The 70,259-nt window shown below is 51.0% G+C and overlaps 1 protein-coding gene across 2 annotated transcripts; it reads left to right on the top strand.

The window, feature by feature from the left end:
• The first annotated feature begins 9,662 nt into the window (after positions 1–9,662).
• On the top strand, positions 9,663–49,334 carry SFRP1 (secreted frizzled related protein 1). 2 transcript variants are annotated; one of them, XM_057697250.1, is made up of 6 exons: positions 9,663–10,433; positions 15,415–15,492; positions 27,256–27,526; positions 27,684–27,835; positions 29,852–29,921; positions 30,131–30,557. In XM_057697250.1, the coding sequence occupies exons 1-6, from the start codon at positions 9,908–9,910 to the stop codon at positions 30,213–30,215; spliced, it is 1,182 nt and encodes a 393-aa protein (XP_057553233.1). In that variant the 5' UTR covers positions 9,663–9,907; the 3' UTR covers positions 30,216–30,557. The 2 variants fall into 2 exon arrangements, with proteins under 2 accessions (XP_057553233.1, XP_057553234.1); XM_057697251.1 differs by lacking the exons at positions 27,256–27,526; positions 27,684–27,835; positions 29,852–29,921; positions 30,131–30,557 and adding an exon at positions 47,515–49,334 and having other exon boundaries at positions 9,673–10,433.
• Positions 49,335–70,259: the final 20,925 nt, after the last annotated feature.

Below are 70,259 nucleotides of genomic sequence, written 5' to 3'. Positions count from 1 at the left end.
AACCCCCAATCCAAAATCCCACTGATTATAAGGAGGGATTTCCTTGCAGTGGAGATGGAAATAAAACCCCAAATCTGGGACTGTGGGTGAGTTAAAATCATGCAGGATGCAGAGCACTTCATCCTCCAGAAAGAATATTTTACTCTCCTGTCAAGGTGCCAATGATAATGGCAATAAAAGAAAACATAAGTGATGGTGGTGAGGATTCTGTGGCAATTCAGGAAGTGCTTGCTTATATATTTATGGACCGAAATGGCTGGAAAACTTCTCACACCCAAGGAGTTCATGAAGAACTTGGAAAGCACTCCAAGGCTGAGAGCCTCTTTGGGGGAAGTTGTTATTAATGGAGCTTATACTGTGTATTAGTCTATTGGTTAATAGACTACAGCGAAAAATCAAGAACAAAGGGGTTTAATGGCAAATTATGCTCTCCTGGGGGTTAGGGACCATGGCTTTCTTGTAAAACTGTAAGTGTTGGAAGGACCCGTAAAAGGCCATGCTTGTCTAGTGAGATGTTAAATATGACAGTGCCTGGAGATGCTGGAAGGTGACAGAAGCCTCCAGGTACACAGCTGCTTATACTGCAGCCCATGGGGAAGACAGCAGGGTCTGTTTGCCCCTGGCCGCTGCAGTCAACCTCAGAGGGGCCAAGGGGGAGCCCCTCTGTGCTGCTGGCACTTTGCTCCGTAGCACCCCTGCAGCGCAGCTTCCTGCAGAAAAGAGAGTTGCCCGTCCACGCTTTCGGCCCGTGAACTTGATTTCATCGTTCAAGGATTGTCTGAATGCTCTGTACTTGGGGTGGCCGATGAGCCTCTCTGTGACTCGGTCTCTTCTTCTGACAAGTGGGGGTCCATAAGCCCCTTCCAGTGGATTGCTGAATTGAGGAATACAGAGCAAGGAGGGTGCCGGTGTGTGACAAATCCACTGACACACAGAAATAGGTTTATTTGTTTGGGGGTTTTCTTTTTTGGCAGCCATAGGAATTGAAACAGGAGAAAGATATATGTCAACTTCCAGGCCATGGAAGAGTTTCTTAGGATGGTACTTCTCAGTCTTAAATATGCATAATATGCATATAACAACCTTGTTAAAATGCAAATTCTCATTGAATACGGTAGGGTGGGGCCTGAGATTCTGCATTTCTCACAAGATCCCAGAAGCTACTGATGCTGTTGGTCTGGGGACCACACTGTGAATAGTAATGTCCCAGGAGACAGTAAAAAATTGAATGTTCAGCCTTTGAGCTTCCTGTCTGCTGTGAGAGCCTCTGAACGAGAGGCTTGTGTCACTTAGGTTTGTTTCTAGCTGTATGAAAGAGAAAACCCAAATGACTTTGGATTTCAACAAGTGAGGCAGAGAGACTACTGGTTCCGCCCAACAGGAATTCCAGGGTAAGCCATTCAGGTCATCACTTAGGATTCAGGTTCTTTGCATCTTTCTGTCCCTCCGCTCTAGTGTGTGGGCCTTTATCCTCAGGCTTGTGGTCTCATGGTTGCAAGATGGCTGCTGTACCTCTTGGTATCACATCTGAATTCCAGGCAGGCAGAAGAGTGGAGGGAGGCTCAAGGTGCATGCCTGCTAAAACTATCTGTTTTTTTCCTGCCACACGGCTTGTGAGATCTTAGTTCCCTGACCAGGGATCGAACCTGGGCCCCTTTCAGTGGAAGCATGGAGTCCTAACCACTGGACCGCCAGGGAATTCCCTAAGGCTGTCTGTTTTAAAATGCTTTCCAGGGTGCCCCAGTTACCAACATGAACTTCCTTCTTACTGCTCAGAGCTGGGTCATAGGACCCATCTCATTCAGGGATCCCATGTCTATGACATGGCAGGCAGCGGGCTAAGTACGGAAGATACAAGGGCAAAAAGGATATAGCTTCTGTCCTGAAGAAGCTTCTAGAGGTGCTCCAGACATGCAAACAAGCATAGAGTATTTGAGAAGGGCTGCTTGGATAGCTGTGGTGCACAGGGGGAGACAGAGGATGACCCTGGCCACTCCTAGCAGGGAGACCCTGGGGAGTGGCCAGCTAAGAGAAGATGGGGAGCTGAGTCTTGGGTACCGGCTGGGAGGACAGCCTGCCTGGTGCATTCTGGGAATGGCACATCCTCTCACGTCTCTGTGGGAACTGCCCCAGTGCTGGGATGCAGCTGGCACACCCGTAGGGCTGCACCGGTGGCTCCTGTCTGGCATACAATCTGATTGGTCATGCCATACTGGGTTTTAAATATTTTTAATATCCCCCCTGGAAAGACCACATAACTCTCAAGATGTTGAGGCCCTGGAGAGGATGGTAGACAGACCTCCTGCCTTACATCCTGGACCAGCTCTGGTACAGTCCTCTTTCTCTCTCCTCCCGGGGGGAGTGAGCCCTCCCTCTTTGCGTGGCTCCCAGTCTTTTCTCCCCTGCCGCGTTTCTTCTGGGCATCCACATGATGGCAGGTTGGCCACACATGCTTCGTTGCCAGCTGCCTGCACTGGAGCACTGCAGTTTCCTTGGCAATCCCCCCCCCCCACATGCCCATCCCCCTCCCAAAGCCCCCATTTCTGACCCCTACAGGCACGCGCTACTCCATCCTACTCTTCCTTGGTTCCAAGACCCACAGGAAGTCACCTCATACACTTGCCCATGCTTCAGACCTCTCTCTCCATCTCTCCCTCTTTCAAAACCATCTTTTCCTTCTAGCTGGTCTCTAGGAAGAGTGTGATAAATGAACTTACAGTAAGATGTTAATGAGGCCAAAGGCTCTCTGGGTTGCTCTCCTCAGAGACTGGATTTAACAAAGACAGTTAAGCCTAGTGCAGAGTCAACAGGACTGGAATCCGAAGATGGGTGTTCCGGACCTCAGTCTGTCCTGCACCACAGCGCAGTGGTGGCCGGGCTGCTGGTGACGGTAAGCCTTTGGGTCTTCTTCAGAAAAATGGGGAGAACGAACTGCTCAGAGTTCGTTCGAAAAGCTCAGAGGCTTTTTGTGAGGCCCAAAAGCAAGTAGACTGCAAACTGGAAAAGACTGAAGAAGGGCAGCTCACGACCGGGGGCAGGAGCTGGGGGGCGCGCGGCGATGTGTCTGAGCTCCCGGGAGCCGGGCCTCTAGAACGGTATGTGTTATTCAGGCGGAGGGAGACTGGGAGAGGAGACTCCTAGCCTTGGATGGAGATGGCGGGTGTGGGGCGGGGGGGTGGTGGCGGGGCGCCTTCAAAGCGCATGCGTGATCGTCACACCTGATGGGCACTCGCCCATCCTCTCTGAGCACCTCAATCTCGGCACCTCTTTTATACCAAAGGCACGAGCAGGGCGGCTCGTGGCTCCTTGGGGAATGTCTCCCCGCTGGCTTCTCCCCACACCACACCCCCAAGCAATCCCAGTGGATTTACTGGCTTCCAGTCACCGAAGCCTGTGTCACTTCACTTTCACTGCCCGATGGCCACGGGGCAGGGGTTCCTAAAGACCCATTTTCCCTGCAAAGCCCAAAGCTCTGAGCCAGGACCTGGTACGGGAGTCCCACCCTGCGGAGTCTTCTCTTGCCCGTCCTCCACTCCCAGGTGCTGTCAGAGGCTCCCAGGAAGCCCAACCTTTTGGGTACCAGACCCTGTTTTTGTTGTTGTTGTTGTTGTTTGTGTGTGTGTGTGTTGTTTGTTTGTTTGACAGTTATTTATTTTACTTATTTATGTGGTTGCACTGGGTCTTAGTTGCAGCAGGCAGGCTGCTTAGTTGCTGCATGCATGTGAGATCTAGTTCCCTGGCCAGGAATGGAACCCAGGCCCCCTGCATTGGCAGCATGGAGTTTTACCCACTGCACCACCAGGGAAGTCCCTAGATCCTGTTTTCAACAGGGTTGTGTTAGGATCTGGGGGTCAGTGTCCACGCAGGATTTACAGGAAATTCTGTTCTCCTCCAGGAATTGGCCAGTACATTCCCCAACTCGCCCACCGCCCATGCCCATCGGCTACTGAGCAGCCTACCTGGTGCAGACCCTGGGGAGATGTGAGTTGGATGTGTGTCTGTCTACAAGGCCAGCTCTGAGGGTCAGAGGGATGCAGGGCAGAGGCTCAATCCCCCACTGCTGGCTCTGAAGATGGAGGAGGGGACCAGGAGCCAAGGTATGTGGGCAGCCTCCAGAAACTGGAAAAGGCAGAAAATCCCGGAGGCTCCGGAAGGAACACAGCCCTGCCCATGCCTTGATTGTGGCCCAGAGAGGCTTCTGACCTCCCAAACCGGAAGATGATAATACAGGAGTTCCACACTCTGTTTACAGTCCTTGTCTAAGGTTCTGAGGATCAGTTCCTCTGCAGACAGAGAGAACCATGTGAGTTACTCAAGCTTACTTATTGCCTTGGTTCTCAGGAAACACAGTGCAAAATCGATGCTCAAGGGTACACCTCTCTTAGCTGGGGTCCTTCACAAAACTGCCTCCTCTACTATACATTTATGCGTGTACTGGGGTGCAGAGCCTTATTGAGCACTTACTGTATGCCTGGCACCATGCTAGATGCTGCAGATGCAAGGCTAGTGAGACAAAATAAGCCGAGATCCTGGCCCTCCGAGAGCTCCCAGTTGTGTAGAAGACACCACAAAGCAAACAGCAATAAAATGTCAACGCGAGTGCTCTGGATGTCAACAGATGCTCTGGATGCAGGAAAGAGAGAGCTATTAATCCAACTAGGCACGGAGGAGGGAGGTGAGGGGCCAAAAGGGGGGTCAGGCAAGGCTGCTGGGGGGAGGCAGTGCTAGAAGGATGAACAGGTGGGTTTGCCACATAAAGTACAGGATGCCCATTTCAATTTCAATTTCAGATAAATAAGAAATCATGTATAGTATAAGTATATCCCATGCAGTAGTTGGGATATACTTACACTGAAAAATTCTTTTCTCATTCATCAGAAATTCAAATTTTACTGGGCATCCTATATTTTCATTTGCTAAATCTGGGAAGTCTAATGAATTGGAGTTTGGACAAAGGTAATGGAAGGTGTTACTGACAAAACAGCATGTGTAAACGGGAGGGCGGTAGGAGGGAGGGGCTGGAGGGACATTGCAGAGCAAGAGCTTGATGTTCTGCTGCAGCCTGGGCTTTTTCCTGTGGACAATCAAAAAGTCTGTGAGGGTTTTAATCAGAGAAACAGCCCATTAGAGATTTTAAAAAGTTATGTTAAAAATATGTTTTAGGGGCTTCCCTGGTGGCGCAGTGGTTAAGAATCCGCCTGTCATTGCAGGGGACATGGGTTCGAGCCCTGGGCCAGGAAGATCCCACAAGCCATGGAGCAACTAAGCCCATGTACCACAACTGCTGAGCCCACACACCGTGACTACTGAAGCCCGTGCGCCTAGAGCCCGTGCTCCTCAACAAGAGAAGCCACTGCAATGAGAAACTGTGCACCGCAACGAAGAGTAGCTCCCGCTCACTGCAACTAGAGAAAGCCCACGCACAGCAACAAAGACCCAACGCAGACAAAAATAAAATAAATTTAAAAAAATGTGTTTTAGTTTCCTCTTTTCTGGAAGGTGGTATATAAATTCTATAATTATACATTTATAAATAAAGTAGTATATTCATAAGTGAATACAAATTGCCAAGCCCAGTTTGACAAAGCCTCGTCTGGGGAGTGAGAAGGTGGGTCTATCTGAGCAGTGGGGCAGGGGCTGTGTGACCATGGCCTTGAGGTTCAGGGCAGGTGTACTGTTGGTGGATTAGGGTGGGCAAGATGCTTGGGTGGCCTAAGGAGGAGAAATTACAGGGGACAGATTTTCCCTTCAGGAAAGGAAGAACATTCTACTGAAGTTGCCTGAACCTGGTAGCTGTGTCCCCAAGAAGTGGAAGGGTCCAGTGGTGATGGCTTGGTGCTCAGGCAGCCCCCCTCAAGAACGGTGCAGAGGTTCACCAATTCTGTACTGGACACTTAAGAACACATTTGGAGGGTAGCTCTTATGTTAAATGCTCTTAGAACAGTAAAAAGTGAATAAAAAGAAGGTTGCAGAGGGTGCTTGCCTGGGAGGAGGTAGGGCTGGATTATGCCTTTAACTCCAAACGTTTATGATTCTTGCCAGACATTCCCAAATCCCAGACAACAGGTCAGGCCAGTTCTTGAGTCACACGGGCTTGGGAACCACAGGGCATTTACACCTCCACAGAGGCGGAGCAGAAAAGAAGCCTGTCCAAGTGAGAACATTACTGTGCTTTGTGCTGTCTTATATGGAATGCCACTTTATTTTTTATAAATTTATTTATTTATTTATTGGCTGCATTGGGTCTTTGTTGCTGCGCATGGGCTTTCTCTAGTTGCGGAGAGCAGGGGCTACTCTTCATTGTGGTGCATGGGCTTCTCATTGCGGTGGCTTCTCTTGTGGAGCACGGGCTCTAGGCACACAGGCTTCGGTAGTTGCGGCACACAGGCTCAGTAGTTGTGGCACACGGGCTCAGTAGTTGTGGTGCATGGGCTTAGTTGCTCCACGGCATGTGGGATCTTCCCAGAGCAGGGCTCGAACCCATGTCCCCTGCATTGGCAGGAGGATTCTTAACCACTGTGCCACCTGGGAAGCCCTGGAATGCCACTTTAAACATTGTAGACATAGAAGCCTAACTGTGTGCCTCTGTGACACTGGACGTTGAGAATCCACATATTTTATTTCCTGAGGTAGCCAGGCAGGCATTCACAGTGCTGACTTACAGATGAGAACTCAGCCCAGAGAGTCAAGTGCAAGTCATCCAGCCTGTAAGGAGCAGAACTGAGGCCATATTCCGTATATCCTGGGTCAGAATGCTTTTCTCCACTTTGCCACGGACCCATCACCACCCAGCCACAGGCAGGAGACTGTCTGCCCTTGCTGTCCCGCTCCCGGCTGATGGAGAGGACACTGAGTGTATCTCTGGGAAGTGTCATCAAAATCACTGATGCTATGATAAGGAAACAGAATAGGAGGAACGGGCCAGAAAGTTTCCCCCCACCCTTGTTTTTCTAGAAGAGGGCAGGAGGGAGCTGTATGTGAGGCACTTGGGAGGCCTCGCAGTGACCCTGCTTGGCCTGCTTTGGGCGACTGAAGAATGCCTCCTTAAGCTGGGGCTATGAACAAACAGGGAATGCACTTCCACTTTTTTTGAGATGAAAAACACAAGTTTAAATGTGTATTTTGCCTCTGTTCCGTCAAGGAGGAAAGATGTGCCCCCTGACCCACAACTCTCACTCTGGAGACCCCTGGTTTCTGAGAGCTCTGTCGTGTCAATAACATGTTTCAAGAATCTTCGTTCTAGAACTTTCTCTTCTACACACACACATTCTTGCCATTAGGAGAAGGGAGATTGGGCGTCGAAGTGCAAAGTTTTGACAATATGAGAAAGGACAAAAACAAAAAACAAACAAAAAAACAACTGCATGCACCTCTAAAATATGAAGTCTTCAGTTCTGCCTGGTGCTGTTTTACAGTATCTGAGCTGACTGGGGGTGGGCAGTCATTCCCCAAAATCCTAGGTGTGGGTTAAAGTCTATCAGTGGGACTGAGACTTGAGCCTTTTCTTTCCAGCTGGGCCTTGGAAGGAGCCAGAAATGCGCTGAGTGTAGGATTCTGGGGTCTTACACCCACATGCCTGTATTACTCAGGACAGTCATGTCCCTGGCTTGCCCCAAGAGGCCTCTCGCTAAGACCATTTGGGGTGATCAATGGGGAACAACCAGACCTAGGCAAGGCCCTCCCGTGAACGTATCTGTGAGGTTTACTCCTGACTCGAGACCCCCCAGGACTGGTAGAGGGGCAGTCACCTGGACTAATTTCCGGAATTTTCATGGTGGGCAGCCCTAAGTCCTCCCCCACTTGGGGAAATAGTGCAAATAAGAGTGAGAGCTGGGCTAAGCCTGGATCTAGAGGTGACAGGATGTTATCTGTTAACACAACTCTTTGCCATGAGTGAGTAAACAGACACATTTGCCTTGGGACTAGGGCCTGCCTGGAGGAGAGAAAAGGACCCCTACCAAACCGCATTTTTCTCTAACTGCCCCTTGAATTGAGACACAGTTGCCTGGTTTCCTGCGGTGTATTCTCTGTCTGTGAGGAATGTCTTCCCCAGCTTCTGGGGCTGAGCTTTACCAATTGTTTAGGGATTAACCCTTTGCCGCCCAAAGTCCTGTTCTCCCTCCATCTCTTTTCCTCCATGCTGCCCCTCTTGCTTTAGTGCATCTCTCATTAGCTTAGAAATGACAGAGAAGTTGACCATGGGCAGATGCTTCCCAGGTGCCCAGTGGAATCACCATCTCTTTAGGGGCACGAGTGCTTTAAGAAAATAGCCTGGCTTCTTCAAAAACTCTAGTCGTTTGATTTGGAATCTGTCCATCAAGAAATTTGGTCTGCAGAGTCCAAAGCGAGCTTCCCCAGAGCTTTACAAACAAGCTGGCCCAGCAAGGCAGCGCCTCCTCCGGTGTCTGCCTTGAGCTCAGAGCTCTGCGGCTCATCTACCCCCTGGGGTGTTGCCACAGGGCTCCGATGGAGTCCGTAGCATTCTCGGCCCCCTCGGCCCCGCATTTCAGGACACAAGCAGTGTGGAGACCCAGCTAGCCTTCGGAACTGCTGTTGCTGTCTTCTGTCCCTGGGGTCAGTCGTGGTCTCCCTCTCCGAAGCTTGAGCCTCCCTCTCCGGGTCCTCTGTGAAACATACAAAGAATCCCCAGGAACGCTGAGGCGGAGGGTGGCAGGGGGACTTCTGTTCCTGGGGGGCTGGATGAGAAGGATGGGCTGTTTCTGCTAAGACTTCCCTCTTGCCTTCTGCCTCAACAGGAACTCTTGGTTTTTGACTTGAGGTTCCTGGGCCAGCTCTGAATGTAGCATGTGTGCCTGGGTGATGGACTTGATATTTACACAAGCCACGCTGATAAGTGCACATGTGTTTTTAATGTTTTGGCTTTCTAGACCACAAACATGTCAATGCACACACAGACGTGCTGTCGGGCTGGGCCTAGAGGAGGGTTCTTTTTTTTTCTTTTCCTTCTTTTTTTAAACTGTCCTCCCCAAGTTAACACCTTTGTAGGCACTCTTTCCTGCCACACTGCTTCTGGGTTGACGAAGGGTCATCATCCGGTTGTCCCACCTGGAAAGGCGCTGCCTTTTTAAGCCAGCAAACCGCCTGGCTACACCTTCCCCTGGAGTTTGCGGGAGCCGAGCCCCAGGGGCTGGGGATTTAAAAGCAGACCTCCCTCGCCGCAGCCTTCCTGAGCCCCGTCTGTCGGAAACGACCCGTCTGCATCTGCAGCCACAGAGAACAACACCGAGCAGATGGGCTGCTGCGTAAAGTTAGGGAAGACTGTAGGCAAAAAAAAAAAAAGTCTCGATTATCTCATGGACTTGCAAGTACTGTTCAGGGTCCTTGCTTCCCTGCGATCCGACTCAAGTTAACTGCAGCGTTAAACATCGTCTTTATCCAGACGCTTCTCTCCATCCCTTCTCCCTTTTTTGTCCCCCTTCTTTTTCTCGTCCCCCCCCCCCACCCCGCCCCGTCTCCCTACCTCTATTTATTTTTTGGTTTTGTTTTTTAAGGGGTGTCGACCTGCGCCGAGTTCTGGGGAGCCGACCCCTCCCGCCCGCGCGCCGATTGGCCGGGGCCGCGGGTGAGTGACGGGCGGGCCCGGAGCGCTCGCGGCGGCCGGCGCTGATTGGCCGGCGCGGCTCGGTGGGCTCGGCCGCGGGAGCGCCGGGCACTCGGGTCCCGCCGCCTCGGGAGCCGGACAGCACTCGGGCCGCGCGCTCGCCTCCCCGCGCGAGCTCCCCAGGGCCGCCCCGCCAGCGCCGGGCCGGAGCGCGCGGCCGCCGAGCCGGGCGCGGGTGCGAACGGCCGCCTTTTGTGCGGCGGGGGGCGCCTGGAAGGGCGCGGCGGGACGCGCGCGGGGAGGCGGCCGAGGACGCCCCGCGTCGCGGGGGCCGGGGCGCAGAGCATGGGCGGCGGGCGCTGGGCCGCGGCGGGCGCGCTGCTGGCGCTGGCCGCCGGGCTCCTGGCCGCGGGCTCGGCCAGCGAGTACGACTACGTGAGCTTCCAGTCGGACATCGGCGCGTACCAGAGCGGGCGCTTCTACACCAAGCCGCCGCAGTGCGTGGACATCCCGGTGGACCTGCGGCTGTGCCACAACGTGGGCTACAAGCGCATGGTGCTGCCCAACCTGCTGGAGCACGAGACCATGGCCGAGGTGAAGCAGCAGGCCAGCAGCTGGGTACCCCTGCTCAACAAGAACTGCCACATCGGCACCCAGGTCTTCCTCTGCTCGCTCTTCGCGCCCGTCTGTCTGGACCGGCCCATCTACCCGTGCCGCTGGCTCTGCGAGGCCGTGCGCGACTCATGCGAGCCCGTCATGCAGTTCTTCGGCTTCTACTGGCCCGAGATGCTCAAGTGCGACAAGTTCCCCGAGGGCGACGTCTGCATCGCCATGACCCCGCCCAACGCCACCGAGGCCTCCAAGCCCCAAGGTGAGGATGGGGGCCCCCCGGGGCTGGCCGCGCTGCGCCCCGGGACTGGGGACCTGTGCTCTCGGCCGTGCCCGACGGCCTTGAGAGCTTCCGGCCGGTCCGAGGTGGTACCCGGAGGGGCGAGCCCCGGCGCGCACCCGCTCCGGGTCCTGGAGCCGCTGTCCCGGGATCCAGTCTCGCTGAAACAAAGCCTTAGAGCTCCGGGTCCCAGGGAGGGAGCCGAGTCTCTACCCGAGTTTTGACCCTCCACAGACGGGATGCCCCGGGGGGAAAAATAACAATCCAAACCCCAAATCTGGGAAGCTCAGAAAGGCCGAGCGAATGCTAAGGTGCAGCTTTGTTTATTTTCTTAGGTTCGAGGAGGGTTTTCTTTTTTCTAAACGCTTTCCTTAGCTATTCATTCAGCCAAGTAGCTCCAAGAGTGATGGAGAGCTGGACGAGAAAAGAAGTTTAGAAACTGCAAGGCTTTCTGTTTCTCTACCCCTTTCAGGTAACAGGTTCGGGAAGCTGGGGATGGGGCTGGGGGGTGGGGATGGAAAGGCTCTACACCCCCATTCTTGCATACCCCCTGCTTCAGTCATTTACACAAATCCTCAGGTAATTAGCAAGATAAAATTGTCATTAGCTCATTGTTCAGCTCTCCTTGGGGAGCGGGGCTCCGCATATTGGAGGCTTTCCTAACAACCCCGGGGACGGGCCGGAGGTTCTGCTCCGAAATCCCTGCCACTTAAAGGGCAGTTTTTGAGGGGGAGGAAAAAACATCCCGGGGAGGCAACGAAACAGAACAAAAGTTAACAAGCAAAAAAAAAAAAAAAAAAACAAAAAAACCAAAACCAAACCCCACAAAACAAACCAACCAACAAAAACAGCTCAGCACTGTGGCCTGACTTTTAGAGGAGTGAATCCAAGCCCCAAATTCATTGGAAGCGGAGTTGTGGCTTAAAGAAGTGGAGGTCTTCAGGGATGGGGAGCCGCACCCCCAGGCGCTGAGCGGGGGGTCCGCATGCCAAGGGCTTTTGAGGTACGGGTTTAGGGTGGGGGGGGGCGCTTGCTCACTCAGCGCATCTCCGAGGGATGCCAAAGGAGAGATGTCCCCCGAGGGGGCGTGCTCCCCAGAGTGAGGGTGGGGTAGTCCGGGGAAAGGGCGCCCCGAACTTTGAACGCCGTTGCTTATTCCAGGGAAGGAGGAGATGGTTCCAGAGTGGCGGGTGTGGGGTGGGCAGGGCAGCCGCCCGCCTGCAGGCGCGAGGACTGGGTCCTGTTGCTCTCCCTTCCTGGGCGTCAGCACAGAGTTCACCTTCGGAGGGGCACAGCCCTTCCAGAACCAGAACCAAGCCGTTACCTGGAGCAGACAAAGCACTTTGTGTTCTATCTGGGTGGACCCCTCTGGATTTTCCTTCTCCCTGTCCTCACCGCCCGCCGGGAGACTAGCCCAGCACTGCTGGGGCTGAGTCCACCCCCAACTGTCCCTTTCTAGTACAGTCAGTGACAGAAACCTTCCGAGGGGAAAGCCCTCCTGACGGGAATGTGTGTGTGTGTGTGTGTGTGTGTGTGTGTCTGTGGGGGTGGGGGGGGGGCGGCTGGTTGGGATGCCTACTTATGAAGGGAGGAGAATCCTCCCAGCTTGATCCCCCCAAAGGCAGGAGTGATGGAATTGGGGGGGGGAAATGACCAAATCCTAGCTGTCTTCTTGGTGCCTTTGACTCCTTGGCTGCTCCCAAAGTCTGCCCTTTGTACCATCTCCTCTCCTCCATCCACCCCAGGAGTGCTCAGTCACCCTCCCGAGACCAGCGGCACACAGGGAACAGCTGTGAAGGGACCAGTCCGGTGTGGGACTTGGGACCCGGTTCTCCCTGCCACGTTTTTGGTGACAGGCTCTGCGGGAGGCACTGCTCCTGCCTAGGACTGCAGCCCCTCTATGCGAGGGAGCCCCTATAGGAGTCCTCTGGGGCCGCATGGCCATTGACTGTCAGCTGAGCCCAGAGGGTGGGAGGGCTCTGTGTGTGTGTGTGTGTGTGTGTGTGTGTGTGTGTGTGTAGGGCAGGTGGAGACAGACCAAACTCCTGGTTCTCATAACCTTATGGCCAGTGGCCCCAGAGTCAGAACTGGTACTTTTGGAGGAGACCAAGTACATGTGCCCCACTTTTATACTTTATTTCTTTTTCTTCTGTAAAATTAAAATGGAATTTTCAAAGCAGCGGCATACCTCTGCGTGCTGCAGGCTGGTTTCTGTTCACGTACTTGGGCAAGTACTATTTGGGGTATGGGGCAGGCCTTTGGGGCCACATGTTATTAACAATAAACTCAATAATGAGAATGTCAAAGGATACTCCTCTGTACCCCCAAAAGGCTGATGTCTAACTGCTTCAGCATCTGTTATGGGAGAGGCAAGGTTTTTTGGGTTTTTTTCTCTTTTGTTTCAGGGAAGTTATTTCCAAATCTTGCACTTGTGTTAGACCCGTACACTTCCAGGCTGATAAATTGTCTTTCCTCCTCCCTGCCAGGTTTTATTGATTCAAGCTCTTCGAACGAACTCATGCTTTTAGTTTTATTTTGTTGTTTTTTAGACATGTTGTGTGTTAAACCAGCCTGGCTGTTTTAGTCACAGATTGCAGAGGCCAGAGTGCCCTCATCCTTCCCAAGAGCCATCTTTAGGGTCCCTTCCCTGTATTGAGGAGCTGGCCAGGGAAGACCTGCTCTGTGTGTGTGTGCGCACACGCGTGCTGTGTGAGAAGTGTGTGCTGTGTGCATGTGTGTGCACTGATTTTTAAAATCCACTTAATCCTGATTCCAGCGTTGGACTTTGCCTCGCCCCACGATTTAAATATTGATGAAACACAGCACCTTTTGGTTTTTGGTTCTTGCACTTTAAACATTATTTTAAATACACCTTGAAACAGCCGTTGAGCTCTGCCTCTCCGATGGATGACTGGGTGCATTTCTCCTGCTTGGGTTGCCTGCAGGCCACCCCCACACCCCCCCAGCACCATGCAGGGACCACAGATGAATGTCACACAACACAGAGCTGCTTCACAGTCGGCTATGAGAAAAGTCAAGGTGGGTGGGGAAAGCCATCAAGCGCACAGAGCTCACCCCCGGCAGCTCCTGCCCCCCGGGAGACGCCGAGGGCCAAATGTGGCTGATAGACTGAGAGCAATGCCCGTGTGGTGTCCAGAGCCCTGGGCCGCCAGTTGGATGGGGGAAATCAGGGTGTCCAGACAAGGTGATGTGAGTGAGCAAACGGGACCCCGTGTCTGTATTCGGATGGTCCTGCCCTGCTGCTTGTTGGGTCAAGATTATATTCATAGAACTCTGCAACGTGATAACTTGCACTTAAAAAAAAATAACCCAAACAAAGCCCCAAAGCACAGTCCACACCCCTGAAGTAGGTACCACGATCCTTCCAATATTGGGGGGTTTCCTTTCCGTTTTTCTCCCCGTGGAAGCAAAAAGCATAATGCAAAATTCCAGGTAAGTTTTTCCCTTTTGTCAGAAACACGGCCTCTGGAATCCGATCTTAAGTTCTGGCTGCAAAGCAAATGTCCAGCATCTGGGCCAAAAGGTAGGCCCCACAGTCTTCTGTGTGGAGTGCGGCTGCAGAGGGAATCGGGATGGTGTGTGGCCCTGGGCACGGAATAAAGGTGGGAGAGGAATCTGTCAGTAAATACTAAGGTGTGTGGTCTCTGCTGGGCCTCACAGGGACCCTGCTTGGAAGTGGGGGCGGTTGTGCATCACCTTCCCCAGCGCCGGGGACCAGCCGTGTCCTGGGGGCAGCACCGGCCCCAGAATGCTGTGCAGCAACCTCCTCATCCCCCGTGGGAGGCTCTGCCTGTTTCTCTGAGCCACAGAGATGCTCGAGGGTGAAGAAGGTGCTGCCAGGGTGGGGGGAGGAGAAGAGCCCTAATAGGAGCGGAGGTCACTCAGCACACGGTCCTCGCTTGGGGCAACTCCCTGTCCCCCTCCCCCCTCCCCAGCCAGCGCGGCTGGGTGTGGCCTCCAGGGCTATGCTGGGGTGGCGGGCCCTTAGAACATGCTCCTGCTTTCCTGCATCACGGATAAAACTCCAAGTTGTCTGATAGATGATGGAGGTGATGGTGGGATGGCGGTGGTGGTGGCAGCGGTGGCGGTGACAAGCCGCCTCCCCTTCTGGCGATTCCACTGGGCTGCGTTCTCCCTGCCCTTTCACGGAGCCCCTTTACCTCCCAGGGGTCCCTCCAGCGTCAGCAGCATTTGGCCGGGAGGATGCCCTGGCCCTGGCCTCCGCGGCCTCCTCGCCTGGACTTAGCCACCTCCAAAGGCCCCTCATGCCTGCCGCCCACACACCTACGCTTCAAAGCACTTCACAGTGTGAAAACGCCCCCAGAGGGTCTGTCCCATGTCCCCCTAGGTCCTTCCATTTGGCAGCAGGGCGGGTGCTGCCCCCAGCCCCCACCCAGCTGCTCCCATAACCCGCCCGACCTGGCAGGAGCTCACTGCAACAGCCCTTCTGGGGAGGGTGTCCAGGGCCCGTGGTTGGAGTTTTGAGTCTGGCTGATTTTCTTTCTTGGCTTTCTGTGGACCCGCTGTCTCGTGGGGAGTTTGGGAGCAGGGAGGGGGCAGGAATCAGAGGGGGTATTTCAAGGAGAGGGGAGAAAGAACAGGAAACAAACAACCGAGGTAGAAGCGTTTGGTTACAAGTCAGCTTTTCCTAGGGACGCATCACACCCCATCAAGCTACCATTCACAGGACCCGCCCCATTCAGCCCCAGATAATGTTGATTTTAGCAGTTGTACCATGTTCAACACCTCTAGTCCCCAGATTTCCGATAAACTGTATGTTATGGTCTCCAGGACTCGTCTTTTCTCTGATTGCCCTTCAGAAATTGTAGAAGGCCTTTAACTCCTTTCAGCCTGGTCCCAGGGCTGCTCTCTGTCCCAGGGGTAGGTCCTCCCTGCCTCCAGCCCCATGTCTCAGTTCCTGTTCTCCCCTTTCTCTTCCTAGGCACGACTGTGTGTCCTCCATGTGACAATGAGCTGAAATCTGAAGCCATAATCGAGCATCTCTGCGCCAGCGAGTTTGGTAAGAAAGCATCCCTGGTCGCCTCTGGGAGGTTGGGCATCCCTGGCTCCTGATCTGTGTCCCTGGTGCAGAGCCTGTTGGAGCATCTTTTCGCAGATGTGTATTCTCTCCCTCCACCCTCCCCAGCTGGCTGCGTTTCTCAGGCAGATGGAAGACTAGATAGGGTGGGGAACCGGCCAGTTTTTATGAAAGTCAAACTTGGCTTCTGCTCTTCTGTGTGTGGGATCTCTGCAGGTTTGCGGGGACCTTCTCTGGGAGGGAGGCGGGCTTAGGGAGAGCTGGTGAGGAGCTGGGGGAAACCTGGCGGCTTGGGCTGGCTTCTCTGCAGGGCTCTTTTTCCATTCACCCCTAGGTGTCAGCACCACTCTGCCGAGGATCTGGGAGGAATAGTCCTTGCTTAGGGCATTGTGGGGGGTGGGGGGGGCGGTGTCCTCAGGTCCTTCCAGGCAAGGAAACTGACAGCCCCATATTTGGGGGATTTCCCTCCCTTCTTCCCAAATCACTCCGGGTTAAAGGGAATTCTGGATGCACATTTGCAGCCCAGGAGAAGGGCTGGATATACCCCCGGGGCTGATCTCAGTGGGCCTTTCAGGGACAGTCGCTGGTAGTCTGCCCTGAAGAAGACCGAGCTTCAGACACCTTGGGAGGCTATCCTCTGGAAAAGCAGACACGAACTGCATCCTTCTGAAGGGCTGACCTCCTCCAGTCTGCCTCTTTTTATATGAATGCTGACTACTGGCTGCGGCCAGGCCCGCTTTGCCAAGGACAGGTTCTCAGCATTCTGGCCATTGTGTCCCCGAGGCTGGATTTCTTACAGAATTCCTCCCAGGGAAAGCGTCATGGTAGGTAACGTGAGTCTTTATGTCCATCTAGGGCTACCTGTTCTGGGTTTTCATTAACCAAGTGTAATAAAGTACATGAGAGGGCCTTGTGCTGGCCAAGTGCCGTGTTGGAGAGCTGCACATGTGTGTGCGCACACACATGTAAGCCAAAGGAAAGGGTACACGTGACAGATGTATTTTCAGGGCATTTATCATTGTGACTGAAGGCGGGAATTGTTTAATTCTGACCCTTTGCTGCGGAGAGCTTCTTGAAAATGCACACGTTTCTCGTGCACTATTTCCACATTACGTATCTACCTGCCTCCTTGGTTCTTGGTGGATGACCTCTGGGACCACCTCATCTCCCAAGCATTCTGCTTCTTGTGTTTGAGTCACATCTTTTGCTCTGACTGCCATTTTAAATGAAACTCAGATAAATTGTAGAGGACACCCGCAGCAGTGTTCGCAAACCGTGATGACCCTCTGTCTGACGGTGGCGGCACTTGCTTCTCGAGGCCACACTCTTGTGCCATCAAGGGGGGCCGAACACTCGGCGAGGCTGCAGGGTCTCTGCGGCTGAGTCTGCGCAGCCCCACTCTGCCCGAGTGACAAGCTTTCCTTCCCAAAGAGGCATGCGGACATCGAGAAAAAGGCCACAAATGAAATCTCTCAGAAGTCCCGATGAGAAGCCTTTTACCACATCGGGGTGGGGGGGCAGGAAGAATCTGCTGGGATGCAGCTATGAGCCCGAAGCATCCTTCCTTGGTGGGGGACAGGGGGAGTGGGTAACACTCAGGGGCTGCTCTTAGATTTCACTGACCCTCTTCCAATAGTGTCAATCACCACACTCGCTTTGAGAAGTCGACTCCCTGACAGTTCAGCAAATCCAGGGAATCGTATTAGAGCCCACTCTAAAAGATAATATATTAGCTGATGTTTTACACTCGGATGACTGACTTCTCCCCGGACTCACAGCGCGGAGGAGGCTGGCAGGCCCAGGAACTCAGATTCAGTGTGTCCAATCATTAACCGATCCACACGTCCAGTCGGTCATTCAGCAGTTCTGGAGTGCAGAGCTCTGTGCTAGATGACGGATCCCCCAATACGGACCTAGAATAGATGAACATTAAATTTAAAAAATGTCTTAACCCCTCCCAGACACAAATCGGTGATTTCCGAGAGAATGGTGGCGTCATATAACTCCCCACCTGGAGGGGGCGCTGTGGGGACTCCAGGCAAAGGCTGTCCAGGCGCCGTGAGGAGGGAATACCTGTGAGGAGGGTATCCCGTCTTCCTGCTCAGATTCTCTGGAACTCACCAACCTGGCTTTGTTGGGGACTTTGTGGCAACTCGTTAAACTAGAGCCGTTCCCTAGACGTGGGCTGAAGAAGCAAACCTTGGGGAAGAATTTGAATGTGAAGGTTGACCTTGTGGTGAAGGGCAAAGGTCTGGAGGGGGCTGGGGTAGCCCACCTGGGGAGAGACATCCTGTCCCCGCTGCGGTGGGTCCCTGCTCGGGGGGCAGGCCACCTGCTCCCTGTGTGCAGGGGCCAAGGATGTATCTTACTTCAGTAACCCGTCAGGGCTTGGGCAATCTGATTAGCAGTTTGGGACTGTGTTCTTTTCCCCAAGAGATTATCTCCTTCTTGAGTTCTCCTGAGTTCTCCAGGTCACCCTATCAAGTCCACTTATTTCACAAATAAGGAAGCTGACGTGCCATGCTGGAGTTCTTTCACTCTCTGTCACTCTGCTTTCCCCACTTAAGAGAAGATGAAGGGCCTGCGGGGCTCAGTCCTGGAGGCATTTATCTCCTGCGCACATGGGTGTGCTGGACACCAGACTTCTTTATCTGGATGCAGGAGAGAGACTTTTATGGTTTTTTTGTGTGTCATGTTCTCATAAAGCAATAAATAGTATTTTTTTTTCTCTCACTCTGCGGGGGCTGAGCTCAGCTCTGCCCTTCTCAGCACCCAGGAGAATGCAGCCTTGTTGGGAAACTTGTCTCCTGGCTCAGCTTATTTCAAGGGAGGGAGGCAGTCAGCCACGCCGATGGGATTCAGTTAGGAGACAAAGAAATGCAGCAAGGCAAGCTGACACACAACAGGGAAGAAAAAGAGTGTTTTACTCCCTCCTCCAGGGATCAAACTTTGCATTAAGCGGCCCTGACATCCCCGGCGGGAAGACATCAGATTGTTGGAAGGCTCTGTGGGAGCCCTTCTGGGTCAGCACGCCCTCGCCCTCTCCTGCCAGCGCGACCTCAGACTCCTGCCGCCTCCGTGGAGCTGGGCCTGCCCGGCCCATTACCGCCTCCCCGGGCGGTGCATTTGTAACTCTCTGGCAGGTCCGCTTGGCCACCGGTTCTCTCCACCCCTGCACCGTATCCCCTCAGTTCAGAGCACATGTTTTCCCCCCAACCGGGAGAAGCCTCAGTAGAAACACCTGTGGGCTGATGCTCAGGAATGCAGCTGGATCAGCCCGGATCAAGCACCAGATGTGTGGCGGCCAAAAGTTAGATGGTGCAAAGTCTCTGCATTCAGCATGGCGGCCGGGCTGCCGGCTGTGCTTCAGTTAGGATGCCTGGCCCCGCTGCCTGTCCCCTCTCTGCTTTTCCTGCTCCACGGACAACAGGGTGCCGCCGTTTTCCCTTCGACAGGTCAATATATTATTTGCAAGCTGCCTCACTCATAATCCCGCTGTTAACAACTCAGCGCCCATAACCGTCTTCAGCTCAGCTTATCCCAGGGATGGGAGGATGTGATTTATAATGGCCACTCTCTCTGGCTTCTGGATCTGTAAACACCCTTTAGCCTTTCTGGTAGAAATGGGCAGAATAGTATACTTCTGCTAAGGCGGTCCAGAGCTTCCTCTTGTACTGGCTTCTTTTTTTTTTTGAGCGTTCTGGTGGCCACTTCTTTTTTATTTATTTATTTATTTATTTATTTATTTATTTATTTATTTAATTGGCTGTGTTGGGTCTTTGTTGCTGCACATGAGCTTTCTCCAGTTGTGGCGAGTGGGGGCTACTCTTCATCATGGTGCAGGGGCTCTAGGCGCGTGGGCCTCAGTAGTTGCGGCACATGGGCTCAATAGCTGTGGCTCTAGAACGCATGCTCAGTAGTTGTGGCGCACGGGCTTAGTTGCTCCGTGGCATGTGGTACCCCCCTAGGGCAGGGATCAAACCCGTGTCCCCTGCATTGGCAGGCGGATTCTTACACACTGCGCCACCTAGGAAGTCCCTGGTGGCCACTTCTTTAGCCCAGTATTTTCTGGCTGTGAGAAAAGATTTCGTGGCCCCCAGAAATTTTCCTTGCCTTCTGGAAGCATGTTTTTTTTTTTCATTTATATGTTTTCCCATAAAGAGTAAAACTGTACATTGCAACACTAAACTGAGTCAAAGAGGAAAGAAAAAAAACTGGCTCTCACTGTTAGCATTTGGGAGTGTTTCCTAGAAGAAACATTCTCCGGGGTTCCTGGACCTTCACTAATTTGTTCTCACTCTACCTCTCTGCTTTCAAGGTGTCTTGGCTGGGCTGCTGTTTGGAGGTGCGACGTTTTACTCTTGAATGTTTGATTTCTTGCAAAAAGGAGGCTCAGCCTTTCCAAACTAAACCTTGGGTTTCCTCCCACAGAGGAGGGGATGTGGCTGCCAGCACAGTAATTGCAACATCTGTAAGCTGCTTGAGAGCAGGATCTGTCTCTGGTACCGTATTTTACCTAATGTAACTTGCCCGTGGATTGCGAGATGCACCGTCCATCACATGTGATACCCCACCCACAGAGCAAACACGCGTCACGTTAAAATGTAAAGAGAATCTGTGTCTCAGCATGAACAAAACAAGGCCTGTGTGTGCTTAACTCCTTCTTCGCACAGTGTCTCATCCGTGGTAGGCATGAAGTAAAAGTTTGTTGGAGGTGTATGTGAATGACAGGGCATGGCGGGGAGAAATTGGCCTGTTTCTTTTTTGAGTGGTTTAATTTTCAGTTTATTTTCTGTTAAAGTAACTACATCCTGGTTTTATGTGGCATCATCTTAAAATTCACAAAGAAGAATAGATACAGGAATTTTTAAATCCAAAAATATTGTAACAGAAAGTACCCATCTGAGTACAAATCCTAGATTTTCTCCAGTGTGCGTGAAATGCCTTTCCTTCATGTTCCGATTGTTACATGGGAACACGTACATTTATATCACAAGATTGGATTGTATTTAAGTGAGAAAAACAATGTAAAATTATTTAATATTAAAATGTTCCCAGATGACAAGAAATTGGGATAATTTAGACTTACATATCAACTTATTGTACAGGTAGACTTTTTTTGACCTAACCATTGTATGTCATCTTTTTGAGCTACTATCCCATTCCACTCGTACTTCTGGACAACTGGTGAATGAACAAAGGGTATTATTCCAGTAGTAGGTGCACCTTGTAGGCAGAAAGTAACAGAGCATTGCTTTTATTTTATTTTCCAGTTTTCTTTCTTTTTTTTTTAAATGAAGTATAGTTGATTTACAGTGTTAACTTCTGCTGTACAGCAAAGTGATTCAGTTATATATATACATTTTTTCATATTCTTTTCCATTATGGTTTATCATAGGATATCGAATACAGTTCTCTGTGCTGTACAGTAGGACCTTGTTGTTATGGATCTTCCTTTTTTGTAAAAGGGGAAACCTCCTTTCCCAATGAGCACGTGCAGCTTGTTTTTTAAGTTCGAGGGAAAGTGCATGCCCTGTTTTGGGTGACTAAGTGTATATGTAAAAAAAAAAAGCCCTAATATCCAGAAATCTAGTTCAGTCGAAGTAAAATTAAATAGACATGGAAGAAGGAAGTGTAAGCCCAGGGTGGAGTTGGCAGGCTGTAAACAACTGGTTTTTATTGTCACTGAAGGTCTCAGAAGTACACAGCCCATCCACAGATCTGGAAATAGTTGGAAGGAGCCGTATGGTGTTCCGCGTTCAGGGAAACACAGGGTCTGAGCTGTAAGTGCCCTGGAAATGCCACTCCCAGCTTGTGGCCTGTGGCCCATTCTGAGTCCTTCGCCCGTGATGGAGGTGGTTTGTTCCGTGCAGAGGCCACTGCTGAACCCCCGAGGACCTTTGAAGCCCTCGAATAGGCTGGGTGGGTTTTGATGGTGATTCCAGGGCCTCCTAGTAGACAGCTGGGGGCCTGGCTGGAGGAATCAGGCCCTGGGCCGTTTGGGCCGAGATCCCACGGGGACCACTCTGCACACTGAAGCTATGTCGAGGAAGCGTTTGGAAAAACTGGGAAAAGAGCCAAATTACCCTCTCTGGTGTGCGCCCTACCTGCGTGTTGAATTCTCTCTTGGCTGTACCTAGCAGGAAGATATTTAGATCAGGCAAATGTCAATAGCAACACTTTTCTTCAGCATATTTGGCCCTAAGGAAGTATACTGAACTGAGACAGGACACAGAAACCCAGGACCCACGGATGGGGTGGCATCCCCAGACCTGAGTTCATTTCTCCTTCTGCCTATACGTACGTCCAGCAGCGCTGGGAAATCTCAGAACGTCTCCAGGCCTCAGTTTCCCTGCAGAATGACAGTAATCCCCAGGAACAGTTTTGGTGAGGAGCAGATGCGCTGGTGTAAGGAACCCAGCCCCGGCCCCCTCACACCCACCGGACTCACTAACTGTTCATCCCGGGGATGTTGTCAATTTGTCAAAGGCGGGGTGGCCCAGCCCTCTGTCCCCGGCAGATGAGGCTTCCCTCCACCAAAAGAGCAGGGGGTGCAGCTCCAGGGCTCTCAGTTGAAACCTCCCCAGGACCGAGTCCTGTTTCCAGCCCTTCCCTGTCTCACATCCTGCCGGAGTCGTTGCTTTCTTTGACCGAGACACGTAGGTGGGGGCACGATGGGTCCAGGACAGGCTGGCACGTGGCTGCTTTCTGTTTCTCAGGGAGTCCAGTCCTGAAGGGGTTATTCCTTGGGACGGCCAGTTGCCAAACCGCGTGGTTTGGGTGTCCTTTGACGCGCCCTGCAACCTGCCACTCCGCGATTCTCCCGGGGAGTGGCCCCGCCTCACTGCCTTGCCCTCCTTTCTAAAAAAAACTTACTGTGATGAAACGTACGTAACATACAACGTACCCGTTTAATCATTTGTAGGTGTGCAGTTGAGTGGCATTCAGCACATTCACCTTGTTGTGCCGCCTTCGGCACCATCCATCGTTGGTTATTTTTCTTCACCCCAAACTGAAACTCTGGACCCAAACTCTAACTCTGCTTCTCCCTCCCCCAAGTTCCCGGAGCCCCCACTCTACTCTCTGAGACTTTGACCATTCCAGGTACCGCGTGTAAGTGGAAGCCTGCACTGTTTGTCCTTTTGTGTCTGGCTTATTTCACTTAGCATCGTGTCCTCCTTATCATTTGATGTGTATATAAACGGTCATGGAGAAGGGGAGCAAGGGAAGGATTTACCCTCAAGTTCACCTCTGTTCCCTGGAGCCTTTCTGGGGGTGGGTGGAGAAGGAGGGGGTAAGGCATGAGCTGAGACAAGGGGGGCTGCTCGCCCCTTTCTTTGGGTGCCGCCTCGCTCCTCCGTACCCGTTTGTCGCTCTTAAGATCTGCTGAGCTGGATGGGACCTCAGAGACCAGCCAGCCCAGGGCTCTCAGCTTACAGATGGAGGAAAATGAGACTCAGATAAAGGCGTGAGTCATCAGATTGCCGGAGGCCACTCTCTGCCTGGCACCCCTTAGCATTTTTGTTCCCAGCAGCTCTTAGCTGGGTAGCCAGTCTGGATTCCACACCCTTCCTCCTTCATGTCCCCTCATGCCCATCACGTTCCCATCCTGCCAGGAATGGAAGCTCTGTAGAAGGGGCACTGGGTGCTCTCAGAGTTTGCTGGGTATAAATGGACTGAGGTCTGTGCCTGACACAGGGAAAGATCTCTGCAATCACTGGTTTCTTTGTGGAGGGGCAGACGGTGCTGTTGAGGAGAAAGAACATAGGCTTCGGGTCAGGCAGACTTGGATGAGGTCTCACCCTTCTCAGCTGAGTGACCACGGGAAGGTCTCTTAACATGGTGGCTGCTCTGGCCACAGCCACTATCATCTCTTATTGGAAAGAATTGTTTCAGGATGGAAATTGTCCTCAGCAGGAGAATTCGAGCATGGATAAAATCAACTGGCTTGGCACAAACTGTTAGGAAGTGGAATGGAATGTCCTGATGAATTTCTGGTTAGTAGAGGATTAAACTGGAGAAACCTTTTACGAAACCCATTGGGGAAAACTTAAAGCCTGATGCAGCTTCAAGGTGCTGAAGTTCACAAAAGCAAAAACAAACCAAAACCCAACCCAAGCAAACAAAAAGCAACCCTATAAATACGAGAAAGTGAGATGGTCCGGGCTTTAGTGAAACGACACTGTAAAGTCACTGTAAAAACTGGACGTCATCGGACAGTGATGACTGCGGAGTGCGTGGAGCTTGGATTGAGTATTTGCTGCTTCCAGGACATGCCCACTGCGCTTTGTTCTTTTGTTCTGGGGCGAGTTTTAGAAATCTTATTCCTAATATGAGTTTTTCTGCTCATAATTCGTTGGCTATAAGAGAAACCTTAGAGTCCTCGGTACTGTCCCCCTTTCTCAAGCACTGTCTCCCGGGCAGTTTTCACTTTTTCCCCAACAGTTGTGATATTTGTGATATGCACGTCCATGAGCCAAAAAAAACAGGCCATATTCAGAAGCAAATGAGCATTTAAATATTGGCAAATTTCTTCCAGTTTTGCAGAAATGAGCCAGAAGTTCCAATCTGTATTTATTTTTCAAAGGAGAGCAAATGGCCAAAGAGATGTCAGGCCCTCGCCCTGCCCCAGCCTGCTTGGAGCAGCCAATTAAACATGCATTAGCTTGGGAAGGCTTCTCAAAGGCCTATAGATTGCACTTGAAATCTTTGTTTAGTCTTTTAGGAACACTGTCACACGGATGATTTATCAAGGAAAGTTGTTTATCTGGCAGTAAAATAAACTCCGGGCCTGTTCAGACGAATATTTCCCTTGAATTTCTACCAGGGTAGAAACACTGGTAACTGGTAGGTTGCAAATTCCGTGTGAAAGCCAGGCGTGTACAGTAAATATTTGAGCTACAGCTTTGCTGTGTCAGAGGCCCGGCCTGTCACCAGCACTGTCACTCCCACTGTGCCCCGGAGGACCTGGCCCTGCAGCTGGGCCGGTGGGGCCGCCAGGCGCAAGGACTGGCAGGGCCCCTGTGTGTCGGAGCCGCCCCTGCCGCCTGGGCCTCTCTGGGCTCGAGTGCCACTTAGTGCTGGCACCGGGGACTTCCTGGTTCCATGGGGGCAAGCCTCAGGCCGGCTTCCCTCCACATCACACCCACAGCCCATCCAGAAGCAGCCAGCTTAGGTTTCTTTGCAAACAGACATTTGTTGAACTAAATTGGCAAGAGGTTGGGGTGTGTTGAATGATTTGAGAGCTGGGGCCGGGGCATGGTGGGTGGGGGGTGCAGAAGTCACCTTGTGGATTCTGCTGAACTTGAAGGATGGGGGCAGACGGCTGAGAGGCTTTGCCGGGTCTCTGGCTCTGCTCCTTGGGGGATGTGAGAGCTCCCTTTGGACATAAAGCGGGGCAGATCCAGCCCCGTGAGGGCGGCACAGGCACGGGTGCCCAGGACCTGTCTGAGGGAGGGAGGGAGTGAACGGATGAAGGTGATGATGGAATGAGAGGAAACCGAGCCGTCTAGGTCTTTCCGAGGGAGATACTGCAGCTGCTGTTTACAGTGGCTTTGCAGGGAGGGGCTACTGGGTTATAAGCTGCTTGTTCTCAGACAGCCCCAGAGTCAGGAGCTTCTGGGTGACCCTGGCCTTGGTCGGGGTCCTCATGGAAGGCTGAGTTGGAAGGTGTTCGTGGGTACCACCTGTGACGTAAGCCCCATCCTGGGTCCTGCGCATCCTGATTTCCTAGGTGAGGCAGGGAGGGGAAGCAAGGACCTGAGACGAGATGGCGCTCGTGTCACGTGAGGGCTTTGGGGTTGAGTCTTAAGAGTAAACGGTTGGAGGGGCTGTGGGGGTGTGAGGCCCGGCCGTTCTGACAGCTCTTCAGGGATTGATGTGTGGGTAATGGGTGCTTAGTGGCTTGCCTGTGGATATTTAGGGGAATAAGGGAGTATTTCTTTAGGGCAGGAATTAAGGGAAATCATTTACAACGGATTCTGAAAGGATGTTTGTGAGTTGGAAAGAGATGCCAAAATAGTACTTTGGCAGCAGGAAAGAATTGGGAGCCGGCTTCCCTAAACGATGTTCTGTCTCATTCAGGCAGGATTACCAGGGGGATTTTTTCTGTCGTGTTTTCTCTAGCCCTTCCATCAGTGTTTTCCCCGGCGACATTTCCTTCTGGGGAGTCCCTCAGACGTGTTCTCTGCTCTTTGTGAGGAGTTCACACCGATGTGTCTTCCACCGCAAATTCAGCCGGCTACTGGAGATAGCTTTAGGACTGAAGGAGGTCCCCATGTCAGTGGCTGTGGCTGCAGAGCTAGAAATGGGGCCTGGAATAAGCACATGAAACCCTTCAAGCTCCACTGGGGCCTCTCAGACCGGGGTCTGTCTGCAGCAGGGACAGCCCGTGTCCCTTCCTGTGGTCTCAGCTCCTGATTGGGTCCTCAGCAGATCTAAGGACCTGGAGGATGAGGCAGGCCGGGGCCAGGCTGGTCTGTCCCTGTTCTCTTGCTTTAGTGCCAGGTTCCAACTCTCAGGCCTGTAAGAGGGCAGGGTCTCCCGTGGGGGCTGGACACGTCCAGGGTGGTTCCCTAGAGGGGATGAAGATTAATGGAGAAGGTCAACAAAGGCATCCTGGTGTCAGGTGATGAGGGCTGGGAAAGGAGTTAAGACTCAAAACAGAGAGTACCTAGAAAAATTGTTTAAAATTTATTTTATTGACGTATAGTTGAATTACAATGTTGGGTTAATTTCTACTGTACAGCAAAGTGATTCAGTTTTACGTACAAATATATATATATACACACACTCATTCTTTTTCATATTCTTTTCCATTATGGTTCATCACAGGATATTGAATATAGTTCCCTGTGCTGTACAGTAGGACCTTGTTGTTTATCCATTTTCTATACAATAGTTTGCATCTTCTAACCCCAAATTCCCAGTTCATCTCTCCCCCACGCCCCCTTCCCCTTAGCAACCACAAGTCTGTTCTCTATGTCCATGAGTCTGTTTCGTGGATAAGTTCATTTGTGTCATATTTTAGATCCCACATATAAGTGATATCATACGGTATCAAATAGCATTTCTTAAATTGACAAAACCTGATTCAGGTAGATCAGCGCAGGTGGAGAAGGCCATCTGTAAGTTCTTTTAGGGCTCGCCTCAGCCAAAACCCAGGGGGCTCAAGGGCTGAGTTGAGATGTAAGGAAGGAGGTGGTCTTTCTGGTTCCGGGTACCCCACTGGAAGGGTGCTGGGGTCCCAGAGGGAGCAGCAGCTGGAGTGAGCAGGGGTGACCCGTCCAGCATGGACCCGAGTCAGAGATCCCACCGACAGGGCATGGCTGCAGGGGGAGTGTGGCCGTCTGCTCTGGGCAGCCTTCACCCTCACATCACCTGCAGCCACTTCCATGAGAGGGAGGGGGCCAACTAGAGAGAGTCACAGGCTGGCCTTTGTTCAGAGATGCGGAGGCTCGGATGCCCACAACATGCCAGCTGCCAGCGAGCACCCAGCCTCTAGGATGACAGCTCCTTTACTCTTAACATGCATTTGTTTAAAAACAGGCGTATGCTGTGTGCCTGTGTTTTCTTTTAAAAATCTAATGATTTGCAGAAGGTGTGCACTCTTGCACAGATTTGATCCTACAGACGATTGCTGGGCTTCTGCTGAGGACACAGCCCTGCTTATACCTTATGCTGCACACGCTGACTTTGGGATTGACAGACATCCAGAGACACAAGTTTTGTATCATTTCTTCCTAGAGCCTGGGAGGACAGGAGTCCCCACGGTCAAAGCCAAAGGGACAGCCTCCTCTCAGCAGGTGCTCTGCCCTTGGCGAGGAAGGTCAAGCCTCAGCCAGAAGATAGGTTTCACCTGTGCACAGCAGGAGGGCTTTTTCGTAGGTGCAGTTCCATCCGTCATTTTGCATATGGCCTTTCAAACTGGATTCTCAGTGAGAAGGCCTGCACTGAGCTGCCTTGCGGAGGCGAGCGGCCCATGTTATCAGGCCTCCATCCGAGTGATCGGGAGCTGGTGAGTGATGGAGGTGGAGGTAGGGGTGGGGTGTTGAGGGGGTGGCGGTGTGTCTCATAGGAGGACCAGGGCATCTCACTCTCCCTCTTCCTGGAGCCAGCTTGAGGCCAAAGCTTCGTTTGAGGGCTTCCCCAAGGGCTCCTGTTCTGTCTCTCAGGCCCTGGCACCCAGCACTTCTGTGCCAGTCCATACGGTGTTTCCTGCCCTTGAGAGGGAAGCGAGTGGTTGGCCCAGTTATGTGTTCACATCAGGGATGTCAGATACCAGTGGAATTTAATGGAGCCTGTATCACCTGCAGACTCAGGACCGGTGAGTGCACACGAGAGTGGCCGTGCAGGATGACTGGGGTGTGGTTGCTGCCTTCAGAGGGCTTACCGTCTAGAGGGGACGGAGGGGAGAAAACAGGCACACATAAGATCATGTAGTCGGTGCTGAAATCCCTGCAACAGGTACGCGCTGGGGCCACAGGAGCACAGGCGAGAGAGCAGGTCTTCCTGGGCAGAGGTCGGGGGCAGCTCCAGAGAGGAGATTCCTTGCACTGTCCTCCAAGGAGCTGGCTGGAGTTTGTCAGACTGAGAAGATGGATGTAGGAAGAATATTCTAAGTGGAGGATCCTGCAGAGACCAGGACACAAGAGACCTGATGCCAACTGTAGATTGGGGTGGTGAATCTCTTTGTGGAACAGCTTATAAGGCGTAAGGGGGCGAGTATCTGGAAATGAGATTGACAGCGTAGGCGGAAGTCAGCTCAGGGCCTTGAATGCCCTGCTCAAGAGAGGAGCATCTGTCTTGCTGGTAGTCAGGGGTGTCAGGAGCCTAATTTAAAGGGAAGGCCTTGGGTGGCAAGCTGGAAGAGGAGGAGAAAGAAGCGGGGGAGGGGCAGAGGAAGGAGGTGGGGAGGGAGGAGGAGGGGAGGAAAACTGAAGGAGGAGGTGCTCGTTTGTCCAAAGCGATGAGGTGCAGCGCCTCGGGCGTCAGGGGTGAGCTGTTTGGGGCAGGAGGGCCTGTGGGCTCAGGGCAGCGCTGCCCACTGGAAGGCGCCCCTGTCGCCCGTTCCGATGAGGTCAGCAGGCGGCCCGGGCAGCCGGGCAGGCCATCTGCTGCGGTCAGGGCCGCGGGAGCCCTCTGTCCGGGCACGCGGAGCAGGAGCCCGAGCCTGTCGTCGGCTCACACGCGGGTCCCCGCAGAGCTGGTCATTACCGGGAGCGGCGGTCATTAGCAGCTGTCGTAAAGCCCCGACTTGCTCTCCAGACCTCGTTATAGCGGCCGGGCGGGCAGCACACGCGGCGCCTGCCGAGCCGGGCGCGTGACGGTGGGGCCTCCTGGAGGGGGGGGCAAGAGGGGGCTGCGGCCCCAGGAGGATGCGGTGGGGTGGGGTGGGGGGCAGGCCTCGGGTGGGGTGCCTGTGTGCCCGTCTGAGGGTGTGTGGGTGGGTCTGGGGGTGGGTGTAGCCCTGCGCACTTGCGCACACGCGCGCTGGTCTGTGCACAGCGCGTCTGCATGGCAAGCGTGGGTACCGGTCCCCCCTCCAGGGGTGAGGTCAGGGGCGCTCTCCTTCCCCCGTCATCCTTCCAGAGCGAGGCCTTCCAGAACCTGCCGCCGATGCCCCAGATGCCCCAGACGCGGGAAGGCGCTAGAGCCAGGCAGGGATTTCCGGGCAGCGGGCACGCCCACAGCCATCTCTGCGGGTCGGAGAGCCCCCCTCCAGTCCCCGTGTTTTGTTTATTCCTCGAGATGCCAACCAGGCCGATTGTGTTAGGTTTCAGTGTTTGCGGCAGGTCCATTTAGAGCTGCTGCTCCTCTGGGTGGGAGCCAGTTCCTTGGCGGGCTCCAGCGGTTCGCAGGGATTGTCGTACAGGGCATGGTGTAATCCCTGGGAGATATAAAGAGTCCATTGGGAGGAACAGGCATGGCCTGAGGCATCATGCAGGCTGGAGTTCAAGGCCTGGTCCAGCACCTACTGTGTCAGCTCAGGCAGGTCGCTTGGCTGCTCTGTGACTCAGTTTACCCACCTGTAAACAAACCACGACAATGAAACAAAATGTAAAACTTCTGTGATAGGAGATAAGGTGGAGTGTGACAGACAGTCGCACGAAGCCTGGAGTCCTGGGATGTGACCCAGCGCCGTCGGGGCACAGCTATGTGACTTGGTCAGCCAGTAACGTCTCTGAGCCTGTTTCCTTAAGCAAGTTGAAAGCGTCACCCTGGGTGACTTCTAAGGCTCCTTCCAGCTCTGAAATCTTATGGTTTTGTTCTGCAAAACTCTGTGAGTTTATTAAAGACATTTCTTGATAAATGTCTCTTCTGGCACCTCTTTGCTCGCCAGGGACCTGGGTCTCCATCTCAGGCACGTGTGGAAGAGCAGCCCGTGTGGAAGCGTGTGCAGGAGCTGAGCAGTGAGTGGGAGGCCCTCTCAGAGAAGCTGGTTGGGGTGGGGCTGTGGGACCACTGCCCCAGGAGAGGCGCTGGTCCACGGCCGGTCCACATCCCCTGACGCGCCCCGGCCGGCTGCTGGACGTCCCGACCTCAGCCCTGCTCCTGGACTTATCTCCAAGATGGGGTCCCTCTCCTGGACGTGTCCCCCTCCCCTCCTGTGCTTCCTCAGAAACCCAGGGATGGAGGGGACCCTCTCCACCTGCACGGGGAAGACAGCCTGGTGGGAAAGCTGTTTGCTGGCACGGTGCAGGTGATTTCCAAGGAGGACTTTCCAAACCTCACAGCTGAGTTTCAATTCCGGCTCTACAATTTATCAGCCACGAGACTTTGGCCAAGTCTAGTGCTCTGGGCCTCCGTTTTCTCACCTGCCAAATTGGGATAATAGTGTGTACTTCTCAGAACTGGTGCGTAGACCCCGTTAGATTTTCACACAGCAAATCCACACCGAGCCTGTGACCTTGGCCACGGTCTCAGGTGCCATCTTACAGCTCTGCTGGGCAGCCCCGCAAGGCTGCTTGTCCCTAAAGCATTTCTAACCTATGCCACACACTTAGCTTTCTTTAAAAAAGAAAAAATAAAGGGCGAATGCATTTTACAGATGGACCACATCTGAACCAGGATAGTTAATGGTGATGTTTTTCTCAGAGGAGCTTAAAAATAATTTTAGAGGTTATTAAAATACATGCTGATCTCACCCCCAGACATCTCTGGGTTCACAAGGGGAGCAAATATTACCTGAAGACTGAAGTTCAAAGCATCGAGAGGAGAGGACACTTAGAACGTCTGGGCCTGAGACTTTGGGTCAGTCTTGTCCCCAAGAGGGGCCCGTGGCCACGACAAGTCAGGTATAGACAGGGCACACCCGGAAGCCTCTGTCCCTCAGTGGTGATGACCGGGGCTCTTACTGACACCCGCTGTGCCGTGCCAGTGTGGGACGAGTGCTCAGCATTCCTTTGGCCCGTGGTGGCCTGTGGGGGATACTTAGTGCCGGCAGGAGCTACGAAGCGTCAGCAGGTGGCCTGCAGGCATCATTGCTAGGGGCTGCGAGGTCAAGGCTGGGCGTCTCCCAGTTTCCCTGGAGCCTGGCGATTCTCTTCCCGCATCCTCCTTCAAACAGCAGGGCCGTGTTTGCCTATCAGGACCACAAGTCCCTGGAGGACCAGGCTTGAGAGAGCCGGGACCGGCTTGTCCAGCCGGGGGAAGTCATCTGCTGTGCAGCTCAGTTAGAACCCGGCTTGTCGAGGAAATGAAACCTTGACCGACCAGGTGGTGGGGTCCCCACTGCAGGAGCTGCTCCCAGGCTGCATGGCCTCTTGGCTGTGAATTCAAGAGGCCTGCATCTCACAGGAAGCCAGGAGAGACGCGGGCCTCTCTAGTCCTTCCAGCCCCGCAGAGTCTGTAGTTTGGTGGTTCGCGGGGCAGCTGCTGGCTGCACTCCTGCAAGTGGTTTCCCTGGGGAGGTGGCTCTGTCAGGGGGCGATCCTTCCTTCTCAGGAGGATATTGGAAGATTTCCCCAAGGAAGGTGGAGGGACAGCCTGGGGCCCCCAGCTGGTCAGGTCGCCCAGCAACCTGGGATGCCAGCCTGGAGTCCCTGATGTCATGCGTAGACCCTTCAGGAGGGAAGGGCAAGCTCCAGGTGTGCACCATAGAATCTCGAAGCTGATCCCAGTTGTGTGTCTTTGTGGCGAAGACCAAATGGCTTGGAGCTCCTGACTCCCGGGGACCGGTCCTCCGGTTGCCAGGAAGGAGGCCGATGGACCTGGAGTGAAGTGCAGGCCCGGGTGGGCCTCCCTCCTGCCCTTTTCTCCATGTAGGTGGGACCATCTGGTCCACCCCCCACTCTGGGTATCAGCTTTCCTGGGGACTTCGCCTTCCCAGTTGTGTAACTGCGTGTGCGCGGGGCGGGGAGGCTTCTCTGGAAGGAGGGGCCTCCGTGGCCGGTGTGGGTTTGCTCGTGACTGACAGCTCTTCGCCTGTAGCCTTCTTTTCTTACAGACTTAATGTGTCTTCTGGCAGGGTTCCTTGTTCTGATTACTCAGGCCCCGCAGAGCACGGGCGCTTTCCTTTTCTTTCGTTCCCCATTCCCATCTTGGTCCCCCCTTTCCGAGTGGGTTGGTGGCTGGAATCCCGTCTGGACCAGCCGAGAGCTCTCTGTGCCCCTGCCTGGCCCCTGGGGCCATAGAGCGAGGAACCCCAGCCCGAGCTGAGAAGCTGCCTGCTCCTCCCTGGGAGCCCTGGGTGTGGAAATTCCAGGGAGGCCCACACCCCAAAACTCCGACACAGACGCTGACACACAGCTACTTGTGCAGTGGCCTGTGGGGTCGCTGGTGTCCCCACCCTACCCCCCGGGGCTGGTCGCTGGGGGAATATGAGGTCTGGGAGCCCATTTCCTGGGTGGCTTTCTCATGAGGGAATGCACGGGAGTACAGCCTGCTGCCCAAGCCCCTGAAACCCCAAAAGGCCCCCCAGAGGAAGGCAGGTCGGGGACTCACCCGGACAGGCCCAGGGTTGCTCAGTAAGAGTTTCCTGGATTGGGGGGGGGGATGGAGTGCGGGGCTGCAGCCTGCTGTTCTGTCTGACGGGTGGTCCTGGGCCAGAGTGAGGGGCCAGGTTCTCCTTGAAGGGATGGAGGGCTGGCAGAGGGACCTCTGGCCCCGGCTCTCTTCCTTCACCACAGCCACGTTTCTCGTAGGAAGTGTTGGATCTACGAGGGAGCTGAGGTTGTACTTCAGCCCAGCTGCATCTCGATTTTCTGGTTTTGGCCCTTGAAGCAGGGCGAGAGGAGGGAAGGGGCTGCGTGATCACATGGGCGGGAGCCTGAGGGGCCGAGGGTCTTCCTTCTGTGATGGAGTGTGCACTGAAGAGCCGTGCTTCGGGATCGAGGAGAGGGGGCAGCGGGGGTCCCGGTTCCAGCTCCTGATCAGCTGTGGGCAGCTGAGACAGAGATCCCTGCAGCCCCTGTTCGCTGATCTCTGGAACAAGGCTCTGGCTGGCCGGCCTCTTAAATCCCATGTTGCTCTCAGAATGTGCTTCCATGTCCTAACTTAGTGTTCTTTTTTTTTTTTTTTTTTTTTTTTTCAAAAAGAAAAACCTTTTTATTTTATATTGGAGCATAGTCGATTTACAATGTTGTGTTAGTTTCAGGTGTACAGCAAAGTGATTCAGTTATACACATATATGTATCTATTTTTCAAACTCTTTTCCCATTTAGCTAACTTAGTGTTCTTTAAACACACACATGCCATGAAGCAGAACCTTCTTCAAAGGAAATGTTACCCAGACCTTCATCATAGAAGCTGGTCCACAGGGGCCTCTGGGCTGGGGGAGGAGGGCCTGGATTGGCTTGGCCCCTTCTTACTCCTGGGGCACGACTGACCTTTCTGGGTGTGTGGAAGGGTGTCTGACCTCAAGGAAGAACTGCGATCATCCCATGAGACGCTCGCTGTGCACTTTCTTCCTGGATGGACATCGGGGCCTTTACCCAGTGTCCCCTGGCCTGTTCCCTGTGGGTACGGACGATGACATTGCTGCCCACGCCGTGTTGTCCTGCCGGCCTGCACTTGCTGGGATTGCCTGCTCACCAAAGGCGGCGGGGTGCTCTCCGCGGGAGGCCCTGGCCGCGTCTGCAGCAGGCTTGCATTTGGCTTGTATTACTTTGCCAGGGCTGCTGTAACACATTACCGCAGACTGGGGGGCTTGGACACCAGAACTGTCTTCTCTCACCGTTCAGGAGACCAGAGTGCAGACGTGGGTCCTTCTGGAGGCCCTGGGGGGGATCTTCTCCAGGCCCCCTCCTGGCTGCATCCTAACGAATGGCATCTGCAAAGTGCATTTCCAAATAAGGGCTCATTCTCGGGGTCCAGGTGCACGTGAATTTGGGGGGACACTGTCCAACTCTCAGGAAAGAGCCGACTTGCCTGAGACTGACTCTTGGTTCTCTGTCACTTACCAGCTAGTGTCTTCTGGAAAATTGTAGTCGAAATCCTCGTCTTACAAGGTGAATGATACTAGTCCCGACTTCACCAGGTTTCCGTGATGATTAACTCTAAGGCCCTAAGGACGGTGCCTGACACTTGTGATCAGGACCAGGGGTCCCTAAGGTGGACTTGGGAGGTGGCAGCGGAGGGTGGTTGTTGTCAGAGGCACGATGGGCCCGCAGACACAGCAAGCCAGCTTCACGTGGTGGGTACCGATGCCCGGATCTTGGAAGGGGTTTGCAAGGAAGAACGCCTTGCTGGTCTGGAGTACCTGGCCTGGCACAGGAAATTCTAGATGTGAGATGGTGACCCACAGGATGCCGTGTCACCTGCAGCAGGGCCTGGCTCCTGGTGGCCACCCGGAAGCAGGGAGCAGCTCCAGATATAGCCAGGGGCTCTGTTGTTTAGCTGCTGGGGGCAGGGGTGTTACAAGGCTGATTTCTAACATGACAGGCAAGCTTGGGAATAGTGCCGCAGAAAACCAAGAGCCTCGGGATACGGTGTCTAGAGCATCAGGGGTAAGAGGATGTCTCCCCTCAGCCAAGGCAGGGAAGGTCAGGTGCGGACGTGGGAGGAGGTCAGGTGAGCACCTGGGGAGGAGGTCAGGTGCAGACGTGGGGGAGGTCAGGTGGGGGCGTGGGGGGAGGTCGGCTCCCAAGGCATCTTTGGAACCAGATTCTAAAGGGCAGTGAGAGGGGCCCTGGAGCCCCCCTCTGTGCCCCTGGCCGCAGCCCCCTGAAGGCCTCCAGCACATGGATGATTGACCTCGCAGCTAATTTGAAGCTCTTCAGAAAAATAAGAACACCTTCAAAACCGTTTCTTTGTTGAACGTGAAGCACAAAATCTGCATTCATAGGAGGGAGGAACTTTGGAGAAATCAGGATCAGGGTAGATCAGAACGCCAGGAAATGGCCAGCAGCATTGCCCAGGGGGCTTGGATCTTAAAACCGCATCTTTCTGCGCAAATGAAGTTCTTCATACGGAGGGCGTTCGACCCCTTGGGCTACCAATCATAATTAGGCAGGCGTGCACGCCGTGTGAAGGATGGTTTCATAGCAAACCCTCTAATTAGGACAAGTTGGCGGGGCGGCTGTTGGGTACGTGGTGTCTATGTACATCTGTTCACCAAAGAGCGAAACGGGCACTGGTGTCTGTGCAGCACCTGACGGGTGACAGGGTGCCTCCCATGTACCAGCTTATCTGCAGCGGCCGCGTGGTGGCCGTGAGCTCGAGCATTCTGTGTCCTGAAGTGGCTGTGCTGGTGCCGGAGCTCTGATCGTGGGCCAGGTGACACTCGTCTGCCACCTTCCCTGGTCGGTAGTTGTGACATCAGTCCCCGATGCCTGGAGCGTGAGCGGGGCAGTGACCTCTGTTCTCTAGCAGATCCAGGGGGGCCCGCCCAGCCTCCCAACTTCTTCTGCTTTGTCCCAGCTCTGGGGGAACAACGGGTGGCAAGTGTGTGTGTGGGCTCAGACAGCCAGCCCTCCTGACCGCTGCCAGTAAAGCACACGCCTGCCGGGGAGCCGGACGCTGGGGAGCCAGACTGAGCCATCGCCATCGCCCTGAACCCCAGGGTCTGCACTGTCTTCAGCAGGAAGGGATGCACCACATGTGGGACGTCGTGGGGTCCATTAAAGAAAAGCTGTTGGTTCCAGAGCCAGGAGCTTGATAAACACATGGGAAGCATTTGCCGCCTGAGCGGTAGGCGTGCCTGCGGGCGTCGGGGAGGTGCTGCCCCAGGTTGTGGTCAGACGGCTGCCGCCCATGAAGCTCTGTGCCTGTCATCCGAGTCCTGGCCCATCCGCCCTGCTGCCCTGGGGGGTTTCCTCTGGGCCAACTCGGCCCCAGGGGGCAGCGGCCTCCACAGGCATGGGGAAGTTGTTTGTGGATGTATTTATTTTTGTTTTTGTCTCTTTTTAACAAGTGGTTTTCCTGGAGAAGCAGAAAAAAGCCCTGAGTGGGGCTCCCCGTCCCATCACTCTGTTCCCCCCACACACGGTCCCCTCCCGGCTCTCAGGACCCAGATCTGCCCCCTTACCTGTGTAGGGGACTCCAGGTGGGTGGAGAGAAAGAAAAGAGATTCAGTGAAAGTCAGAGGACCTGGAAGCAGGACTCAGGACACCGAGCTCAGGGCCGACACCACCGGCCATCCCTCGTGCCCGTCCACTGAGCTCAGCGGGAGCAAGGACCTTAGCCTAGACAGCAGAGCAGAGGCCAGCATTCCATTTATTTTATCTATTGTTGTATACAATTTTGGAAAGATCCTTTCCATTTACTAAATATTGGCTACATTCCCTGTGTTGTACAAGACACCCTTGAGCCCATCTCACACCCAGTGTACCACCCCCTCCCCCAGCCCCATCGTCCCCCCGGCCCCCCCGCCGCCACTGGTAACCACTGGTTTGTTCCAATAGCTGTGAGTCTGCTTCTTTTTTGTTATATTCAGTAGTTAGCTGTATTTTTAGATTTTAAGATCACATATGTGTCATCGTACAATATTTGTCTTTCTCTGACTTATTTCACTTAGCATGATGCCCTCCAAGTCCATCCATGTTGCTGCAAATGGCAAAATTTCATTCTTTTTCATGGCTGAGTAGTATTCCATCGTTAGAGAACATTTGCGTGTTGGGGAAGAATTAGTGAGACTTAGGCTGCAGCGGCCGCCAGCCCAGGCCTCACACGAGGTCTGGTTCACCTGGACCTTGGCGGAGCACCGTCCGTGCTTCAGGCATGGATGGCGTTGGCCTCGCCTCCACTCATCCCGGCAGTTAGTTTCTTGTTGAGATTATTTACACACTGGACTCCCCGGGATCAAATCCCAGCTCTACCGTTGACCCGTGGAACCTCGACCAGTTTCTTGAGCCATCCTGCCTGAGCCTCCTGATCAGCAAGCCGGTTATCAGGAGGGTTCCCCCCCCACAGGGTCGCGAGAGAATTCGGCCAGTTAATGCGTCAAAGTGCCTGGACCAGGGCCTGCCGGCAAGTAGCTGTTGGCCGTTGTTGTTGCTGCTGAAGCCGACATTTGCCCCAATAATGCCAGTCTCACCAGTGAGGCCGTGAACTTGGGGGCAGACCGTGCTGTTTGCGTCCCTTTGTTCATTTGTGTATCTGATCAGTGTTAGCTGAGCTCTGGGACGTGCAGGGCACGCACTAGTCTGTGGACAGGGGTGGGTAGGTGGGCCAGGCATTCAGGCTGACGGCAGGAGGGGGCCGGGAAGGCACCCTCACAGGCAGTTACCACCTGTGCTGAGTCAAGATGCAGACGGTGGGGGTGGGGCCTGAAGGTCAAGGCTGGACTGGGCTGGGGAGGCGTCAGGGAGAAGATGGTCTGTAGCTTGGCCGGAAGGATGGGTAGGAAAAGCATACGTTTTGTCTGGAGCACACCCTCTGCCTTCGCAGGGATCAACTATGCAAACGGCGAAGGGCTGAGGCCTGAGGTGTGCCTGCCGCCGGTTTCTCAGAGGCCTGACTCATAGCCGCTTCTGGGATGTTCCAGCCAAGGCATCAGGGCACTCCCGGGCTTCTTCTCCCATCGGTCAGATGGGATCGTGTGAAGACCTGCCTGCCGCCGTGCTGGGAGATGCTTTTTTGGGGCTGTCTTTGAATTTAGATAGCTCCACGGTCAGGGCTGGACGCGTGCCATTGTGTTCACTGTGGGCCTGGGCTGTGGCCACTGTCGGCGGGGTCCCCAGGCGCTGTGAGCAGGAGAGGGCGGCCGGTACCCTCTGAGACCGAGGATACTTTCCCTTGGATGATCTATATTGGATTTCAAGACAGAGAAAGGAAATACGAAGATTTAGACAGATTGCCAGTGCTGGAATGGAAATTGAGATTAACTGGTCCAAATAAGTGATTTGTGCAAAGAGTCAGGGATGGAGTCCCAGCCAGAAGCCGGAGTCGGCTGACTCTGGACGGAGAGTCCTTGCCTGTGAAATGTGTGGCCTCATGCTGTCAAAGCCTTGGTTTTCCTAACTTTGCAAGATTCCACCTCTGTGGGGTAGGGGCCCCAGAGAGCTTAGCGTTTCTGAAAATGGCACTAGATCAGCTTGCCCAAGGTCAGCTGGGCCCTTGGACCTGCCCATGCTGACTTCAGCCTGAGCTGTAATGAGTTTGGAGGGCTGCCCTGGGCCTCCAGTAAGTTTAACACCATCCAAGAACGAGTCCTCAGAACGCGTCGCTGTGAACAACCCAGGTGACCGAGCAAAAAGGCCACCCTATCCCCACCCTCAAACCGTTTGAAGCAGTGGTTCTCGAGCGTGGTTCCCAGGCCAGCAGCATCCGCAGCACTTGGGAACGGGTTAGAGATCCACGTTCTCAGGCCCCGTCCCGTGGCCGCGGAATCCGAAGCTCCGGGGCCGGCCCGGCAATCTGCATTTTAACAAGCCCCCCCAGGAGACGGAGGACCCGTCTCTCGAGCACCTCTCAGAGCCAGGGCTCGCTCATGGCTTTCCCGATGCTCGGTTCCGAAACCCACTCCCGTCGTTTACTTTCCAAGAGACCGTTGCACGCTCCTACGTGCCGTGTGGGCGGACACTGGGAAGTGGAACGGGGTGGGGGGGGGGAGGGAAAAGCAGTGACCCCTCCAGCAGGAGGACTGTTTTCCTTGGCCGGTTGGCCTGGACGTGGAGCCAGTGTTCCATCAGTCCCCTCGATTGACTTTATTTAAGCCAGTCTCCTATTCTCCTGCCGCGTGCTCGGGGGAGGCAGGGAGGAGGGATGCGGTCCTTACTGGGAAGGAGAGGGGCCCGAGCCCCTGCTGCCGGGGCCGCGGTGCACACGTCTTCCCGAATAAAACCACACCAGGCAGCCCTTTGCTCTCCGAGCGGGGTCTCCACTTTGCACCATTAGCTTCAATCAGTGCGGATTTAACACAGTCCATGAAATCAAGCAATTAGGCAGCGGGGTTCCGGGTGGCTGACACTGCCGCCGCCGTGCTGGGGGTGCGAGTGCTTGCGAGTGTGTTGGGGGTGCCTAAAGTTGCAAATTCCACTCTTCTGCCTGACCCCCCCCCCCCAAGATGTCTGGGATCCAGAAAACAGGACGATTTCTCTTAAATAATTTGCCCCAAAGAAGTCTTTCAGGAGCATTTTCTACATCTGCCGTTTCTTTGTAAATGAGAGGAAAAGAAAAGCTGCTTTCAATCTTTTTTTGTTTATTTGTTTTGGTTTGGTTTCTCTCTCTCTCTCTCTTTTTTTTGTAGCGTCTGTCCTGTAGTCAGTAGATACAGCGTGTGGTTTGGGGTCGGGGAGAGAGTCTGCGGTATTGTGACCAAGCTCAAGTCCCTTTTCTTTGCTAAAGGAATTAATGATGCAAACACCGGCCCCTGCTGGGAACGGAGGTCTGTTGAGCTGCCTTTGCAGGGCCTTTGTCAGCAGGACTCCTGTGGATGCCGAGGCCTGCTCGCCAGGCTGCGCGGCGCCCAGACCCCTCTGCTCTGTGTTGGAAGCAGCAGCGGTTTCTCCGAGCGCCACCCTCACGCAGCACACACTTGGCTTTGGGGATGGTGCTTTCTGCTTCAGGGTCGCCCACCCAAGAGGTGTGTGAAGGTGGGGCCACGACGCAGAAAAGCAGGTCCTCTCTGTCCGACTGCCTGGTGAGGTCTTGCTATCTGGACAGCCTCTTCCCCTGGGAGGCTGGGTGGGCTGAGAGCGGTAGGCCGAGCCCACAGGTCTGATGCTCTGGGCCCTGCCTGGTCCTGGGGTCTGGGAACAGGCCACTCGGTAGAGAGTTCGTCAGTCTTGTGCCCCTGCTGCTCAGATCATCTGTTTGGGAACTTCAGCCCTGTCTTCCAGAGAAAGTAATTCAGGAGAGGAAGCAAGTCAGGAGTCAGGCTATGTGGTGGGTTACCTGCCCGAGAGGATTTTTTTATTAGCACCTGTTGGAGCCAGTGTATCTGATTCAGTTGCCCTCGGCATCTGCAGGGACCCCATGCTTTCCTGCTCTTTGCTCAGAGGAGATGGGGACTAAAACATGAGCTCTGGGAGAGAGCGCCTCCAGCCTCGGGCAGGCTATTCAGCCGAACCAGGTTTCACATCCCTTTCCATTCAAAGTAAATAATCCGAATTCTAACCTAATTGGTTTTTTTATCTGAAAAATGATCGACTTGACAAGCTCTATAGGCTACCCCCACCTCCTCCCAAATAAACGGTGGGAAAAAGCAGAATTCTTACTCAAACAAAACCCTTGCTGAGAAGCCCTAAGTAACGCCAACCTGCTCCAGTTGAATGGGGAGTGAAGGGGCTGGAAATGTAATCTTTGTGTTTCTTTTAAGAGCTTCCATTTTGTGATTCTTTGACATTTTATATACATTTCAGTTCTTTACTAGGCAGCAAGCTTTGTTAAAATCTTAAGTTTTTTGCCTCAGAATAAATGCAATTTAAAACGTCAAGTAGTGTTAAAAGGCTTTAACAAAAAACTGCAGGCCTCTGCCCTGTGCCTTCTGACCATGAATTCCCACAACCCAGAAGTAATAATTTTCATCTATTTTAGCGACTTCTTATGAGAGTTAGCAAAACAGAGTAGATAAATACCATACTTAATTTTCATTTTTCATTTTGATATTTAGGCATTACTTATTGATTTTCTGTTGGTGAAGAAAAAGATTTATGAGTCTCACTTTCATTTCTTAATTTTAACTTTTAAACAATTTTAAGTTTTGATTAAATTCTTTGTTTTAATTTTTAGACACGATTTATTGATTTTCTCTATTCCCTCTTGTTCTTTTCGAAATAGTTATATCACACTTTTGGTTAAGTTGATATTCAGTGTTTAATTTATTATAATTATGTGAGTTTTCTTTGCAGCCGAGCTGTGTAGTGTACTGCATTTACATTTCTTTTATTACACACTGTTTTGTTTTCCCTTGAGATAGTAGTTGCCTCATTTTATTTTCCTGGTGCCTCAGGTTTCTGTTTTGAATTCAGCCCCAAACCTTCCTGCAGGTGTACATCCATCCCTCTTTCCTCCTGTTTCAGTCTGGACTGGTCGAGCGTTAAGCCAGCCACACAGTTGTTCTGGAAAAACCATCCTAAGACTTCCATTGCTTTGATCTTATGTTAGAGCTTTAGTTTCCTGATCCTGGGTCTTGTGCTGCATTTTTGGAGCAGTTTTCTAAGAGCAGATACATGGACAATGGTTTTTAACCATTGAATGTCTGAGGTTGTCTTTATTCTCCTCTCCTACATTAATTGTTTGGCTCAATATTGAATTTGGAAGTTGTTTCGGCTTCCAGTGTAGCTGTCGACGAATCCCATGCTGTTCTGAAGCCTGGTCCTTTGCAGTAGAGACATCCTCTCTTTTTCTGTCTGGAGGATTTTATAAGTTCTGTTTATCTCTGGTGTTTCTAAATGTTATGATTCATTGACCTGGGCACTGTTTAATCTGAGAACTTGTATTCTTCATTTCTAGAAAATGTGTCTTGTATTATTTCTTTGGCATTTTCTCCCATTTGTGTTTTCTCTTATTCGGATGTTGAACCTCCTGTATTGATCCTCTCTTTTATCTTTCTTTCTCCTGTTTCCATCTCTTTGACATTTTGTCCCAACCTTATCTTAAAGCACTCATGTTGCCTTCTTTATTTCTGCTCTTACCTTTTAAAACTTCAAATGCTCTTTCGGTTCTCCGAACATTCTTTTTAATAGCATTCTGTTCCGGTTTCATGAATACAATCCCTCCTGTTATCTTTGTAAAAAGTTTTCTTCCACACCCTACCTTGTCTCTGTCATCTCCGATTTCTTTTTTTTCTGCGTGTTTTGCACATTTTGGTCGCTTGTTCGCATTTAGAGGCTTTCCTTTAAATGCCTGCTGATTCTCGGCTGGCCAAGTGAGTTTAAGAGGAAGGCACTAAACTGGAGCTCTTTGTGTGTATGCTTGGCCTGTGATTTGTTGTGCCTCATTTTAGAATTTTGCTGGGGGGAGCTGTAGGTCTTTTCTGTGGGGCTGCTAGTTTCTGTAAATACAAACCCCGCAATCCTCTGATTGGGGATACAGCTGTAGTGTCCTGAGGGTCTCACTCTTCACTGCGCAGACTTTCACTTAATCCTTTGGTGTGGGGGCAGCTCTTTCCCACCCATCGTCCTGTGAGTCTGGTGTCCACAAGCCCAGTCTGTCTGGTTCAAACCTTCTGTGCAGGATAAGCCTCCAGCAGCTGCTGGAGTTGGTGAGGGGCGGTCGTCTGGGCGTGTGGCCAGGCTCGTGTACCGGGGCGCCCTGACGCACGCTTAGTTCCTGTGTTCCACAGTCTCTAAGGTACGGGAGGTACCTTAGCCCCAGTGCACAAGCATCTCTGGGTCCTGCTGCGGCATCTGCTGCTTTCTTGCACTCAGTCCCCCATGTTAGCAACTGGGTTTCAGCTTTTCTTCTCGCGTCAAGCCAGGACCCACCATCCATTTGCTTTCTGTTATACTAAATGGGATGTCCTTGTTTCTTTACCATTTTCTTGAGGGTGTTTATAACTTTTTCTCAACTATAATTTTAGAGGAGTGGAAATGATTGTGTGCTCAATCTACTATGTTTGGCTAGAAGTGGCCAGCAGTAACTCCTCACAAACATCCCAGACGCTCGGTGGTTGTCAGGATGGGAAACCTCTTCACTTCCCATTGGTTTTTAGCTCTCTGGGACTCTCCCTCGCCCCCTGGGATCCTGGCTCCCACAGGTCATCAGCAACCCGCCCCGCCCCATTGCCAAGGCCAGAGATCTGGTCCCACACTCATTCTTAGACTCTGCAGCATTAGGGATAAAGGAACATTTCTTCCATTTGAAGCGCCTTCCCCCGTGCCTTCTGAGACACTGGGCGGCCTGGTTTTTCATCTGTGCCTCCGATAACTTTGCAAGAACTCCCCGGTGAAGGTCCCTCCTTCTCTTCTTTCCTCTGTTCTCTACTCTCCACTGTAACCATTATCTGTAATCAGATGAGTCACAAAGCTGGGGACTGACTCAGCCCCCTCCCCACCTTCGCCATCAGGCCCTTTTTCACATTCCTGCGGCAATTCCACACGGTCGATCATGTGACCGCGTGGCCCACGCTGTCGATCATCTGAATGCCTGGCCCACGCTGTCGATCATCTGAATGCCTGGCCCTGGGCCAACAGTGGCCTCTCGTCCAGGCTCCCTGTCTGGGTAATTGGAAGCCACATTAGCATAAGCAGGTCAGGAGAAAGAGAGTTTTGAAGAGAGTGTGGTTTTGGGATGAGTATAACGAGCTTCCTCTGCTCATTTCAGCCTCAGGAAATGGCCAGGCTTTGTGGGGAGGCTGCCAAGGGAGTGTCGTTTTGTGAGCAAAAAATAAGGTTTCAGTGACTGCAAGTGGGATGAACCTTTCAGAGTCTACCTGAATGGAAGGGCTTATATATTTTAAGGTTGTGGAGAAAGACACAGACTGCCCTCAACTGCAACCTTAACCTTTGGGTTTTCAAAGTTTCTGGTCTCTGAATTCCTTTTTTTTTTTAAATAAATTTATTTATTTATTTATTCATTCATTCATTTATTTATTTGTTGGCTGCTTTGGGTCTCTTGCTGCGCACGGGCTTTCTCTAGTTGTGGCGAGCGGGGGCTACTCTTCGTTGCGGTGCACGGACTTATTGCGGTGGCTTCTCTTGTTGCAGAGCACGGGCTCTAGGCTTGTGGGCGTCAGTAGTTGTGGCACGTGGGCTTAATAGTTGTGGATAGGAGGCCCTAGAGTACATGCTCAGTAGTTGCGGCACGCAGGCTTAGTAGCTGTGGTGCACGGGCTTAGTTGTTCTGCAGCACGTGGGATCTTCCTGGACCAGGGATCAAACCCATGTCCCCTGCATTGGCGGGTGGATTCTTAACCACTGCGCCACCAGGGAAGTCCCTGGTCTCTGAATTCTTGCTGGCAGTGACCAGCAAGGTGAGAGGCAGGAGTTATATTCTATTGCTGGAGGATGTTATGTTACTACTAAAAAACAAAGAAACACACACACACACCAAACAAGGGGTTTTGTTTGTTTGGTTTGTTTTAGCTCAGGGTCTGGCTGTCACAGGTAGCTGAGATCAAGGGCCTGAGGCAGTTGTATAATCATCGCCTGGCGGGAGACAGGCAGGAGAGGAGGCAGAGAAGGATGGGGACAGGGTGGGGGCCGTGCTCAGGTGTGCTTCAGCATCTGCCCGGAATTGCCCAGCCCCGGCCCTCTGGACGCTCAGCCGGCCAGGCCAGCAGGCAGACTGCACTGTACACTTTACACCTGGAAAATGCAGACTCCAGGAGCTCACAACCAGATTCTGTGGTCCCACAGTCTGAACCTAGGACCCAGGGCTCCGGGGGCAGCACCCCAGCTGTACATCCAGCTGCTGCCTCCTGGGGCCTCTCCTCCCTGCCCCCCCAGTGCCGTGTGCAATGCACACCCAGTCCGTGGGCGAACTCCCCGGGGGTTCGGAGTGTCCACACGGTGGAGGCTGGGTTGGGGGGGGGGGGGAAGTGGTGATCCGTCCCCGGCCCTGTCCCAGCAGCCCCTGGATGTGGTGTGGTAGGGGGTTGCACACATACCCACAGGCAGGGGAACCTCAGCCTGGGACGGCTAATCGCCTATCCAAACATTGCTGGTAATCTGCATCCCTAAAATAAACCCCTGAAAGATGGAAAGATGTCAGTAATTTCTGGCCACATGTGCCTGCTCCTTCCCTACTCTCCCCACCTCAAGAGAAGAAAGCGAGCCAAGTGGCAAGAGATGAAGAGCTAATGCAGAACACATTTCCATCACTGCTCTCCCCTCTCCCCGCTGGGCCCCCACCTATGTAAACGAAATTCCTTGACACGGTCATGGCAAAGGAACATTAATTTTTGATTTGAGTTGTGATTAAAAGCAACACAATCAAAAGAGGGAAATAGTTTCCACTGAAGCACTAGCATTTGAAACCCCGTCATGGTAGAGTAGGAACCAGCGTGGTCTTTGGGGTCAGGGGCGGGTTCCAGTCCCGAGTCTCTTCTTACCAAGTGTGGCCCCGTGTTGTCCCTCTTGTCTCTCCCGCCGGGTCCTTCTCCTTGACCGTCATCAGCGATCGCGATGGCTGCTGTGTGTTAAGTCAGGAGCCACGCAGGGAGCACCTTGTCCTGCGCTCGGCACATGGTGGGTTCTCCAAAAAAAATGATGACTCACTTCTCTGCAGAAAAGAGGGTGCCCGGTTGTCACTGGAAATGCATCCGTCCCCACGGGTGATGTCATCCATTGCTCCCACAGCAACGCTCAGATCCCAGCCTTAGACCCTGAGTCACGCGACACGTGGGGGCACTTCTTGGAGGGTGTCCTCACCGCCTCCCCTCCCTGCCGTCCCCGGCCGCCTTCCTTGGGTCAGTGGGTTCTTGCAGTGCTGAGGGCGGGCAGAGACGGAGCCCCGACCTGCCCGGGCCTGGGTGGGGAGTCTCCTTTGGCTCAAGCCCACGGAGAACTTTCTTGATGAGCGAGCTATACACTCACACAGGCGACGTCTTTTCCCAGGTGGCCCAGCAGGCACGAGGGTTAGAAGCCGGCGAGGGGTGCCGAGCCGGGGTGGGCCTATCGGGGCAGGTCTGGGTGGACGTCCCAGAGGGGTGGTCTCTGCGGATGCCCGTTCACTGCTCTCCCCCCTGCTGGTCGGGGCTAACCCTCTGCTGCTTGGGCCAGTCCCCAGACCTCTGCCACCCTTGGGAGTGAGGTCTTTCTTAAGGGCCTTCAGGGCCACGGGCCTAGGGTATTACATGGGGCTCCGTGGCTGCAGGGCTGGAACTCTTTCCGCAAGAAAAAGTGATGGGAGCGCATTTCATTTCCTGATTTTGACACATTCACTGAAGACGTATTCCTAGGAGTTCTCCCTCCTAATTCGTGGGGTGGCCGAGGGTGTGCTTTCTAACCAACAAAACGTTAAATGACAAAGCCTTCCCTAAGGCAGTGTTCCCTTTGCCAGAGTAGCCCGTTTCAACCAGGAGAAACTCTTAGCATTTCGTAAGTAGAGTCATTTTGAAATGTGGGTGACCCTGGGGAGAGAGCCTGAGCCCCTTTCCCCTATTTTCTTGGTCCATTTAATCAGCGCTCTAAGGGTTGGCTTCGTTATAAAGAATTTTGCAGTTCGGCCTGGACAGCACAGTGACTACAGGTGCACATTCAGTCCGTGGGCTTAAGCTTAGGATCAGTGACTCTGAGCAGGTAAACGTAACCCTTACGCCTCAGTTTTCTCGTCTGTTAAATGGGGGAAGTAATTGCGCCTTCCTCGCGGAGTTATTAGGTTTCACTGAGGAAGTGCGTGGAAAATACTCAGCACTTTTGCCAACACCCAGATGTTTTCCTAATCGTGTGCTACTGTTATGTAGCTCGGATTCAAGTCTTTCCTCATGGAGTGGGTGGAAGCTTTGAGTTATTAAAAAGAGAGGGCTTGGTAATTTGGAATTCAGAGGATGGACAAGTCATCTGGTGACCAGCATCTAGAAATGATTTCCAGCTCCTTTGGAACGAGCCCCAGCTGGCCAGGCTTTGAGGGGAGTTGATTGTTATAGGGACTCTGTGTTCGTGTTTCTGGTGCATTTCCAACGAATAGAACGCCTCCGTGCTAATTTATCCTCACCAGTTAACCCTGTGTAGCCAGCACTAGAGTGTGTGGGCCGCACACTGACCCTGAAACACTCTATGTAGACTCAGGCTCTGTAGAGACAGAGAGATCAGGAGGCAGAGTCGGCGGGAGGGCTGGCTTTCCCTCTCTGCAGGGAGCCATGCTGAGGATGGAAGAAGCCCAGGTACCACATGTTAGATTTGAGGAACCGCCACCTGGATTTATCCATCAGGCCCTCACCAGGACTTGCTGGGGTGGAGAGGTCAAAGTCGAGTTTGGTTCTTGGGTTTACAGGGTGGATAGGCTAGCCCACTAGTGGCGCCATCTAGTGGCTGATGAGTGGTGGGCAGCACGTCAATGGTACCTGCTGTCTGAACGCCTTGGAGGCACAGCGGCTGGAATCCTGGTTTCTCTGATGCCGAATTTGGATCTTGACGTTTGATGCAGTCAGTTTTCCCTTGCTGACTGTGCACACATAGGTTTTGTCTACCTTCTTTCCAGGACCCAACTGGCAAAGGATGTTAGGTCCTTTGGATGTTAAAAAAACTAAGCCAATAAATTTCTCCTTCAAAAAACCAAAACCAAAAAAACCCAAAAACCTCAGAGTAGGTTTTTTCTTTGAGTGCTGATGTCAGTAGCATTCAGTTATATGGATTTGATTAGATTAGGTGATCCTCTTCTTCTCTTAAAACATTGTATGAGAGTCTGAGTCCCAGAGTTTTAAAAAAGAGACACATGAATTGGTTTTGAACATTTATTTGAGACTCCCACGGCATCCTGTGGCAACCACTGGGATACTATCCAATTCCGCAGAACCAGCGGACAGTATCGGTACGTGAAGGCAGAATGAGACCTCGGTCCTTATCTAAAGAATAGACAGATAGAGCCTCCCTCTTTTAGGTGCTCTTTGCCTTTTATTCCTTCTGCTCTTCCGCCCCTAGGTGGGTTGTGGTTTCTGTTGAAAAGGCATGTTCTAAAACGCTCTCTCTCCCTTCTCTCCTCTTCCCCCCGCCCCTCCCCGGGCCTCCACCTCTCTAGCCCTGAGGATGAAAATCAAAGAAGTGAAAAAGGAAAATGGCGACAAGAAGATTGTCCCCAAGAAGAAGAAGCCCCTGAAGCTGGGGCCCATCAAGAAGAAGGAGCTGAAGAAGCTGGTCCTGTACCTGAAGAACGGGGCCGACTGCCCCTGCCACCAGCTGGACAACCTCAGCCACCACTTCCTCATCATGGGCCGCAAGGTGAAGAGCCAGTACCTGCTGACCGCCATTCACAAGTGGGACAAGAAAAACAAGGAATTCAAAAACTTCATGAAGAAGATGAAGAACCACGAATGTCCCACTTTCCAGTCGGTCTTCAAGTGATGCTCCCAGGGCGGGTTGGGGAGGGAGCCTGGGGTGGGGGGAGGGTGGGGGCTGAGCCGACACCCCCCGGGACCCGCGGCGGTTCACACCCCCTGCTCCTTCGAGGTGGAGGGCGTCGCACTCCAGTTGCTCTGCCCTTGGAGCACCCCCCCACCCCCTCCCTCCATCCCCAGCCTCCAGACCCCAATATAGCTGATATTTACAGCTGCGGGCCCAGGTGAGGAAACCATGTAGATTAGGAAGCTTCTGAAGACCTCCTGTGTGGAGCAGCACGCCCCCGGGGGAAGGGAGGTGCAGGACCATCCCATCCAGAGACGCAGTCACTACCAAGGAAAACGCTGGCTGTAAAGAAAGCACGTGAGAGGCGGCAGCAAACGTTAGGTTCTGCCTCTCTCTTTGTGTCACGACAGATTGCTTATGGATCTATCAGCTAATCTACACCTTTGGAGCTAGAAAGTTCTAACTGTTGGCAAGATGCGTGGCTGTCAGTTCTAGAGGAGTTTCTCTTTCTGTCCCTTGTGGACAGAAACAGACACACACCCCGCTCCCCACCGAAGATCCGTTCCAGAGAGTGACAGGTGTGGGAGGAGCTTGAGACGTAGGGAGAAGAAAGGGAGGGATCTGCGTGGCTTGGTCGAGTGTCTGTCTTTGATAGGAACCAGCCAGTCTCAGATGCCCTGGAGGTGGTGACCAGCAGCCTCAGGTTTGATCTCACCTCCTGACACGTGGAGGGCAGCAGGGGCCTGCCTTGGGGTGACGGGGGTGATGATTTGTAGACCGAGAAGGCAATGGTTAGGGGTTTTCAAAAAACAGAGTTAAAGGAGAAAAACAGAAATAACTTCAGTCCAGCAAATTGCTAATCTAGGGTGAATTGTCATTGGATGAAGTGCTCAGTGTTCTAATTCCCTTGTTTGGTCACTTCACATTGTTTTAAAGCAACCAACAAACCCACTTATTTTTCAAGAGTGTTTAAAAAAAAGTCTCCATTGAGCATTTGAAAAGGTGTGGTAAGACCGGGGTCTCTTGGTGCTTTTCAGGCAACTTTTGCAGCTGAGCGGCCGTCTCTCTGGGCGTTTCCTGTGGGAGGTGGTTTCTCCTGGGAGTGTAGCTGTGGGAGGTTCTGACCCCAGCACAACGCTAATCAGAACTCACAGGACATCCCATTTCTGTCTTTCCGGTGAAGAAATGGAGTTCTTTGAACCCCATTGCCTAGAGGTCAGAGAAATTCAGAAGAGCCTGCCTGCCTGTCCTCCTGCACTTAAAAAATGTTGTGTTTTTTTGTTGTTGTTTTTTTTTCATTTCTGCAGAGGGAAAGTTAAGCTACCAGGGTCCCCATCCAAGGAGGGCATTTAAAAGGCAAAGCATCTGCGGATTTCCCCCAGGGGCCCTAAGATAATTCGCAACGCCATTGTGTTTAATAAGTGATGTACGTAAACCCATTCACGGAAGCAACTTGACTCCTCTTGTTCAGTGTATAGGAAGTAATCCCCCCCCCCCCCAAATTAATGTTAATTTCTCCCTCAAGCCTGATTCTTAATTCTCGGTAACACCTCAAGGACTTTAGTGACTCTCCCTCTGGGTGAATGTTTCTACCCAATCTGATGCCGCAGTGGGGCCGGAAGTCATCACCCCATGGCCTCTGCCTGACACAGAAGCAGGGCAAGATTCTGTTAACTTCCCAAGACTCCAGTCTGAAAACCAACCTGCCAGTTTCGTTACCTACCTGAGGGTTATCCCGATCTAATGAACCCCTGACAATTAGTGACCCATCGTTTTATACATTTTTGGGGGGGTTCTCTGACCTTTAATCATAAAGTGTTGGGGATCTTACGTGATTTGCCTGTAATTTTGGATGATTTTTAAAAAATGTGTATATATATTAGTTAATTAGAAATATTCTACTTTCCTACTGTCAACTGAAATTTGGAGCAATTTCATGAACGTGTGGATCTGGGTCTTAGTTTGGGTTGATTAACTCAAAAGTTCAGTGCTCATGTGTATCTGCTTGTTTGGACAGCGCGGGTCAGGCAACAAGGCCTCTGTCCAGAGTGGGGGCCTTGGGAGAGACGTCGTGTGGCGCATTGCAGTTGCCGCAGAAAGGTTATAAAAGGATAGGTGGACCCTCTAAATGGGAGTTCTCAGATAGGAAGCAGGGTTCTCAGAGAGAATTCCAAATAAATTGGCAATGTGAATTGCAACTGCAGATTTGACTCCAGCCAGAGTCCCGGGACTGAGTCTCACTGTGGAGTTGGGACAGCCTTGACTATCACGGGGCAGCCTTGACTATCACGCAACAGCCATCGCAGGGCAAAGGGGGGCTCTGGGTCCAAAGCTGCATGTGATCACAGATCTTTGTTTTCCTCAACAAAGGATGTGACAAAACTGATGTGCGGACTCTGGCTTGCTCACGCTTTCCAAAAGAGTCTGTATGTGATTTGGTCATTATTGCTCGTGCAAAGGTCATATTTGTGAGGTTTTAAAATAAGCATTCTACGTGGAATGCAGTGAGGTCATGGGCAGGACGCAGCTAAATCTTTGAAGAATATTAGTACTTATCTTAGGAGACAGAAAGTGAGGTGAGAATTCCACGAAGGCTTTATTTTTAGAGCCTCCTATGTCATACTTGGCTTTGGGTGCCGGTGAACTAGCACCGAGGGCTCCCGAAGGCATCTGGATCTGGGAATTACAGAAACTCCATTGCTCAAACCTAGAATCCGTCTTTCTCATCAGACTCCAGGTAACTAGTTGCTTGGCTCTCACCCCGTGGATGTGTTGGGCTCAGATGTTCTGTTTTAGAAGAGACTCCCCTGGAATAACGTACTGGCCCTCCTGACCTGTCACCAGCAGATACACAGGACACAGACACGATTCCTGTTTTCCCTAGTTCCTCCATGTAGCACTCCTCTTATAGAGTCTAAATCTCTTATAAAAGCTTTGAATACTGTGAAAATGTTTTACATTCCATTTCATTTGTGTGTTGTTTTTTTAAACTGCATTTTACCAGATGTTTTGATGTTATCACTTAATAGTAATTTTCCCGTATGTGTTCATTTTATTTTCATGCTTTTCCTGCCATGTATCAATATTCACTTGACTAAAATCACTCAATTAATCAATGGTAGTGTGCATGGTGACTTTCTCCCCCCAGGGATACACCATTCACCCTCCCCCCCCTGCACACATACCCCCTCTTGATTTTTTTCAATGACATTTTCGGGTCCCAGTTTAACAGCTCTGAAATGGCAATGGGGCATGGTGGGCCAGGGGAGTACCTGGGGTGCCCTGCAGGCACCCTCACTCCATCCCACGTACACCACCTGCTCCCGTGAATCACTTCCAGAAGTTTCTCCTGGCTGTGTGTTTCAGATCAGAGAGAAGGTTAAATACTTGCTCTCCAAGACTGTGTTTTTCAATCTTGCCTGTGTTTCTTTTCCATGTTTTTTGGTTTCAGATGATCTTTCATCTGAAAACCCTTTGGTATCTGGAGTCTCAGACCCCCATGAGCCTTTGGGGCGACCACGTCTGCCCCTTTAATTTATAGACGGGAAGCAAAGATGTGAGATGGCTGGGGTTTCCCGAGAGGTGTGGGGCTCCCAGGTCACCGGCATCGCTGGAACCAGAACCCAGGGCTCTCAAATCCCAGTCCTGTGGGAACAAGGTCTGAGTTACAGTTGAGCCTCCCTCCGGACCCAGACTGTGCCACTTGGCGAGCTCAAGCTGTCTCATAAGAGGCTATGGGCTTCTTGCCTAAGGAATTCTTCGGTGAGACTTTTAATTCCATAAGTAACGATAGTGACCACTTCAGTTCATATCTTTCCCCGATTAACAAGGCACTTCCAAACCTCAGACAACTGGCAGTTTTACCCAGAAGTGAGCAAATACTCCCAAGTGGCCCCAGACCGCACTTAAACTCAGAGACACCATTTTTAAAACACGGTGTGAGGACTTCTAAAAATTCCACTAAGGTGTGTTCTGATATCAGAAGGCTTTCCCATGCTAGGGTGCTCATACCTGGTATGCCAGCCCAGCCAAGGAAAATACTGGCATTTCCTTTTCATTCCACTGGTTAACAAGGAAAATCTCTTTCAGGCTGGGTGTGGATGTCATTGTCACCCCATGGAACCCTACCACCACGACCAATACCAATACCTTCTCATTGCTCTTTTGCATTCTAAAAAATTAAATCACCAAAAAGATGATGAAATGTGTTCAAAGGCATCATGGCTTCAGCAGCTGGTCACCCTGGAGCTTGGGGTGTCCAAGCGAGGGGACTCCTGGAGCCTGTGCCTAGGAGATGCTGGCGGCCCGAGAACAGCATCCTTTTCCTGAGGCTCTACAAGTCCTCACACGTCTTGAGGGAATTGTACAGGTGCTAACAATTCACTTTCTCTCCCAAGGAAGCGAAATCTGTACCAACCACCCAATAGTACTCAGAGGAAATGGGAAGACTCATTCTTAAATTTTTGCACGTGTGACCGAGGGACGCTTACTAACGTGCAGTCTGCCTTTCACTCATAGCGATTTACATTTGGGAGGTTTGCCGTGGGGCTCTAGAATCTCAACTTTGCGCTAGTGCTCTAGGTCTTCCAGGTGACAGATGTCCAGTGGATTTTACTTTGTGTAACATCCTAGTGGAACTTAAGTGGCTTGGGGATGAGAAGCAGGAGATTATTTTGGTATCTCCTTTCGCTACTTAGACGCTTCATATTGCTGTAGCCCTTTCTGAAGTGCTGTGAGTTTTTCTTCCTAGGTATTAATAGAGGTAAGTTAGATACACGAGGGAGGGGTTAACCCTAACTCTTTCCTACACTGCAGGGTGCATCCGGCTCTCCAAGGGGTGCTTCTCAAACTCTAATATGCATATAAGTCACCTAGAGACCTAGTTAAAATGCAGGTTCTGATTGGATAGATCTGAGGTTGGGTTGGAGTTCTGCATTTCTGATTGGCTCCCGGGTGAGGGGCGGGGCTGACGTTGCCGGTCCTCGGAGGCTCTAAGGGACACGTAGAAGGGCAGCCCGCCACCAGTGTCCCGGCTCCCTGTGGTAATAATGCCACCTCTGGGTACCCACGCAGCACCTATCTCTTCGGCACTCAAAATATTAACCATGCTTTGGGGTGGAAAAAAAAATCAAACTGTGGGAGAGTCGCAGTTAGAAACCCAAAGCTGGGGGCCCCTCCTGTCCATCCACTCATCAGCGTTCACCTTTGTCCTAGCTCTCCACGATTGACTCTTTTCCCCCAGACTCCTTTCCCCTTTTTTCCCTATCTCAGCAGACAGCCATCCAGCCTCTGCCCTTTACCGACCTACCCCTGACCTCCAACCCTGCCCTGGCCCCGCCCACTGTGTGGGGGGGGGAAGTTTAGAGTTCACCTCCAGATGGTGTTACCCTCCACCGCCAAACAAAATCAGAATTTGACAACAGAACGGGGACTTTTCATGTTGCGATGCTCACATCTGGGCAGCTTCAAGCTCAGGTTATGGGAGAGGCCACGAAAAGAGGGTTGGAGGCATGAAGTATTTAGAGGCGAAATCCCACCTCTTTGATAAATTGAGGACAGCCTGCCGAGCAGGGCTGATTTACTGGGGGAACAGGCATGAGGAATTTCTGTCAGCGAAGGCCGAGGAAGGCTGCTCTTTGTAGGTTTGGAGAAGATGGGTACCAGAACAAGCTCCAAATAGGCGTCGAGAGCGCCTGTGTCTTTATACATCTGTGGACTATTTAGATAAGTGGGGGCTGTACTTAATCACGGAGAGAGTTGTTTGCTTAAATAAAGGGAAAGTTGCATGTGTGTGTTTAAGGAGAAAAAGAGGAAGTGGGAGGTAGGAGAAAGGACCCAGCAATTTTTCCACAGCTGAAACCCCACCACGTGGTTTTAATTAGGATGACCTTCCCATCACCTGAGTGCCAGAGTTGGTGGATGTGGCAGGAGCAAAGGATTCAGAATTCTCATGGTCCTGTCCTCCGCATGCCAGCTAAGCTCCTCTGTAGGCATCTGTGCGATGCTTGCATGGTTTTACTCTCTCTCTTCCCTGGATTTCCTGAGTCCTGGGCCCTGAGACTGCACTTTCCAGGTGCCTGTCCATCGGCTAGCCAGGTGGCATCCTGGGCTAGAGCTGCTCTGAGATTCCTTGGATGTCAGGACATAGAGATAAATAAAGCCATCAAACTCCAGAACTGCACATTAGGTTTACTTTCAAAAAATAAAGAAAAGAGAGAGAGAGAATTAGAAAGAAAAGAGGAGACCCTGCTGAAATGTTTTGTACACAATCCCACCTCGGTTGCACTTTTTAATAATTCACACCAGCCATCACCGTTACTATGTGTACCTGGGAATGGATTGGGGGTGGGAGATGGTTTAAGGGCCTTGGTTTCCATTTTTGCTGCTGAGTCCTCTGGAGGGTTTGTGCAGATCTGGGTCATTTTGCCTCTTTGCCTAGAAGATTCAGCCCATCATCTGAAGGAATAAAGGCATCACATGCCAAAACCCAAGTGCGTGTTTCACCATGTGGCCCAGAGACAGCCAGGGTGGGTTCCACAGAATTAACTGGATTCCTTGGGGGTCAGCACTCCCTCCCAAGGCTGGCAGCTGAGGCCACTGGGAATCCAAAGCTGGCTGTCTGTCCTGGCTGTTTACTCAGCGACTTCTAGCAGCAGTATGTCTCCTCTGGCATGGCAAATCAGGCTTGAGGGAGGCCCCAAGGCCGCTGCAGAGAAGGAAGAGGAGGAGGAAGAGGCAGCTTGGAGCTGGCTAGAGGAAAATTGAACCCCAGTCTGTAAACTGGAATTAATGTCAGCAGGAAGCCTTCCTAGCTCTGCCCCTGCCTTGCCAAAGACCGCCATGTGTAAACTCTCCGTGCCCTCTCCTAATTCTCTCTAGCTGACTCCTTACTTTTGGATGCCTCCTGTCTGCAGGCTGTTGAAGATGTGGAGACTGGAGAGGGGTGATGAAGGCATCCCACGATGGAGACTAAGTAGGGACAGTTAAGACAGACAGCAGGACCCAGAGACTTGCTTTTATTTCCACTTAATGAGCTGGAAGGAAAGAACTCGCCTTTAAAACCAACCCTAGGAACCAGCTTGACTATGCTGTGAATCTTGATGGAAAAAAGGAGAGTGGTGTCCTCAGTCAGGCTCCTAGCAAAATGTTTGCATCCTAGACCCTCCTTGCTGTGATCCAACCGGCAGACCTGAGCCAGAGAGCCCTGCTCTGCACTGGGGACCACTCTTCTCCCGGTCTGAACGCTCCGCATCAGGGCTCCACTGAACCTACAGCAGGTCCAGAGAAAATCCTCCCCTCTCTTCTGACTCTGTATTTCCTCCCCGCCTGGTGGATGGAAATGTGTTTGTTCAGGAGAAGCAGTTTCAACTGCAGGGCAAAGAGATGCAGCTTTGAATCAAGTCAAATGAAATTCATGTGTTTCCAAAGCCCGCCCCCGCCCCCCCTTCCCAAGTCACACATGTGCCCGAGGAGGGTCACAGCTCCGCCCCAGAAGGATGGTTTTTTCAAAGTGCAAACAGCTCTGGGTCTCCATTGGCTGCTATCGTTTTTACAATCGCTGTTCTGTGTTGGGATGATTGCGAGTGGCGTTGGGAATGTTTGTTCTCGTGTAACTGCTTGTTTCCTACTGAAATTTCCATGTCAGACCCTTTCACTCTTCTCATTATCGCTGGCCTCCTACTCTGCCTGCCTGCCTACCGGGGAGGCCATCACAGCGCTTTTGGTATTGTCGGTATTAATTATGAAGCTGGGTGTCCCCCCCACCCCCCCCCACCCCACACCAGGCAGGCTGTCAGGCAGCTGTCACCCACCAGCACAGGAATTCCAGGCTGTGAGCTCCTGCTGTGTCCTGACCAGCTGGGGTCTCCGGTGTTGGGCCACACCTGGGGACAAGGCGGATGTGCCAAGGGCCTGGCCTGCCTCCTGATTTGGGATTAGGCTAAATGCACCGCCACCAGGTATTTCAGAGGAATGTGACCCCTGTGCTCCTTTCTGTGTGCTCAACTCATTAAAATGTGGATTTACAAGGGATGGGTGATATCCAAACAAAGCTCAGGGCCTCTATTCCTAGCCAGCCTATTTTTTTTCCCCCTTATGACTTTTCGTGAGGAGGATAGGTGGGAAGAAGGAATCAAAGATCTTGACTTTGAACTGGGAAGTGACGTTCTGTCAGGAATGAAACCTGACCCAAGGGCAAGGAATGCCGACCTTTGGAATCAACCAATGCTAGTGGACAAGCCGGGCATTTCTAGACCTGATCAGAACACCTGGACTTGCTCATGGCCCAGTAACTGTCCAGGCAGCATAAAGTATTTGAACTTGACCTGTGCTGGAAACAGGACAGAGTCCATGAGAAGACAGGCCAGTGTCTATTCACTGGAATAAATGCTTATCCACATGAGTGCTCGGAATTCCAGGATGAACACTTCATACTTTTCTTCACCTGACATTCACACAGCGACCACCTCCCAACTCTTCCAGGAATTTAGGGTGCATTTTCTTATGGGTTACACATAAAGCCTGTTTGGAATGGGGCAAAAGGATGATGACTTATTATAAATTTAGCCAATGGAGAGGGTGTGGAGAAAAGGGAACCCTCCTACACTGTTGGTGGGAATGTCAATTGGTGCAGCCACTATGGACAACTGTATGGAGGTTCCTTAAAAAACTAAAAATAGAGTTACCATATGATCTGGCAATTGAACTCCTGGGCATATTTCTGGAGAAAACTAATTTGAAAAGATGCATGCACCTCAATATTCATAGCAGCACTATTTACTATAGCCAAGGCGTGGAAGCAACTTAAATGTCCATTGACAGATGAATGGATAAAGAAGATGGGGTATTATATATATATATTGCTCAGCCATGAAAAAGAATAAAATTATGCCATTTGCAGCAACAGAGATGGACCTAGAGATTATCATACTAAGTGAAGTAAGTCAGACAAAGACAAATATGAATGATATCACTTATTTGTGGAATCTAAAATATGATACAAACGAACTTATTTACAAAACAGAAACAGACTCAGACATAGAAAACAAACTTATGGTTATCAAAGGGGAAGGTAGGGAGGGCTAAATTAGAAGTATGGGATTAGCAGATACACACTACTATATATAAAAGCAATAAACAACAAAGTCCTACTGTATTCAATATCCTGTAACAAACCATAATGGAATATATGTACATAAAACTGACTCCCTTTGCCGTACAGCAGAAACTAACACAACGTTGTAAATCCACTATACTTCAGTAAAAAGTTCAGCCAGGAGTGCCTTCTTGGGCCCCCCCAAATTTCTTTAGGAAACTATGGGTTTTCATCCTTTTTCATTTCTTTCAGCAGAGGGACTTAAATATATTCACCCCTGAACTGGCGTGTGGAGAACACATCTCTTTTCAGGGTGTGGATGTGTATGGATGGTGTGTGTGTGAGTGTCAGAGCGTGCAGGAGTTGATGCTGGGATGTGTGTGCTCGTGTTGGTGTTGGTGTCTGTGTGTGCAACGTGGCTCTGCTCCCAGGCCCCGGGGAGTTCCCCTTCTTGCAGGCCCCTCTTCTACAAGCACCCACCTGATGTATAGCGGAGTGTTAAGTTGTGTGTTGACAGGTCTCTCTCACATGGGTCACTCCTGTTCCTGGGATGTCTTGTAATCCCTTCAACCTATTTGTAGACATGTGAGGTCTAATGCTAGTGTAACATACATTATACCATACATTACACATTGTAATACGTTATATCTGTATTATACTCGAATGATACTAGTTCTGGGTCACCCCCTCCACTGCATTGCCCTCAGCACACGGCCTGTACGTGGGTAACTTGTACACACGGGTCACTTGTCTTGATGGTTAAGGAACAAGAGGGGTGGGTGGAAACAGCTGGACGTCCGAATCTGCAGATGGGGGTGTATGTGGGGCCTCCCAGGAGAGAGGAAAGTTACTGGAAGGGTGGAGAGCGTGGGCGGCATTCCAAAAGCTTTGCTGTCCCTGCCCGGGAGCCCTTCCTCAGCTCCCATGCCACCACTGGGTTGAAGGTGTCTTCAATTAAATTAGCTTTGTTTTTTCCATTATGAGAGGAAAGTGGTGAATTCATGCCAGTAGATTGGAATGTATTAAAGGTTGGTCTGGCTTCACAGAATGTGTCCATCAGCTGCTGACATACCAAGGAAATTAGGGGAGAGCTACCTTTCCAGTATTTCTTTGGCAGAGGACCCAGCAACTGACACCGATCAGAGTTAGGACTTGTAAAGCACAGAGCCAGGACCTGGATGCCAAACAATGTCTTCTCAGACGCTTTCAGCTCCTTATCTTTCAGAGCAGTTAAATGTTCGCATTTGGCTCACTCGCCAGGGGACATTTTATTGATTTTTAGGATGTTCCCATCTGATGCAAGTATGAAGATATGAACTGGCCAGAAAACCTGGGACATTTTCTCCTAAATAAATGGCTCATTTTGAATCTTGTATGTGAAGTTAATTCTTCAAGATTCCTTGCTGTATGACTGGAAAATACGTACCCAGAAGCCAGGGAAAAAAACACCCCAGCATGGAAACAAAACCCAACCAGCAACAAGAAAACAAAGAAGCCCAAAATCAAACCCCTAAGTTTAGCGTAGGTCTGGAAAAAAAATTTTTCTTATAACCTCATACAAACTCCAACTCAGAAAGTAACAGCGAGGGAAGGCTAGCTCCTGTCCTGGTCCATACCTTCACGTTGTGGTCACTCTGAGATCCAGGGCACACAGCATTAGTACAGGCTGTTATCTTGTTCTGTCACTTAAAGCCATCTTGAGAAGTGCTATGGTACTGAAATTGGCTAAAATACTCTTCTTACAGGAAACCAACAAACAAAAGGGATGAATTGGATTACATCAAAATTAAAAACTTCTGCGCATCAAAGGACACAATCAGCAGAGTGAAAAGGCCACCCATGGAATGGAAGAATTTGCAACCCATACGTGTGGTAAGGGGCTAAGACCCAGAATATGTAAAGAATTGCTACAACTCAACAACAACAGAATAAAGAACCTGCGTAAGAAATGGGCAACGGACTTGAATAGGCATTTCTCCTAAGAAGATACACAAATAAGCAAAGATTCTCCACATCACTGGTCATTAGGGAAATGCAAATTAAAACCACAAGACACCATCATGACCATCCATTAGAATAGCTACTGTCAAAACATGGAAAATCACATGTGTTGGCGAGGATGCGGAGAAATCGGAACATTTGTGCACTGCTAGAGGGAGGGTACAATAGCCCAGCCACTGTGAGAAATATATGTTATGGCAGTGCCTCAGAAAATGAAAAATAGAATTACCATGTGATCCATGCAATTTCACTTCCAGGTATGTACTCAAAAGAACAGAAGGCAAGGTCTTGAAGAGATTTGTACCCCCATGCTCACAGCTGCATTATTCATAGTGGCCAAAAGGTAGATGAGTGGATAAACAAAGCATGGTGTATACATACAATGGAATATTATTCAACCTTAAAAAGGATGGAAATTCTGACACATGCTACAACATGAAGAAAGTTGAGGACATTATGTGACGTGAAATAAGCCAGTCACAAAAAGACAAGCACAGTGTGATTCCACTTAGATGAGGTCCTTATAATAGTCAAGTTCACAGAGACAGAAAGTAGAATGGTGGTTGCCAGGGACTGTGGGCAGGGAAAATAGAGCGTTGGTTCAAGGGTGCAGAGTTTCAAGTTTTTGAGATGAAAAGGGAAAACTGTGAGTGTACTTAACACTACCGAACCCTACACTTAAAAATGCTTAAGATGGTACATTTTGGGTATTCCCCAAATACCCAAAGGGTATTGGTGGTTGCCAAGGGGGAGGGAGGCAGGGGATTGGGTGTTTGGGGTTAGCAGATGCAAACTATTATATAAAGGATGGATAAACAACAAAGTCCTACTGTACAGCACAGGGAACTATATCCATTCTCCTGGGATAAACCATAATGGAAAAGAGTTTGAAAAAGAATGTGTGTGTATGTATAACTGAGTCACTTTGCTGTACAGCAGTAATTGACACAACATTGTAAATCAATTATACCTCAATAAAAAATAAATTTTTAAAAAAGATGGTCAATTTTGGTATTTGTAATTACTAAAATTAAAAATAATTAAAAAAACACGGTTCCATCTCTCTTGGGCATTTCTAGGACAAAAGAGGATTTCCGGAGCCCAGGAAGATGTGAGTTGGAAGCTATGGGCACAGCAGATCCTTATTTGTGAGTTCCTTGTGCAATGTTGCGGCCTCCTTAATGGAAAAAACCTCATGGGGGTGTTTTTCCACCTCCTCTGCTCACCACACTGGGGGTTACAAGAGGAAAACAGCTCCACCCAACGCGAAAGTGAACCGAACTCTCCAAGGGGTGAGATTTTCCAGTCCGGGGAGGCAAGCTCCTCATCGGTCCCTCCACACACATGCATCCTTGTACAGTCACAGGCAGACACGCTCACCCACACGCACACATACACACACTTTCCAGCCAGCTCAGCAGACCTCCTGTGTGAGATGACACCATTTCTCAGCACCCTTGCTGGGCTGGGATGGAGCCCTGAAGTCTCCACCATGGGCCCCCAGGACCTGTGCTGGGAGGAGGAAGAGCATGGGGCTGCCTTGAGCTTCACGGAGAAGCTCACAGCTACACCTGTGTCCTGTGACACAGTCACAGGGCTGCGGTGTCTGGTCCTCGCTGGTGTGACAAGAGGCAGCTTGGACCAAGGGCCCTGTCTCGGAGGGGACACGTATCCAATGAGCACTGTCCCTCAATCTACGAGGCTCTACAAACATTACCTCCTCTTTGCCATCTCTTCCCCCCAGCGTTTAAGGTTTGTTTTCCTGGTCCATGTTTGCTCATTCTTTTCTTTTTTCCATTCTTTTTAAAAAAATCATCTTTCATTTTTTTGAAGTGTAGTTGATTTATAATGCTGTGTTAGTTTCAGGTGTTCGGTGACATGATTCAATTATATATATATATACACATATATATATGCTTTTTCAGATTCTATTTCATTATATGTTTTTCCAGGATATTGAATAGAGTTCCCTGTGCTTTACGGTAGGGCCTTGCTGTTATCCATTTTATATATAGTAGTGTGTACCTGTTAGTCCCAAACTCCTAATTTATCCCCCACCCTTTTCCCCTTTGGTAACTATAAGAATCACCTTCAATTTTAACAAGTTTGGCTTCTTTAGATTCCACATTTCAGTGATATCACACGGTATTTGTCTTTCTCTGTGTGACTGACTTAGCGTAACGCTCTCACAGTTCATCCCTGCTGCCTGTGTTGGGGCGGGGGAGATAGGACAGAGGTTTAAAAGGGTACAAAGTTGCAACGAGCAGTGAAGCCCTAAAGATCTAATGTCCAGTATAGTGAATAAAGGCAAAAGTGTCCTATCATAATCATCAAACTTGCTGAAAGACTAGATCTTAGTGATTCCACTCATTACAGAGAAGCTGTAATTATGTAGCATGATTGAGGTGTTAATTATTGCTAGGGTGGCAAGATATTACAATATATACATACATCAAGTCAATATGTTATACACCTGAAATTTACACAGTGTCATATGTCAAATATATTTCATTAAAAATATTCAAAGGCACAAAAGACCATCTTTCCTCATTGCTCTCCCTCTGGCCCTGCCCGTCCCCCACCCTCTTTCCTCATTGCTCCCCCTCTGGCCCTGCCCGTCCCCCACCCTCAGTCTCCCTCTCTGTCTCCCGAGCTATCCACTTGTCTCCCTCACTCTCTAGGCTCCCCTTCGTAGCCAGATGCAATCCTTGGCTTGGGGACTCTCGTTTTGAGGTGCGATGCAGCAGGGACCCTCCCGCAGGCTGCACCATCCTCAGGGGCTCTGTCCCCGCTGTAGCAGGTCAGGCAGCCTCCTTTCCAGAGGCTGCCCTGCTCCCCACGCTTCTCAGTCGCCCCGTTCAGGCTGCCTTTGACTTGAGGGCATCCAAGTCTGCTGTGGCACAGGGTCATCACGGCAGAGTTGAAGGGATGGCAGGCTTTCGGAGGGGCAGGAGGGACTCGGTCAGTTCCCGTAGGGATGAAATGTGGCATGTTTTGCCTGCCTGCTGCCCTCCATCCTGGTACATCCTCGGATGCAGGAACAAAAAACAAGCCACAGTGGTTTTCCAGTCGGGGAGGCACATTCCTGCCACAGCTCATCACCCTGTAATCAAACCTTATTCTCGCCATGCACACGAGGCTCTAGGCAAAAGCGCCTCCCTTCACACACAGCTGACCCATCTTCCATCTGTCAGGTCTGCTTCCCCAGCTTGGGACAACTGGCATTGGGCTCTGACACCCTGCTGGGCAGGGAGAGGCCTGAGCGAGATGAAAGGAAACGTCCTGCCTGACTGAGACAGGGGACAGCTGGTGGCCTCATTTTCTGAAGAGCTTTGAGAGGCACAGAGCCTTTCAAAGGGGTCCCCTTAGCAATCAGCCACTTCCCTTAGTGCTATTGGGATTTCCCTGGCTGGGGGCCATGGGGGCCTGGACCTTCTTGGCGCTCAAGGTAGGAAGAACACACAAACAGCCATTTCTCTCTGCCTGGCCTGCTCCACCCAGACTGATGGAGATGGTTCTGTTGTTTCCAGTCACTGATAACCACTGGGTAACCACTGGGGCAGCTATTGTGAAGGCCGCAAAGATAAAGCAGAGTGAATCCTGCCCCCAAGTACCCTGCAGTCTCCCAGGGGAGGGAAGACATGGATTTGAATGACCACAGTGCTGCACAGAAAGCAAAGCACCAGATGAGAGAGACCTCAGAGCAATGCTGTCTAGGAGGGTGGAAAACGTGGAGCAGGTGGCCCTGAAGTTGGGCCCCCGAGAACATTGAGGATGGGGTATGCCATGTCAAGAAGAGGGTGTCCCAGGTAGAGGGAGCTGCATGAACATTGAGAGGGAGAGTCAGGGCACAGAGCTGGCGCCCAGGGACTCAGTGATGCCCTGGAGATGGACCTAATCAGAAGTTGCTTCAGGGTGCCTAGAGAGGCCGTCAAGGAGGAGGAAAGGCAGCCTGGGTCTGCCCACTGCTGCTTGGGAAGCGATTGGCTGCTATTGAACGGACCCTGCCAGCGATACTCAGGGCACGATCTTTGCAAGGCTGTCACTGTACACGCGAAATGCGTGCAGAAATGGACATCTGATGGAGTGATTGCGTGTGGTGTCTAATGGTACGAATCTTGAGCGTGGATTTTGTGTGCTTTGCTTTTATTCAATTTTTTTCTAACAATTTGTTTTTATCGTATCTTACAATATATAGAGTTCTTGGACAAAGAGGAAAGAAAAACCCCACTAGTCTTTCACGACAGAGTTGGAGGAGCACCCCCTTTGCTTACTCCTCTGGTACTTCTTGAAATAGGCCCCCTTCTCCCTCACACTGTTTGATGAGGTCTGTCGTCTGAAGCCCATTCTGCTTCATCTCTCTGGATGGACCACACATAGCACATGCTGTGTCTGCACAGCTGTGTGGAGCCCAAACATCGGGGCAGGACACGAGCCTGAGGTGTCCGCGACAGCAGAGGCTGACATTTCAGGCCCTCGTCCTGGGGTGGGCACTCCGGGTGGTGAGGCAGATCTGGACCCTGGTGTGGCCCCGACAAGGCCACCATCGTGGACCCAGGGAGGCCCAGCAGCAGCTGCTCTTTGTCTTTGACCTTGGAGTCCCAGCTCTTTTCCTATAAACTGTTATCACATGTTTCATATTTGTAACTGGTTTACTGCATGAATTGGACTTCGCCTGAAATAAGGAAACAATATTCTCTTTTCTAATTACTGCTTTTCCGACCTGCTTGGTTGGATCCTGATCTCAAGAACTTAGCTTCCTTAGTTTTCTGGTCCCTTAAGGGTACTAAGGAGGAGTCTCATTTTCATGGAACAAAGAGCCCAGACAATCTACAAGTTTCAAGTTCTTATTCAAGTTTGACTTCTCCCTCCCTCCCCCTCCAGCCTCTGAAATATGCAGGGGAGAAAGGGCAGGTCGTCTCTTCCTCTCCTTGTCCTGCCTCCTCCCACACTGGGAGCCCCAGTGGGCGAAGCTCTCGTCTTTCTAGTGTGTAGTAGTCTGGAGTAGGGACCCTCTAATTTGGATGGTGCCCCAAACTAGGCTCTTTCTCTTATGAGGTTTTTTTTTTTTTTAATGAATTATTGGAAATCCTTCCCGCTTCCCCATGGAGATGTCTCATCTTCCACCTGACAAGCCACCCCTCTCAGGTCCTGCTTCTGGAAGTAGTGCCCAGAGCTGTGTGCCGGAGTCACCTGGGCCCTTTGGATGGGCTCCTCCCAGCCACCTCTTCTGGCCCAAAGGGAAAGCCAGGCCCTTGAAGCCACTCCCAGGGCAGCCCTCTCATGACACTGCCTTTCCAAGTAACCACCCACTCTCGGCCTTTAGAGGTCTACTGCCGAGAGGCGGACACATGACCCTAGGACTTCCCAACTCCAGGGGACACTTGTTATGCTCCTCTGGGAACGTTCCTACTGACTTCTGCTTTAGTCCCAGGGCCCCTTTGCTTGGGGTGGGAGAGAGATCACATCCATATCTACTTTGATGAAGCCACCAACCTTCTTCAAGAAATGTGTTATCTCTACAGCAGAAACGAACACAGCATTGTAAATCAATTATACGTCAATTTAGAAAAGTGTATCACCGACCCTCTCCTTCCATCTCTTTCTCACCATTTTAAATGGAAGGAGGGTGATACGTCCTGGCAGGAGATAGAAAACACATTATTTTGATGGAGAGAGTATAATATAAATAATTATTAATGATACAATTTTCCCATTGTATTGGAGAACTGAAAGGGCAAAACCAACTACTAAGGTATGAGGAAAGCTGTAACCCTAGGATGTAGCTACCCTACTCAGGAAACTGAGGCAAGAGATAGGAATTATGGAAGTTTCGAAGTTCTTCCCGCCACAAATGGCAAAAGGATCTGTAATGACCCTCCTGCCATAAAAAATCTAGAAAACTGGATGAAGTAGATAAAATAGCTATTGTCAGACTCTGGGTAATGGGACGTTCGGAACTGTGATTTCTGAGAGGAGGAAAGTGAAAGAGGTGTGCTCTATAAGCGCCCTGGTTCTCTACTGGGAGTTAATTCCTGACCAGTGGAAAGGTGTGAAGAAACTCACGCAAAACCCAGTGAGTGTCCTGTTGACTTTGGGAGACAGAGACTGGGGTGTGGGGAGACTGGGGTGGCTAGAATTTGTGACGTAGAATACCAGGGATGAAAGAATTCTACAGGAGAGGAGGTCCAGAAATGTGCATGGGGTCCCCTTGAGTCTTTGGCCCAGTAGAATGACAGTTAGTGAGGAGCTGTTAGTTAAGGAAGGTATTCCCGCACCCCATATAGAACTGGGAATCACTCAGTTCCACCAGACAGTGTGGAGAAACATTTTTCAATATCATTTAGGCCCCAGAAGGAACATACCTAATGGTAGGACTTAATGAATCTGGAAGAAAGGCTTCTCTAGATGCCCTTGAAAAGAGGTTTAATAAAAGCCCAAAAGATTAAGTTGATGTGCAGATAACTTACTTGACTGCCAGAATAAAGTCCACCACTCTTTAAAGACATGCAACAAAATCCAGCATTCGAGAATGCAAAATGTGGGACTTCCCTGATGGTGCAGTGGTTAAGAACCTGCCTGCCAATGCAGGGGAGATGGGTTTGATCCCTGGTCCAGGAAGATTCCACATCCCGTGGAGCAACTAAGCCCATGCACCACAACTACTGAAGCCCGCAAGCCTAGAGCCTGTGCTCTGTAACAAGAGAAGCCCATGCGCCGCAATGAAGAGTAGCCCCCACTTGCCACAACTAGAGAAAGCCTGCATGCACCAACAAAGACCCAATGAGCCAATAAAATAAATAAATAAATAATTAATTAATTTAAAAAGCGTAACGTTTACAGAAGCAGTAGATTTGCAAAGAAGCAGGAAAATCTAACTCGTAATTAAGGCAAAAAATTACTCAAAAGAAACTCAGAAACAGATATGATGGAAAGAAATGGCAAAACGGTACTTCAATTTTCCCGACCTCCACCCCCATGAGTGTGGCTGAACTTAGCCACTCACTCCCAAGGAGTATGGAATGGGAAAAATAGTCATTCACAGCAAGAGACATGGCCAACCTTACTTTAGTCAAGTAACCAAGGTTCATATCACCAGTGATATTTTATTATCTTTCATCTCCTGATATGATACCATGAGAAGGGCACTTCACCTCGATGGTATTCCTCTGAAAGCCCCATACAACCCCAGTCTAAATATGAGAAACACTAACGGAGAAACATTTTAGAAAATATTTGACCAGTACCCTTCAAAACTCTCAAGATCATGAAAACAAGGAAAGATGGAGACATAGTCACAGTGCAGAGGAAGCTAAGGAACTATGATGACCAAATGCAATGTGGTAGCCTGGATTGGATTCTGGAAAAAAGACATTAGTGGAAAAACTGGTGAAATCCGGTAAGGTCAAGCCTGGAGTTTAGTTCATAAAAATGTACCAGTGTTAATTTCCTAGTTTTGAGAAATGTACCATAGTTTGCAAGATGTTACTATTAAGGGAAACTGGGGGTTTGTTATACAGGAATTTTGTGTTATCTTTACAACCTTTCTATAAATTTAAATTGTTCCAAAATAGCTTATTTAAATAAAAGAGCTATTATAAATATGCTCAATATGTTCAAAGATCTAGTAGAAAATATGAAGATAATGAGAAGAATGGATGATATAGAAAGAAACCGAAAAGAACTTCCAGAGGTGAAAACCTATGTGCTATCTACAAGAGATGTATTTTAAAAAGAATCAAGGCAAATTGGAAAATAGTTTGAACGGAATGAAAATAAAACCATTAAAACACCAATGTTTGTGGGGTGTAACTAAAGAAGTACTTGGAGGAAAATTTACATCTTTAAATGCTTATATGAAGAAGGAAGGGTCTAAAATTCTGGACCTAAGTGTTCTTTTTGAGAATGTAGAAAAAGAGGAGCAAAGGATCCCCAAAATAATAGAAGGAAGGAAATAAAGAAAAGAGTAGAAACTGGCAGAAAAGAAAGAATAAAGGATAGTGAAATTAGGTTTGACATAAATACACTACCGTGTGTAAAACAGATAGCTAGTGGGAACCTTCTGTATAGCACAGGGAGCTCAGCTTGGTGCTCTGTGATGACCTAGGTGGGAGGGAGGTATGTATACATATGGCTGATTCACTTCATTGTACAGCAGAAACTAATACAACATTGTAAAGCAATTATACTCCAATTAAAAAAAGATAGTGAAATATTAATAAACACCAAGCTGGTTCCTTGCATAGAACAATACAATGAATGTACCTCTACTTGGACTGATCCAGAAAAAAAAAAAAAAAAGAGGGAAGACAGAAATTACCAATATCTAGCATGGATGAGAAGACATCATTTGAGGTCTCACTGGCATTACAAGAATAACAAGAGGATATTATTTTTTAAACTTTATGCCAATAAACTTGACAGCCTAGATGACAGGGAAACGGCAATGAAAACATCACCAACAACCAAAACTGACTCAAGAAGAGGGAAAAATCAGAGTAGATCCAAATCAATGAAAGAAATTGAATTCATAATTTAAATCCTTGTCACAAAGAATAGTACTCCAGACCCAGGTGGCTTCACTGGAGAATTCTACCAGACATTTAAGGAAGAAATTACCCAAATGCTACACAAATTTAGAAAACAGAGGAAAAGGGGACACTTCTCAACTCATTTTATGAAGCCTGTTTTACTCAGGCTGTCTGGCTACTTTTTTGGCCTTTGCTTCTCTGCTCTTAAGTGACTTTTACACGCCTTGAAATCTCCCAATTACTTTAGGGCACCTGACAGCCTCCTTTTCTGAACCCTGATTGCACCAAGCTGCCCAGTACCTCCTAATTCATTATTTATTATTCTCGGGAATCAATATCACTCAGGATAGATGGAAAACTCATTGAGGGGACATTTCCATGCATCACCTGGGGTCACACACACCCTGCAGGTCTGACCTGGGCTCCAGTCCGTATTTGGATCTCGGGGAAGAGTTCCTGCTTGAAACTGGGATGACTTTTCTCCAACTCACCCCCACGTGTGAACATCCCCAGCGCCAGCCTCTCCCAGCCTTCAGCATCTCCCAGGCTCTTTTTCCTGCCTTTCTCCTCTGTCCCGACTCTGTCCCTTTCCCATTTTGAGAGAGGATGTGATTTTCAGCCTGGTCACAGAGCGACCAGCGGGAAGCAGGAACAGAGTCCTGAGCCCTGCTTCCCAGCCTTGGGTCAGGTGCCTCTGCTGGACCTAACAGGCCCTTTGGGGACCTTATGTCCACCTTTGCCTGGGGCAGTTCCCAGTTACATCTGTTGTCTCATATAATTGTTCATGGTGCCCCCTTTCCATTCTCAAAATGTCCTGTTTGAATGATAAATGTTATATGGTCCCCCTAGAGGCCCGTGGGAGGAGGAATTAGGGATTCGCGATTTTCATTAGGGGTTGGATTCTGTGCCCCCAAAATTCATGTTGAACTTCTAACCCCGGAGCACCTCACAATGTGACCTTATTTGGAAATGCGGTCATTCTGGTATAAGTAGTTGAGTTTATACTGGGGTAGAGTGGGCCCCTAAGCCAATATGACTGATGTCCTATAAAAAGAATAACTGTGTGAAGAGACAGACACATACAAACACACACACACACACACACACAGGGAGAATGTCAAGTGAACATGAAGGCAGAGATTGGGTTGATGCTTCTATAAGCCAAGGGGTGTCAAAGATTGCCAGCAAACCGCCAGCAGCCAGGAGAGAGGCCTGGAACAGTCTCCCTCACAACCTCAGAAGGAACCTATCCTGCTCACACCTTGATCTTGGCCTTCCAGCCTCCAGAACTGCAAGAGATTCCATTTCTGTTGTTCTAAGTCCTTAGGTTTGTGGTACTTTGTTACAACAGGCCTAGGAAAGGATACAGTGGTGACAGCTGGAGTGGCCCCAAGAGATCTAAGTGTGTCCTTTTACCAATGAAGAAACTGAAGCCTAGAGAGGTTAACTGGTTGCCCAAGGTCACCCAGCTAGTTAGTGGCAGAGCTGAGACTTAAACCCAGGTCTCTGACTCTCTGATAGACTCTTTCCATTCTCCAGGCGGCCGCTCAGTCCCGCAGAGCAGCCAGTCGTCCCGGGAGAGCCTTTGTAACAGCCCTTCCCAGAGGGTCCTGCCCAAACCAGAAATTTATCTTCCCTGAGTGGATGTTTTGAGATTGGAAAGTTATGGCTGTGGCCTGCTGCTCCCGGCGGCTGAGCCAGGGCGTGGGGAATTAACGATGTTTAAGGAAGAGACACGCAGGTACTTGAGCTGGGTGGGAGGCCAGTGCACCTCGTAACTCTCCCAGGTTCATTGCCGTCCTGAGCCAGGGGCCCTCTCAGCTTTCCCTGCGGGGACTGGACGGCAAGTTCTGCCTGGGTTGCTAGGAGGATGAGTTGTCTGGTGCAGATGTCGGCACGCTTATTCAGAAAGTATTTGTTGAATGAACTGCTGAATGGATGGTTGTCACAACTAATTTGTGAGCTCTTTGGGGGCAGGGAACACGCCATCCGTCTTTGTAGAACTTGGCTCGGATGCAGGGCAAGGCCTAGAACAGGAGCCCCTTCTTTCTTGTCCTGGCACCCCATTGCTCAGGTCACCCAGATGAAAAATCCTGCTTTCCTCTGTGACACCATGCCTCTCCTGCCCCTCTCCCAGGACCTTGCCCTCCACCCAGGGGGCCTCTAGCTCCCCCACCACACACTTCCAGGCCCTTATCAGCTGTCAGCTGGACCGCCCAGCCACAGGTGCTTCTGCCTCAGGCCTGGAAAGCAACAAGGATGCAGGTGACAATGGGAACTTCTGTCTAGTCCCTGGTCCATCCCAAGTGCCCATAGCAGTGTGTGACACCTAGTGGTCACTCGAGGAATAGGGAAGGGAAACATCTTTCCCCCAATACTTCCAGTTGTACTCTACAAATACAGTGCATTTACCGTGTAGTTTGGCCCCAAATTATACGACCTGTATCCTGAACTTGGTGTCTTCATACTAATAGATATATTATATCTATTAGTATATATATACATATACTAATAAATACATATAATTCTATGTAGTATTATCCATAACCGTGCACTATAACAACAATAGTATAATTTTGCATTTTTCAAATTTCCTTTGAATGGCATTACATAAACATATGTATATGTCACCTTCCAAATTTAAAACAAATTTTTTTTGAATTTAAATTTTTTTTTTTTTTTGGGCGCATGGGCTTAGTGCTCTGCAGCATGTGGGATCTTCCTAGAGCAGGCAGGGATTGAACCCGTGTCCTCTGCATTGGCAGGCGGATTCTTAACCACTGCACCACCTAGGAA

The sequence above is a fragment of the Hippopotamus amphibius genome, chromosome 10 (genome assembly GCF_030028045.1).
Source record: "Hippopotamus amphibius kiboko isolate mHipAmp2 chromosome 10, mHipAmp2.hap2, whole genome shotgun sequence".
Lineage (NCBI taxonomy): Eukaryota > Metazoa > Chordata > Mammalia > Artiodactyla > Hippopotamidae > Hippopotamus > Hippopotamus amphibius.
Note: the sequence above shows the minus strand (reverse complement) of the source record. Positions and strands in the feature narration are given on the sequence as shown.

Bases quoted from the DNA above. Each gene is read 5' to 3' on its own strand.
- SFRP1 (XM_057697250.1), top strand. From the start codon at position 9,908: ATGGGCGGCGGGCGCTGGGCCGCGGCGGGCGCGCTGCTGGCGCTGGCC. The intron at 27,527-27,683 runs GTGAGTGATGGA...TCTGTCTCTCAG, and splicing joins ATCCGAGTGATCGGGAGCTG to GCCCTGGCACCCAGCACTTC. The intron at 27,836-29,851 runs GTGAGTGCACAC...TTTGCTCGCCAG, and splicing joins CACCTGCAGACTCAGGACCG to GGACCTGGGTCTCCATCTCA.